Source organism: Podarcis filfolensis (genome assembly GCF_964270895.1).
Source record: "Podarcis filfolensis genome assembly, chromosome: 2".
Lineage (NCBI taxonomy): Eukaryota > Metazoa > Chordata > Lepidosauria > Squamata > Lacertidae > Podarcis > Podarcis filfolensis.
Window position 1 is genome coordinate 124213363 of NC_139605.1, and position 61217 is coordinate 124274579.

The window sequence follows — 61217 nt, forward strand, 5'->3', positions numbered from 1 at the left end:
TGTATAGTAAACTTCAGAAGAGCATGATCACTCGCGCCTAATGATCCTTCCATTTCTACCCCACTAACCAGGTCATCAACATTGGTTAGGACTAGATCTAAAATGGCTGTTCCTCTTGTTGCTTCTCCCACTTTCTGGACAATGAAGTTGTCTGCAAGGCCAGTGAGGAATCTGTTTGACCTTATGCTCTTGGCTGAGTTTGACATCCAACAAATATCCGGGTAATTGAAGTCCCCCATTACTACTATCTCCCTTCCTTTTGCATGCTTGGCCATCTGTTCCAGGATGGTGGTTGCTCGAGAGGGGCGCTTAGCGAACTGCGGCTCCTCTGTCTTGCAAGCGGCAGGGGTTGCTGGTGGTGGCGGAGCTACGATGAGGGGCGTGTGAAAGGGCTCTAGAGAGGGGCTGGCACCAACAAAGCCCAGCCCCCTTCCTCCTCTAGGCAGGCGGGGAGAAGCCAGGAGGAGGGAGAGAGGAGGAGCCGCCGCCACCGTGTGAGGGAGAGGGGGAAAGAACGCACACGCTGGCGATCTGCACGCTGGCGATCCATGCGGCGATTCCCGGACCGCCCGGAGGCCGGATTTAGAAGGCAATTGGGCCTGATCCGGCCCACGGGCCTTAGTATGCCGACCCATGCTTTGGATGGAAGTGACCCAGAAAATAGTTGTGCAGGAAACTGTACTATTCCCCTAAGTGCAATTCTGCTTGAAACACAGAAATAATCCTGCCACTGGTCAATGCCTCTTGACGGGTATTGGAAGACAGTGACTCTAAAGAAATAGAGAATTCCTCTGCTGATTTCCAAATGACCTTGCTACAGTCTTGATGCAGGGACAGGAACTCCCCAACAAGAAATTATGAACAGTTGCCAGAAAGCTGCCCAACAGTCTTCGGAAGAGTCAGAAACATTACTGGATGAAACAGACAGCAAATGCTTTCATCCTGTCCTGCAGTTAAAATTAGGCCTAGTTCCCACTTTACAGGCAGGAGAAACTAGACACCTGCTGGAAGTAAAAGCATTGGGGGCCAAATGTTTTCACTCACAAGCCAGATATAAAATTTGCACAGAGCTCCCTAAAACACTCAGTTCCAAATTTTTACCTAGGCTCAAGCCAAATAGAGCAGGGATAAGCTCATTCACTGATGGTACCTTTTAAATTCTGAACATGTGTCAGAATTCTCATCTTTAGAAAGCTCTTCAATACTTAAAAGACAGAAGGGCCCAGAGAACAGTGAACAGAGTAGGATGCTTATTATTATTATTTTACATAGGACATGAGTTGATCTAGCCCCAATATTGGCTGCTCTGACTGCAGCAGTTTCCTATAAAAACTTCCACAGTATTTGGGCCTGCTAGATGATGCAAATCTGACTGAAGCTCAGCAAGTCTAGGCCTGTCTGCTGCCCAGATGAGACACTGCTAACATACCAGACCAGATCACAAGGAAAGCTAAGCCAAACCTCCTAGAGAGGTTGCCACTACTTTCATGCTCCTCCTTCTCCAGCTGTTCCATACCAAGCAATGGTTGGGCTTAGCGTGCTGTTCAAACCCAGGCTCATGGTTTCACTTGCGAGTTGTTACCACGATTTGTTGTATGGTTCACAGCTTGTGGCTTGTTTGGACACACTAAATTACAAGCCTGGGCTAGGATGCCACACTAAGCCAAAACACTGCTTAACTCAGGGCAGGGCAGGAGCAAAAGCACTGGGAAGGAGCAGAGTTTACTCTAAGCCATTATTTGGTTTAGCATTGTGTGTCAATGTGGACACTGCAGGCACTGTAGGCAATACTTTGGAGATGTTTTGTTCCTGTTTGAGAGACAATAGCGGCCATCTAGGATGCAAACCAGAGGGGATCTTCTCCTACCCAGCCTACATGGAAATCAATGAGCTGTGCAAAAAGCACAGCTCTCCCTCTATTTCAGTGGGGATTGTGCTCCCTATTTGAGACTGAGAAAGGCTTAAACTTATTTGAGACTGAGAAAGGCTTAAACTTCTTTGACTGAGGACTTCCGGTTAGCGCCAGCGATTAATGGCGGATTTCCCCCGGAGCTCCGAGGGAGGTCTGCTCCACGGGTTCGGGTCCTGCCGCTACGGCGAAGCGGGGACCCTTAAAAATCGCAGGAGCGGATTCCTGTGAGCTAAAGGACTCGGCGGGCACCTTTTGCGCCCCCCCCCCCGAACTGCAGAAGAGCCTTTTTAAAGGCTTCGGAGCGACGTCGGGAGAGCGGCGCGGTGCTGAGGGTCGGATACAGCCTGTGGAGCGAAGCCGCATCGCCATGATCGGAGAGCGCTAATTTCTTCTATGGAATTCGGATCAAAGTAACTACTCGTGAGTAGGAAGAACAGATTGGACTTTTTAAAGTTTTATTAATTAAAAATTGGAGCTATCGCGGGAAAGGTACAAAAAGGAAGTCTGCCTCTCCCCGCTGTAAAGATTTAAAACAAAGACACTGAAAGCTGCGACTAAACAAAGGATCTTTTTTAAAGCTGAAAATCTACCGTTTGAAGATTACTTCCCCCACCCCTGAAGGGCAGGTACGAAGGGGAGGGGAGATTGAACTTTTGGGTGCCTGCAAGAAAGGTACGACCCCAAAGGGGAAAAGCTACCGATGTTTTGATTTGCTGGAGTCGGACTGCCGAGACAAGGGACTTAACGAAGGGCTGTCATCGCACTAGGGAAAGTTGTTACATCAACTTTGCACAAGATACATTACATTAGGAGGAACGTTAAATACAAAATAACATTTTTAACAGTTTGAAACTGTGACAAATTGGAAAAAGGACTTTAATAAGGGGAAAAAAAGAAAGTATTGTTATACCCCCTAGTGGACATTTCTTGCCTTTGTGTTTGCTACATTGTTAACCGAGACAATACAATAAAACAGGGTGGAATTTTCCCTTAAGAAACGAAAGTAAAAGACTGGGAAGTGACCTTGGCTTTGAATGAGACTGTTATGGATAAAGAGAAAGGGAAATTTGAAGAGAAAGCAAGTTTAAGATCTGGTAGACAATACAAAACCGACAGTTCTCACCAACGAAGGGCTTCAACGTCAGGTGGCACAGCAGCAGCTGTTGCATCTCAAATAAAAGCCAGAGCAATGTCCGCAGAAGACCCCCTGGCCCAAGCTCTTAATAAAATAAATGTATCTTTGGAAAACTTGACCAGGCAGGGGATTGAGACTAGCAGACAAGTGGTGGAAACCAATAAACAAATCTCAGAAACTAATAAACAGGTGGCTGAGTTAGGAAAAAAAATTGATTTGAACACAAAAAGTATTGATGATCTTGGAAGTAAAGTGAACTCTAATACTGAGACTATTGCAAGACTTTTGGAAGATTCAGCCACCACTAGAAAAATTGCAGAAGAAGCAAGAGAGATTGCTGTGGCTACCCAGGAGAGGATACCACCGGTTGTCAAGAAATTGGAGGAACATGACTTGTCTTTTTCTATGATTGAACTACAGAGGAAAGAAAACAATTTAAGGATAAGGGCTATTCCAGAAAAGGAGGGGGACAATTTGGTGGAGTTCATAACAAAAGAATTTGTGAATTTTTGGCAACAGGATTTGGAGCAAGAAGAATTTAAAATAGTGAGTGCATTCAGGCTTGGTACGAAACAAAGGAAAAACAGAGTAAGAGACTGTCTGATAATTCTAAGATCTAAAGAAGAAAGAGATAAGATCTTAAATTTACATTATCAAAGATCCCTACAGATTGAGGATTCCCACGTGGAGATTTATAAAGATATCCCAAAACATATCTTGGACGTAAGGGCGAACTACAAGGATTTGACTACTTTACTGAAAAAAAACAAGATATTCTTCAGATGGGAATACCCACAAGGCCTATCCTTTAAGTATAAAGGAAGGAAGATAAGAATAAGAACCCTGAGTGAGAAAGATCTATTTTTGAGAGATCACGAAGAGGATTTACAAAAGGAGGTGGAACTTGGAGGAGAGCCGAGAGTGTCAGGGAAAGACATCCTGGACATTGCAAACCTTTCATTTGGATTGGGGCCACCGACAGAGGAAGAACAACGTTTGGGAGCGGTAGGAGGAACTAAGTAGCCCCATCATGGCCTTGCAACTTCTAAGTTGGAACTGTAATGGACTTAACATGCCCCGAAGGAGGAAGGCTGTTTTTCATATCCTAAAGAAAGAACAATTGGACTTGATCTGTTTGCAAGAAACTCATGTGACAAGGTCACATAGGAAATTTTTAGTGAATAAGAGATTGGGACAAGAATTTATCTCATCTGACAGAGTTAAAAAAAGAGGAATCGTGATCTATGTAAAAGAGAAGTTGTCACCAAAATTTATGTTCAAGGATGAACAAGGAAGAGTTCTGGCAATTGAAATTCAAGTTCAAGGAGAAAAATTTTTGATTGTGGGAATATATGCACCTAATGAGGGGAAATCAGAATTTTTTAAGAAGTTGCATGAGACCTTGTTGGACTATTTGGATTATAACTTAATAATGATGGGAGATATGAATGGAGTTGTCTCGACGAATATGGATAAAGCTCAAAGACAAACATTGACTAAGGATGGAAGACTACCAAAAACATTTTTTGAAATGACTGACAATATGGATTTGATTGACATATGGAGAACAAAGAACCCCCTTGAAAGAGAGGGAACCTTCTTTTCCGAGGCCAAATTGACATGGACTAGAATTGACCAAATTTGGGTCACTAGAGGAATGGCATCAAAGATAAAAAAAGTGGAAATCTGCCCAAAAACTTGCTCTGACCATAACCCAGTAAAAATGGTAATGCAACAAACAACAGCTGGCACATTTAGATGGAGAATGAATGACAACTTGTTTAGAGATCAAGAGGTATATAAAAAGGCCCAAAAAACCCTGAGAGATTATTTTGAAATAAACATGAACACAAATGTGGAGAAAAGAATAATTTGGGACGCAAGTAAAGCCGTAATGAGAGGATTTTTGATACAACAAAATGCAATCCAAAAGAGAATGCAGAATGGAAAAAAAGATAAGATTCTGGAGAAGATAAAGGATGGAGAAAAAAGATTAAGATCAAAACCAAAGTCCCAAGAGATCTTGAGAGAAATTAAACTTTACCAAACACAATATATGGAATTAATGAATCAAGAAATAGAGTGGAAAATTAAACAAATGAAACAAAAGACATTTGAATCAGCTGATAAATGTGGTAAACTCCTAGCCTGGCAATTACGTAAAAGACAAAAATTAAATATGGTATCAAGTCTAGAAGTGGAAGGAAAGATTATTCATAAGCCCAGTGAGATCAGAAATTGTTTTCAAAGATTTTTTAAACAATTATACTCACAAGGGCCGCAGAAAGAAGAGGATATAGACCAATTTATTGGAAAGTATGGACTACAAAAAATCTCTCAGGAACAGAAAATTGTGTTGAACCAGAAAATAACTGAACAAGAAATAGAAGGGGCCATTCAGAAGATGCAGTTGGGCAAATCCCCAGGACCAGACGGACTTACTTCCAAGTACTATAAGATGTTGAAGGAGTGGATTTTACAACCAATGAAGGAAGTTTGCAACGAAATCCTGGAGGGGAAAAGGGCACCGGATTCGTGGAAAGAGGCCTATATTACACTAATACCAAAGACAGAGACAGAAAAAACTCAGCTCAAGAACTACCGTCCCATCTCGCTACTGAATGTGGATTACAAAATATTTGCAGATATATTAGCTAATAGATTGAAGAAGGTTTTGACAGAGGTGATTCATGGGGACCAAGCGGGCTTTCTCCCGAAAAGACATTTGTCAGCTAATGTAAGGAACATTATAGACATTTTGGAAATGTTAGAAGTGAACATAAACACTAAAGCTGTCCTTATATTTGTTGATGCGGAGAAAGCTTTTGACAATATTTCTTGGAGTTTCATGAAGAAAAATCTTCAAGGGATGGGGGTAGGTCAAGGATTTGAAAATGGTATTGGTGCAATATATTCAGAACAGAAAGCAAAATTAATTGTGAACAATGTGGTTACAGAGGAATTTAAGATAGAAAAAGGAACACGTCAGGGGTGCCCAATCTCTCCATTACTTTTTATATCGGTCCTGGAGGTTTTGCTAAATAGGATTAGAAGTGACCAGCTGGTTAGGGGGATTCAGGTCGGAGCCAAACAATATAAGTTGAGAGCATTCGCAGATGACTTAGTACTTACTTTACAAGAGCCAGAATCTAGTACAAAAAGGGTTTTAGATCTAATTCAAGAGTTCGGTCAAGTAGCAGGATTTAAATTGAATAAAACTAAAACCAAGGTTTTGGAGAAAAATTTAACATCTATGGAAAGGGATAGGTTTCAGAATGAGACAGGTTTAACGGTGGCTAAGAAAGTGAAATACCTGGGGATAAATATGACAACAAAAAATCTGAATTTATTTAAAGACAATTATGAAAAATGTTGGATAGAAGTGAAAAAAGACTTGGAAATTTGGACAAAATTGAAGCTTTCCTTGCTGGGTCGAATTGCAGTTATAAAAATGAATGTATTGCCTAGAATGTTATTTTTGTTCCAAACTTTGCAGATTGTGGATAAGATGGATTGTTTCAAGAGGTGGCAAAGAGATATTTCTAAATTTGTCTGGCAGGGCAAAAAGCCCAGAATAAAATTTAAGATATTAACTGATGCAAAAGAAAGAGGGGGATTTGCCCTGCCAGACTTAAAACTTTATTATGAATCAGCAGCTTTCTGCTGGTTGAAGGAATGGCTACTTCTTGAGAATACAGATATTTTGGATTTAGAAGGATTTAATAACATCTTTGGGTGGCATGCATATTTGTGGTACGACAAGGTTAAAGCTCACAAAGCTTTCAAAAACCATATTGTCAGGAAAGCATTATTTAATGTCTGGACTAAATATAAGGATTTGCTGGAAAATAAAACTCCTAGGTGGTTATCGCCTATGGAGGCAAAGGCTGTGAAAAAACTTAATATGGGGCCGAAATGGCCGAAATATTCGGAAATTGTGGAACAGGAGGGGGACAAATGGAAATTGCAGAGTTTTGAGAAACTAAAAGATAAAGTGCGGGACTGGCTTCATTATTACCAAATAATGGAGGTCTTTAAGACAGACAGGAAAATTGGCTTCCAGGTGGAAAAATCAAAACTTGAGACAGAATTGCTAGAGCCCAAAACTAAAAACTTGTCAAGAATGTATAACTTGCTGCTGAAATGGAATACACAGGATGAAACAGTTAAATCAGCTATGATTAAGTGGGCACAAGACATTGGTCATAACATTATGTTTGAAGACTGGGAATGGTTGTGGACCACCGGTATAAAGTTCACGGCATGTAACGCCTTAAAAGAAAATATTATGAAAATGATTTACAGGTGGTACATGACCCCAGTCAAACTTGCTAAGATTTACCACTTGTCTGATAATAAGTGCTGGAAATGTAAAGAGAATGAAGGTACATTTTTTCACCTCTGGTGGACGTGCCCAAGGATAAAGGCTTTCTGGGAGAAGATCTATAATGAATTAAAAAAAGTATTTAAATATACATTCCTGAAGAAACCAGAGGCCTTTCTCCTGGGGATGGTCGGCCAGTGGGTGCCAAAGAAGGACAGGACATTCTTTATGTACGCCACAACAGCAGCAAGAATACTTATTGCAAAGTATTGGAAGACAGAAGAACTACCCACCGTGGAAGAATGGCAGATGAAAGTTATAGATTACATGAGACTGGCAGAGATGACCGGCAGAATCCGGGACCAGGGAAAAGAGACATCGGAAGAAGAATGGAAGAAATTTAAAGACTATCTTAAGAAGTATTGTAAAATTATGGAATGTTGAGACGTTTGTGGATTTGAAAATATAAGGTTGAACGCTGTAACTATTATGTTATATGAAAAGAAAGGTTAAAATTTACTTATCAGAAAATAGGGAAGGATTTGTTGAGCATAACTAATTAAGGATTGGAATGCAGTAAGGGGAGGTATGAGGAGGTCGGGAAAATCTTGTATGAAAAAGGGGTTTGAAATTATATATGTGGTGTTTTTTATGTTTTGTGTGTGTCTATGTTCTTGTTTTGTTGTGATTTGTGTTTTTAAAATTTGTGAAAAATTAATAAATATTTTATAAAAAAAATAAAAATAAACTTCTTTGACTGAGGAAAGGTTAATCCTGATTAGTCAGCCCACAGGGTAGAATTAGTTGAAGACTGCACTGTGTTGCAGAAAGGAAGGTCATGCTCAAGCTCTGCTTCAGGAGTTACCCATTTGCCAATTTTTGATCCTGGCCATTTTACCAACTTTTTATCAATGATGCTACCCACATTTCCCTTTCTCCTCCTTTCATCCTGGGCTCATCATGGTCATTTGGGGTAAATTTGCTTCCACTCCTCTAATTTCACCTGCCTGTCACTCTGCAACTGGGAGATTTATACAGGAAAAAAAAATCAATGAGTTGCCATGGATACAAACTTCCATCCAATGCTCCAATATCCTTGTACCAAGAAATTTAGATGGTGAGGGAAACTGCGGTGGTGATATTGGGCAAGGTACATCTCCCCTTGTAAAAAACCTGTAAAAAACTCAGTGGGCCCTTTGGCAAGACACACATAGGCTCAGTTGCTCCTGTAAAACAAGAACAGCTACTCTCTATTTACTAGCAGGAAGCACCTGTTGTTCAGAAATTCTGAGAGATTTAAGATTTAAAAGGCGATAAGGTCATTTGTTAGCTGTGCACATCAACCCCCCCACATCAGGCCAACCCAAGGAACACCTGACCTGGATCTGGCCCCAAATCAATTGGGCTAGTTTTAAAATTTATAGTGTCTGGTGGGAGCAGGGAAAGGAGATGCTATCTCGTCCCCACCAACCACACTGCAGAGAGGAGTCTCCAACCATTCCCGAGAATGCCACAGGAAAGAGGTAAGTTTTCAGAAAGATTTGATTTAAGACCCCCCCCCCCAATGCAGGCAGCCAAGTGAATGCTAGGGATCATGCAGTGATGATCTCACTGAGTGCCCGTGAGGTGGGATGGTTCGGGCAACTTCCTCCCCACAACTTTCCCCAACCTGCTGCCCTCCAGATGCTGTTGACCTCTCAGCAGCCCCAGCCAGAATGACCAATGGTAGGGGAGATGGGAGGTGAAATCCCAAACTTCTGGAGGGTACCAGGATGGGGAAGGTTGCTACACAGCAAGCCCCTGCATGGCAACTGGCCTGCATCTGGTCCACCAAATCCCCGCTGACACTACCTTGCAAACATAAATTCCATTATAGTGCAGGACTTCAGCCAACTGGCACAAGTTAGCAACTGAGTACGATTTCAGGAGACTTATTTCCATGAGTTTCAGTTCTGCAGAAGCTTCTTAAACTGAAGACAAGGGCCTGATGAATGTTTCTATTTAATCCTATCATTGGATTACTGGTAAATACCAGGCTGCTTCAGAATCAGGGTTCACAGAAATCACAGCGCACACAAAAGTTGTCATTCTTCACTTGAATTGAAATAGAAAGGTGTACAACTTTAAAATGGTCAATTGCCCAAAATTCAATTTCTTCTTGTTGTTGTTTGGTTAACAGCCAGTGTCAAATCTTGGGTGCTGCTGACACTGGTGTAATGGGTCTATGTTAGGGCTGTACACTGTTCCCCCAATCCAATTTGAGGCCTGATCCAGTGCTTCAGAGCAGCCCTGCTCCAATCCAGGCCCTGATCTGATCTGGAGGCCTTGCAATGTTTAATTACAATTTTAAAATCAAATTAAACATGTGGCCCTGGGGGTGGGGGAAGATTACACAGGCTTCCTGCACATTTCCTGTCACCCTTTCAAGCCACCACACCACCCCTCTCAACCCAACCCCAGGTGACCCAGGGCTGCCTCAACCAAGAGACACATCCCAGGTCAACCCTAATCTAACCAGTTTGGTTTGGGACCCAGCCAGATCCAATGCACTGCTTGTGCTCACTGCCTAAATTGTGTGGGTTTTTCTGTGGTGTTGGGGGTAATATATTCTGTCTGGAGCACATAATTGTCCTATTTAATTATTCCTAATTTATGCAAGATCAAAAAGACCAAGTTTTGTTTCAAAAATTGGCGCTCTCAAGGTTAAATGTACCCAACCTCCAATATGGAACATTTAGAAGGTGTCAAAGCAAGATTAAAACTTAGATCCCAACTTGCCATATTGGAATTGGTATGTATCTCTCTCACACACAAACCAAATTAGTCACGCAGCTGAAGGCAGGGCCTCCTGTTTAAAATGGACCTGGAGAAAAATCCCACTAAATGTGAACAAGTCCAAGAGATTTTTGTTCTGTGAACCGCCCTGAGAGCTCCAGGTATAGGGTGGTATATAATTTCAAATTCAAATAATAATAATAATAATAACAACAACAACAATAACAATAATAGTCCAAGGCATTTGGCCACCTTGGAAAACATGAGCTTTCCCTTGCCACTCACCCTGTCTCCCGCTCAGCAGCCCTCTCCAGCTCTACCAACACGCAGCCTTGGGTGAACTGGCTCCTTGACACCTGGAACAAACACCTGATCTTTTCCACGGACTCTTCCAACTCAGAAAGGTTTTGTTCCAATAAACACTTCAAATCAGGTTTTTAGTGCAAGCCTGCCCATCCAGCGTGTGACCAAACCAAACACCACACAGCAGATACATGCAGTTGCCCACCAGCCTTCTCTGCCCCCCAGGTTGCTCAGCACTGCAAATCCAACATACACCAAGCACACAAGGTTGGCAAGTAATAAAGGAGTGGCCATGAATGGCTAGGCAAACGGCATTTGGGATTGGTGGTTCACAAGCTGCAGGGGCCTGCACTAAAAACTTTATTTATTTATACCTGAAGAATTCCAGTTTATGATCAAACCTTGCAAGAGAAACAACAAAATGAGATACATACAAGGAGATGTCAAGAAAGAAAGGGACAAGGTCAAACCTATGATGTTTAACAGGTGAGGGGTTTTTTTAATTCTTCTTGCATAAGAGAACTCGAACACACACTCTCTATACAGCTATATACACACACAAAGCTTGCTTGCATCAGACCAAAAGCGAGGAAATTGGTAGGAATCTTACTGATCTTAGTAAACAGAAAGCAACGTAGCATAACTGAAAGGGTGACTTTACAGTATTCTTAAACCACAAATGGATCATGACCTGCCTCTTTAAAAAAAAAGGAAAAGGGGGGAAAACTGGTCTATGTCTAACGGTCTTCCTTTGGGATGGCATTTCAACAGCAAGAACTGCACACAGGAATGGTTAACATACAATTAATTGTAATATAATTTGACACAGGTATAAATTTGGGGAGGGGGAAGAGCTGAATGGGAAGGGCATCAATGGCTAAAGTCTTTGCTTGTCCTTAAAAGGCATCTTCAACATGAAAGCCAACGTGACAGGTTCAAAGCTGGGCCTCCGGATCCAGAGCCCTGGGCATGCTCAGACACCCGCTCCAAATTCCCACACAAGCAGTTCTCTTCCATGCACTTCCATGGAGGGGGCAATGCCGCCTGCACATCCCTTTGCACACATGGAAAATTCCCCCCTATGGAAGTGAATGGAGAAGCCTGGTGGGCTCCATGCATGGATTATCATAGCTCAGTTAGGGCACTGTATATATTATTTGAATTCACAATTCAAAGGGAATCTGCCAGGCCATACTGCAGAATAATGGCTTTCATTACGGATCCAAGAGCAATTTAGCAATGATTGCTCAACTGGAAAACTCAATGCCCTGAATTCCAAGCGAGAGAAGAGGATAGGGGTGGGGTGGGGGAGGAGGCATTACGTTTTAACCTAAACAAGGGCGGACACTAGTGGAATATATCTTCTTTCTATCTAAAACACCAAGAGCTAAGTTTTGCCACCATCAGTGCAGCCCTGTAATAAATAATTCTATTACAAGTTGGATGTGGAGAGAAAGTGTTGAAGTATGACCCTGCAGCACAGGCGCGTCTCCTGAACTGGAGAAATCGTCAATATCAGACTCAAGTGGCTGTGGGTTTATTTATTTATTTCCTTTAAAACATCCTCCTCACTGTGCCTATGAAAGATGCTGCTGTCTCTTAGTTTCAAATGGATTTTCTGCCTCGGCTAACCATGCATCTCTACAGGTGGGGAAAGACATTGCATTGAGGTGCCAAAGGAGGCACTGAGATATGAAAACAAGGGGTGTGTTTTTTCATATATAAAATAAAAAAAATTGAAAAGCTAGATATGGAGTTTGTTCGGGGATAGAGAGCGCACAGAGGGGTTGGAATAAAGGTTCTCTTGTTCCTTTTCCCCGCCACCCTTTCCTTTCCAAGTGTGTCGCGCCAAGGCACTTTCACTCTGTACGCAGGATGATATGGATCCCTGAATCTGTGAATACTGGTCCGCTCATCTCGCCAGGCCTCAGCGCAAACGAGGCATCTTCAAAAGGTTTCTGCATTTGACCTGTCAGATGGAAAAGAGATTTCAATTAAACACTGGAAGAGGACAAAAGACATCAGATCAAGTGTTACCTTGAAACAAGCCGCAAGATAGCAAATAAGGGATAGCAAATTTTGTCATGGTTGGCTCCTCAAGAGACCAGAACAAGGTAAGAAAATAAAGCAGACAAGCAATTACATGAGCTCAAGTATTTGGGTGGCCAATGTGTGCCAGTGACAACAGGTCCCTAGTCTAGGATTTGGATGTGACCTTTGCTCTGATCTTATGAACGAGCCTGAAAGTTTGGGGACAATCTAAAAGATCTTCATCAGGGCTAACATAAAATAATTAATTCTTTGTTATTGGATACATATGCATGTTCTCTCTTGGCAAGTCTCCAGCTTGCCATGTCTCTGATACTAGGCACACAAACACACACTCCACTCTGCAAAAACGGTCCAACGTTTGAGTTGTACCAAATTGACATGGTAGGTGATCCATAAATGCACACACACTGAACAGGCCAGCCTTAAATGAGCTCACTGGCAAAAAAGGGGGTTAAGTATAGTGCTATGTGCATCCTCAGCCAAGACTCAAATATCTGAGAGATATGAGCAAACACCTTCTAAATCAAGCACTCCAAGTCATTTAAAACTAGAGTCCCGAGTTGCTCCTGTCCTCCTTTATGTGCACCTCCTTTGCTACCCAATCTCTCCTTGTTACTCACAGTCAGGATGGTCCACAAAGAGAGCAAAATGAGGGGGAGATAATGGGTCAGAATGGAGTGCACCAAATGGGATGGCAGGTGGGGGGTTCTATGTTTGAATGCTCTCCCTGCATAAAAACTTGCCAATGAACAAGGCTTCCTACAAGTAGAAAACTAGTACATCAGGTAAGAAGCTTCTAATCTCATCTTCTTCCTGTTGTGCCAATTAGCTGCAGAGGTGTGGTTTTTTGTTTTTGTTTTAATAGGAGAGGATCTTAAAAATTGATTTACCCCCTCCCCTTCCACAGTTTATCCTACCACCTCATTCAGCAACATTTATATATAAAAATCAACCATTTGATTTATTACCAGCCCTTCACCATAACGTCCCAGGAGGGTCGCAACCATATAAAACATTACTAAGAGTTGGAAACAAACTGCAATCACAAGAACAGGGTGGGTCTCAAAAATACTTCTCTCAAGCATCGAAGGAAAGGGTAAAGAGGTGAGTCGTCAACATATGACAAAACCTGGACAATTAAGGTGCCAGATGTACCTCTTGTAGGCCATGCCTCCCCCCCCCTCTCACACACCCCTGTGTTGTGCAACAAGCCCTCTAGACAAAGGACTCTTAACCCTGTACAGCTCCTTGCACAGGGTTGACTCAAACTGCTAGGTTGCAACAGCAGCCTGGAAGAGGGTGCCCCTCTGCTGTACAGATGGAGCATTTGAGTCAGAATGCCACTCTGCTCAAGTGCCCTTGGAAACTGGATGCCCTGGACGTAGCCATGACAGCTGTTCAATGGATTCCAGGGAGAAATTATCTTACTTGAGATTCTCCTGCTTGCCCAGACCCCCATTGGTCCCCATTTGACAGCAGAAAAAAAGGAAGGAGGGCCAAGACTGGTCCCAGGATAGTCGCAGGACTAACCATTCCCTCAAATGGCTCTTGCTCTGTGCTTCCACCTTCCTTGACAACTGCTCCTCCCTGTCCAATTTCTTTTGTAGGCCTCTCTGTGAACAGCCCCAGATCAGGCACCAGGCCTGCTTTTTGGACCCAACTTCTGCAAATGCTGCCCTGCAACAACCCAGATGCCACAGGGTTCATTTTACAGCAACATCTCAAGAAATGCTTGGGTAAGAAAGCCAGCTCCCAAGCTGATGCAGTAGACCAGAAGAGCAAGCGTCTTCTGCATCCAATTTAAGGTGGTCCAGAAGTCTGCGGCTCCCAGCTCAAAACAATGAGGCTTTTAACTATGGAAAAGGGCACCGCTCACAGCAGACTTGCATGCCCAGAGTCAAGAAGAAGGAGAGGGCAGGGAGGAGGATGTTCTGTTGCCTGATCTCAGCACCGACAGCCTTCACGAACACTTGCTGTTTTGAGATGCCCAACATGACAGGGATCAGGTCAGAAAAGGCCAAGTAAATCTCATGTAAGTTTACGACCCTTGTAAGTCCACTGCAAAAGGGATGAGATGGGCACAGAAAGCTTAATGACCATCTGACAGATGAATCTTTGAAGGGCTTTTTTCTTGTTTGTCCTTTTTTTTTTTTTTTGAGATGGAAGACATTTGGGTGATATACTAATGTCTTTGCAGGCTCTGCACAGGGCCATGCATTGCGGACGCATCACGCCTCTGAGGTGGCTGGGTGCGATTTATATATTTTACTTTAGGCTTTAAATCCACAGCCTTTTCTTCCAGCTGCAGCTCCGAACTTCCTCTTCCAGGATTAGTCATTACAACTTCGGCCCATTGTCTTCCACAAGTGTCATTCATGAGAGGGCTGGGGTGGTGTGGAGAGAGAGAGACAGCAATCTATCCAAGACTCTAAAAATCAGAGGTACATAGTTGCATGGGTATTTAAAAATGGGTACACAGGATGGGCCACCTCCAAAAAGGTGATCCCACCCCCGAAACAGTAATACAGAGCAGGTGGGCAGAAGAAAGATATGGATTATTTATTGCACTTTTATACTGCCTTCTCTTCCAAGGAGCTCAAGGTTCATGGTTCTCCCCCTCCTCATTTAATACCCACAACAGCCCTGTGAGGTGGGTTAGGCTGAGAGCCAGTGACTGGCCCAAGGCTACCAGGTAAGCGGAGATTTGAACCCTGGTCTCCAAGATCACAGCCCAACACTGTAAGCAGTAACCACACCCAGGAAGCCCTCAACAACACAATAGAAAGAGGACCCACAGAGCTAAGATGAAATTTCACACAATAAAAATCCAACATTTGCAGGGGTGGGTTGGGGATAGATGGGGCCTAGGACATCACAAGAGTTGGGTTAATGCAGTTAGAAGATGTTTTACCAGCAAAAGGCTTATGGAAAAGCTATGGTGCCAGGCTGGGGTCTCAGACTGCTGGTGGCACTGAGAAATGAAGTAGCATAGCCAGAGGATGCAGCAGAATTGTCAGGAAGAAGTGGTGCTCCTCTAACAGGTGGGGAGGGTGGAGCCCAAGTGCAAGACATGGGGGATCATGGTTGGCTGGCAAGGAGGTGATCCTTAGAATGCTTCCAGGGTGCTGCATACCCATGGACAAACAAGTCTGGTGTGTGTGTGTGTGTGTGTGAGAGAGAGAGAGAGAGAGAGAGAGATTCCTTTTGCCGCTAAGAATGCACATTCCTCTGCCCCATTCCAACCCTTCCCCAACTTGATCTTTTTAAAAGCCAATTTCACTCTCAAGCCAAGAAATCTTCATTTCAGAATGAGGAAAAACAGGTTTAGCCTCCCAGCCTGGGCTTCAATAAAGCCAAAAGAGGAAACGTCAATTACCTGGAATATTTTTTGAAGAAGATAAATTGGAATGCTTGAGCCGTTCCATCTCTAAACGTAACCAGAATTCATAGCTCTCATAAATTATGGTTTGCAGCCCCCCAAAATGAATAAGGAGAAGGAGACTGGCAGTGTTGCCTGGGAAAGAGCAGACCAGCTGCTTGTGCCATTAGTGCCACCCAGTGGACAAAAGGGACTCCAGCAGCTTTGCTGCATATCTAAAAGCATCTCCCTCTGTAAGTCACCCAGGATTATGCCTGAGCTGACAGTTCCTAAATGAGACCAAACAACCCGTCACCAGCAGCCCAAGATTAATGGCTGTTTCAGTACTTCCCAATCCATAATGTGCCAATATTAGTAACCATCCTTTTTTCTTTTTCTTTTTAAAAAAACAGGAAATATTTGACTGAGGAAGAAATTCTTGCCATTTGTCATCAAAACAGCGCCCTGCATGGAAATGAAGATGAAGAGCACATAAAGCAGTGTCTCCATGCAAATCAAGACTTCGGATTCCTGACAATAAGTTTTGGCTAGATAAAGTTAGCAGTGCCTTGGCTAGCAGCTAAACAAACACAAACCAATGCTAGACAGGCAAGGCCGAAAAGAAGTTGTTGAGCTTTTTAGACAAAAATCACAAAAAATGCTGTTTTTTAGCATCGTGGGCTGCCATACATCAAGATTTTCCAAGGTATTTTTCAACCCTATTAGGGATTATGGCATTGGGAGATGCCCATAAGAGCTTTGGCTATATAAATGTATCCTGGGTGAAGCCAGGGGCTCCCCCCAGCCCACCCCTATTCAAAGATGGACTCCTTTCCATGATCACCAAAGTCTTGGAGCTGGGCATTTTTCTTTCAACTTTGTCAAAAGCCAGAGAACGCTTCCCCCACTTCATCAAAGTTACAGATCCCAAAATGGGGCTGAGAGAGTCTGAAACAGCCTCTTGGCCTTGAAGTGCTTCCACAAATGACACTGCCAACACACAGGGCCAGAGGGACCTCATAACTTGCCACCCGTCTCCCATCAGGCTCCCGACAGAAACCCACCCTCCCGCTCTGAGGTCACTTGGTCACTTGCTGTGGAGACGCTTTTACACCCTGCTGTGCTCCTGAAAAGCTATCACTGGGAGAATGCCAAGGTCTACTGACTCACTGTTCTGAAATCAGTGGGGGTCCTGGACCCCTTGGAGAATCTGCTGAAATCTGGGGACTCACTCCCCAGAATAATGCACAGACACACAAAACAAATTTCATACAATTTATTTTATTGTGTTGGTGGTTCAGTTGGCCCTTGAGGACAAGCAACCCTACGGACAGGCTCATCTTGCTCACTGAGACTCTCAGAGCCTTATCTTTCAAGTTTAAAAAGTAGCAGGACAGTTTCAAGATACGAACTCAAAAGCACCATAGATAGATAGATGAGGTCCACTATCTACATCACTTTCAATAGTCCCCGGTGTTGCTCTTTAATCCTAAATCCCTCTCACTTGTCCAGTGTAATCCAATGTCATTCCCCACCCAATATCCAGAAACTGTGCCAATGCAAGAACAGAAAATGGCACCAGTCACAACACCCATTTTTTAAACCCAATTTCAGGCCTTTAAGCCTGCAAGCATGACTTCAGAAGCTCAGGCTGCAACAGAACTGGCAAACTGGAGGGCTCCGGCACTCAGGATTGGTCTATCCTCTTCCCCATCATGAGCAGAACCAGAACGTACCATTTACAAGAAGCAAACGTCTATGCACCCGCTTCCCTTGCTCCTGGCGCATACATGAAGATGCAGGTGCTGAAGGGGCAACTCTTGGTCTACCTGGCCCTGTACGTCCCATTGCCTGCTCCCTGTGGTCCTTTCTCATGGAAGATGCTGCAGGTTGCGGGGGTGGGGGAGGGACGTCCCCATAGAAACAACGTACCCTCTTCCTGAGCTACAACCCCTTTTAGTGTGAAGCCTAAGGGGAGCTGCATCCGCGGACTGGAGGCACATTGATGGTTAAGAGACCTGTGGGGCTCTTTGGAGGGCTCCAGGGGGTGGGGGTGGGGTCAGGGGAATTAAAAAAACAGCCAGTCTTCCTGCTCCAGTGAATTAAAGTGCCTTTTGTCAGCACCACGGGATACAATCCATGGCATACTCAGGTCTGAAAATAAGTAATATTAAACGTGAAAGACAGGAGAGCTGTGCAAGGCATTGAAGATCTACCTCTGAGAAACAGAAGCTGCCCAGTCACCTCTGGGCACTACTTCGTTTCCCCCAAGCTTCTTTTGGCAAACTTGAAGAATTTGGGGAAATAGCAGAAGCAGCCCACCAAGGATATCTCATTTCTTCAGTTTCAGGATGAAACCGCAGAAATGCAGGACCCACCAGCCTTAGGCCACATGCCTAGGGGCAAAGTTAGATAGCCCATAGTATCCCTTCCAGCTCTATGCTGGGCCAAAGGCAGATGATCAATGAAATGTGTAACACAGCAGGGGGGTGCGATACAGAGGAGGAACCTCCTCCATGTGGCAAAATCGTTAAAGAGCAGGTATCCTTTAATACAAAACACACAGTGGAAGCCTGCTGAAGGAAAGAAGCCATGCCTCAGCTGGTGTGATGCTGTAGACAGAAAGCTTAATCATATGGAACAAAGTAGAGAAAGGCCTTAAGTTGTAACAGATGGGAAAGACCAGTCAATTCCCTGTGATCCTTTGGGGAGCAAGAGGGCAGATGATGCAGTGCTCAGCCTACAATGCCCTGGAACGCCACAATAATAGCAAAAGAACTTCTGTGAGCGGCTTGTTTGAGGCCAGAGACCCCAGTTCACTTAACCAGGATCCTTCTCTTCTGAAACTGCTCCAAATTCCTTTCAAGAGCACAGCAACACAGCATGACCACAACACAGTCCAGATAAGAGACTTGGAGCAGCATGCGCACACAGCACCACAGTGCCCTCTCTGCGCATTTCTCTTTGTTATAGTCACAGCAAGTCAAGCACAGGCAAGAGGAGGATGTAAACAGCCTCACCGTGTCCAAGGTTGGCCTCCAGGAAGCATGCAGAGCTAACTACTCTGAGGACACTCAAGCCAAAGAGAGTGGCAGCATTTCCCCCAAGGTAAGGGGGAACCCTTAGTAAGTCAGACTGGAGAGCCTAAGAAGGCAAGGCCAGCCATGGCGCAGGGCAACCACAGCAGTGGAAAAACAGACAGGGAGTGGGAAGCTATGGGTCAAGGTGTGGCTTTTAAAATGTGCCCCCAGCATTACAACTTCAGAACAATTGGAAGGGGCAGTATATCATTGTCCCCCAGTAATTTTAAGAACAACTTGAGAGACTTCTGCCATGTGCTTTTGTGTGGGGGCAGCACACAAGGGTCGGAATTACTCTCACTTAGGAATTACTTTCACTTGTATTCCATGGCAATGGATGTATTCGTCTTATGTAGGGTCGGAATTACTCTCACTTAGGAATTACTTTCACTTGTATTCCATGGCAATGGATGTATTCGTTTTGTATCGAAAAATATAAAATCCCCCTGTATGCTTGTTTGAAAGTAGTCCCATCAAACCCAAGTAGGCCAGCATAGGATTGGGAATTCTAATCTAAGTTGACAGTTGAAAGAGGGCAATCTTTATTCCAGATGAGTTAATCCAGAACACTTTTGTCTCTGCTCATCATCAGCTCTGCACAACACCTGTATGCAGTCCCTGCCATGGGCATGTGGCCCTCAACAACAGCAGCCCTGAAGGATATAAGAGAGTTGCGGCTGGTGCTGAGGAAAGTCTCTCTCTGTCAGCGTGCCAGGACTCTCAGGACACCCAGGACTGAGGCTGCCTCCTCCATGGTGGCTGAGGACAAGAGAATGGAGAGGGGCCCTCACATTTCATACAGGGGGGGAAAGCAGGCCTTTCTCTCTACAGTGCTATTATCAAGGCCACATCAATTGTGCTGGGGAACCTGCTTCCTAATGCACCATCTGTCCAGCAAGGTCTGCACTGTTATTAGCCAAGGCGTCTGAGGCTCAGCACAGAGCTATTTTCAATCAGTGTGTGCCTCTTCAAACCGGAGAGCCAATAACCCAGTGCTTGCGTACAACGTGAGTGATTTGAAGCACCATCACTGACTTCATGATTCACTGTATTCCAAGGCATCCAACTCCATTTCTTGTAAGGTGTGTGCAGAAAGAAACCTCTCATCAGAGAGGGGCAGGCTTGCAGTCCTCCTTTTAACACCTCCCTCTGCTTGGGGAGTGGTATTTATCATTTGTTGACTGATTAAGTTTTATAGTAGTATCTCAGGGCAGTTCACACAATGCACCATGTGAAACCCTTGCTCTACTCACCCCTTCCAAAAGCACCCAGGTCTCCTCCTGCCTTGGCTGAGCTGCAGTCACTGAATTGTGATGCTAAGGATTCAAAGTCTTCCCCAGATTTAATCTTCTGGATGTAGCCTGTGGACAAGAGAGCAATTTGAGACTAAGGCAAGGCAACAGAGAGTCATGAAAGCTCCCACCTGCTGTCCAAAGGGGGTAAAGCCCAGAGAAGCGGTTTACCATCTCAGTGTGTATTACAACAGTGTTAGTGTACAAGGTTCCTGTGTCCAGTTAATAACGGTACAATTTAACTATATCATCATCATCATTTAATGTATATCCAAAAGGAACCCAGGGCAGCAACTGATCAAGTTCTGCCGAAGTTGCTGAGTTCTGACAATTTGTTGTGTTTTTAAAGTTTGCACATAGTTTACACGTAAGCACAAATCGTCTTGTCCTGATGGCATCCCTAGTTTGTGTTGATTTGCTTTTGTCTTTCCACCCAATGGTGTTCAACCTTTGTTAGCAGATATGACGAAGATACAAAAGCGAGACTGAAAGAGCTACTTCAGGCATGCCCAAAGGCTTCATTCCACCCTTGGAGATGCTCCCTCCTTTTGAACAGCAGAGACACATTCTTGTTTCACTGTATGTTTCAGAAGCAATCCACTGTGTAAATGGCAAAACTTCTCAAGAAACTCTACTTTTCTTGGGAGCACAAAAGCAATGGTACAGGGGGGTTTGGATACTGGCTTCTGCATTTTTCTAAGTATACCTTGGTGATGATGATGATGATATTTATACCCCGCCCATCTGGCTGGGCTTCCCCAGCCACTCTGGGCTGCTTACAGCACATAAAAAATTGTAAAACATTAGACCATAAATCAGTTTTTTTAACCACATTAAAATTACTACACTGTCACTGTGTTAGCTGTAGAAACCTGGTTCACATTTGTATCCTTCTGCTCCTTCAAGGAGCTCAGGACAGTGCACAAGGTTATTCTCACAGCAAGCCTGTGGAGTTGGATTATAGCCTGAGAGAGGGTAACTGGCCCATGGTCACCCAAAGAGTAGGGATTTGAAGGGCTTTTGTAGGGATTTTGAGGCAGACCCCAAAATGGTGCCAGGGAAGAAGGGATGAGGAAAGATCTACATCAGGAACCAGGGGGAAGGAAGAACAACATTCAGATCTGCTGCCCTGGTGGATCCTGCTGCCTGAGGCAGTAGCCTCACCTTGCCTCATGGGTGGCCCAGCCCTGGGGATTTGAACACAAATTTCCCAGCTTCAAGCCCAACACTCCAACCAGTGCACTACACTGCCTCTACATAGACTTAGGACTGCAATCCTATACACCAGCCTTCTTCGACCTGGTTGGTGTTCTAGACTTCTGCTCCTAACTTCACCCACCAGAGCAGCTGTACTCCAACATCTGGAGGGCACCAAGCTAGGGAAGACCACACTGATTGACAGTTGCTCTCCAAAGGTTGAATCTGGGACCTCTGCCATGCACAGGATGTGCTCTGCCACTGCACATCTATGCAATGTGTGGCTAAGAGGAGCCATGAGCAGAACACAGGAAACAGATTCCTCAGGGGCTCTGTGCCTGGATAGAACCACCCAGCTGCGGGACTAAGAGGAACAGATCCAAGCCACCTCCACGTGAGGAGCTCCTGGGGTGAGGGTAGCGCTCACTGGGGCTGATGAAACTTCTAGTGCAGGACACTCAGTTGGCAAAGTCTGCTATATAGTTAGCTGGCAGGAAGCCCCACTGAACTTAAGGGGACTGGCTTTTGTGTAGAGATGCCCAGGATTGTGCTGTAGAAGATTCCTTTCAGAAACAGGGAAATCACTACAGCAAAACAGCTGTAGCCCTGCTCACTCTTGCCAGCCTTTTATAAACCACAGACAGGGCTAGCTACAAAAGTGGACAGAACTGTGTTTTATCATCTGCCCAACATTGTATGCAATCCTCAAAAAGGGAATCACAGCACAGGAGGATCAGAACACCACGGGGCCTCCAATTTCTCCTCCCGGGCCATCTAAAAATTTCACCCTGCTGCTTGTGACCTGCAAGGGAGTTGAGATGATGTTACTAGAGCATAAGCTGTAGAAGTGGAATAATATGCAGAAGACTGAAAATACAAAACATGCTACTGTCCCAAAAGATGAACGGAGGTTTCTGAGTTGGATTTTACAACCATCTATTCTAGAAGTGGAGTCTGGAATCACTCCCTGTTTGCTTTCCTACAGTGAAAACTGTTTATGCAGATCAGCAGCACCTGCGTAGAAGCCAAATGCCTCTGTGATATTTTGGGTTGACTAAAAACAGTTATTTTGAAGGCGGGAGAGGGGAGACACTTAGTAGCTATATGCCAATTGAGGCAGCTCACGTGAGCAAGGACTGAGGAGCCACCTGCTTCTTCACTGCAGCAAATTTGAATTACATGTTGGATAGATTTTTCACACAAGAGAAGCTTAAGAGAGAACCAGATTAACCCAGCCAGGGCAGAGCCAGGGCCCTGGGTTTGATTCCCCTTTGCACCAAGCTGCAGAGGGCCTGGGGCTGGCAGGCTACTCTGGTGCAGCCTGCCATGGGTTGCAGAAATTATGAGTGTTTCACCCAGAGCCATCCATGCCCCAAGCTCTCCTGAGATGACCTTCAGTTCTAACTTGTGACCTGTCCTCGGTTCCTGCATTGAAGGGGGTGGACTAGATGACTCTCGGGGTCCCATCTCTACTGTTCTACAATTCTAGGATTCTGGACATCTTCAGCTCCAGCGCTGGCCTCGCCCGCAGCTGCCTTAAAGCAGAAGGCAGAATGGGAAGGGAAGGGCAGAAGAAGCAAGAGTCCCTGGGGAATGATCAGAGGTGTGTCTTCCTCCCTTGCCTCCCTGTTCTCCCATTAGTCTTTACCCAGCGTCACCCCAAGACATTTGGACACCTGAGTTGAACCACCAAATGGCACCCTCTTCCTGCCAGGGAAAAAGGGGTGAATGAAGATCTTATCAGAAACAAGCAAGGAAGAAGATCTACATCGGAAATGGGGGAGCAGGGGTGTCAAATCAACATTACCCATTGGTCAAAGTAGAAATCAAAGGCAGCCATGGGGAGAAAAGAGGCCCACTGAGAATCATGCCAGGCAACTGCAGGGCCCTGGAGACCTCCCAGGGCAGCCCCGGCCATTTCCTCCCTAGGGGTGGAAGGAGACCAGAGCCTCTTACTCAGCTAGAGACAGCTGTGGAGAAGACATTGCACAGCAGCCTCTGGGCAAATCGGACGCACTGCTGGTCTCCACCCACCCCCAGGGCTGGGAGGGGGGCTGCCAAGGAGGCAGCAGACCAAGCCTCCAAGGATGTGCCACAGCCATGGCTGCCACCTCAGAAACAGTAGCAGCAGTGGGCAATGTATTCCTTGGAGGCCGAATCTGCTGCCCCTGTGGATCCTGCCACCTGAGGCAGTTGCCTCACCTTGCCTCACCTAGCCCTGCCTTGACCAAGATACTGGATGAATTCTCTTCCCTTGCTCCCTGTCCCATTCAGTAATGGGAAGTCAGAAGGCTCCTTTGCTCATGCTCATTCCCTCTTGCCAGTTTTCACTTGTTCCATTATACAGTTCCAGCAGGGCCACCTCCCACCATGGTTTGGGGAAGCCCGTGCCCAGCACTAAGATGTCAGCTGCAACAACCTAGATGCCAAGCACTTTGCTTCACAGGCAATCTGCCCTGTTGCCTTCCAGCCCGGTGACTTCATGGGCCTGGACATAGGATGCTGATTTTATGTAGCACAGCAAATGAGGAACACAGGGTTGCGGCCTCTCAGAAGCATCACCCCTCTATACTTGGGCAGGGAAGAAGGCAGAAGAGATAATGTTGAGTCCCTAGTTCACAGCTGAGCCATGTGATTTGATTTGCCTCCCACTTAACATAGCAGGAGAGTCAGAGGAGAGGAGGAAACACTTGCAAGAGCAAGCAATGCAGCAAACTCAGGAAAAGGGCAGCTGTTACTGGGGCTAATGACTTCTTGGTTTGTCTCGAGGCAGCCAAGCTGGTTGCCGTGCAGCCCCATTCAGCAGGAACCACTCTAGAACCCTGCTGCCATCTGGAAGAGCAGGTCATCTTTGAGAAAGGAGTCGTGTTTGCCAACCCTGCTATCTAAGGAGGAGGAGTTCAACTCTCACCTGACTGCCTTCCTGTGGACAATTCTGGTTTTTCTGGCACACAGAATTCCCACCCAATGGGATGTTTGGGCCAAAGCAAACACTGCTAACAGTCCAAAATATTCCTTCTGAAACATGAGCAGAAGAGGAAGCTACTACCAAGCCAGGGTGTTTGTAGATCTAGCGCAGCTATCAGCAACTCTTCAATATCTCTGAGGCATTTTTTCTAATTGTGCATCCAATACTATGCATCCAATAGATGCTACATTATTTCAGTGTGTTATCTAGTATTCTCTCATTATTTGTTTAATTCTATATACTAAAACAAAACCAAACAAAACCACCCACAGAAGTCCTTCTATGAGATGCCGCCTATAAACAGAGGTGCTGAAGACCTCATTCTTCTGTTGAGGTCCAACTTCCCTCGGCATCAGTGGTTGAAGTCTGCATGCTGGTGGTGAGAAGGACCCAGGCTTTCTTCCCCATCGCTCTCTCCCTGCCCCCTGCCCCAGCTGCTAAGGCAGAACAGGTCACTCTTGCTGGAGTTCTGAAGGAGTATGCAGGAAAGCAGTCAAATTTTTTCAACAGGACCCCCGGGGAACAACACATTAAAACTAATCTGCCCAGTGATACAGTTTTGGAAAGAAGTCCACCAAAGAAAAATCAGTAGCCCACAAACATTTTCTACACCAGCCTCCTGCTCACATATATTGGGGTGGGGGACACACCTGTGTGTGGTCACCTCCACCAGATTCTTACTCGCCGTAGGAGATCAGGTAAGAGGCTATTTACAAGCCCAGATTTAAACACAACAAAAATCTAACACACACTCACAAGCCCTTTGACAACTCTCAACCTCCACAGTGTTTAAGAAAAACATGGCAATATCAGAGTTAAAATTCTCTAAACAATAAAATCAAAGGCGACGATGATATGCCTGTCAAACTGATGCTTCCCAGGGGATCTATTTTAACAATTCTAGGCTATAATTATGTTCATCAGGTATGGTAAGCTTGTTCAGAGAAATTCAATGAGGCTCAGCTGTTTGATTGCGGCTAAGGTGGGCATTCATGCAATAAATTCTTTAGTGATATATTTGTTGTTGTTCATAATTTCACCTGCTCATTTTTAGGAAGATAATAACAGACTGCTCTTGCCAAGTCAACAGTATCAATCTCCCTTTATACCGTTATCAAGCCAAAATGCACACCGCCATTTTTAAACAATTATATGCAAGCTCCTATGACCTTTACCACAAATGGTGTTTATCAAGGACAGATGCAGCTGTTGACAGAAAATAGATTCTCCCCATGCCCAGCTATCTTGATCATGGCATTTCATATAAAAAAAGAAACAATGATAATAAAAGAGACAAATGAATGAATTCCTAATGGGTTTTATCAACCTCACAGCAGGAGAGCTAGATGAAATAAGTTTTAATCACGCCTTTCCCTCTGTCCTTAAGGTGACACAGAAGATTGCTCTAACACAAAAATTATCTGATAGCAAAAGGACTCCCGTCTCTGGGGCTATCAAACCGGTAGTTTAATACATTTTAAACATCACTTGAATATAAGAATTACATCAGAATCCCATACAAAACAAGATTAAAATGTCTCTCTCCATAATGTTATCAGATGATGGAAGCCTTCTGCTGCTGCACCCAGCAACAAATTTTCATTGGCTTAGCCTTCTATCCAAGAAAGATAACATGCACAGAAAAAGCTGGTTATCGGAACTTCTAATGAAAGATGTGGTTCTGGGACAGCGCTTGGCTGATAAGCCTCTCATGGTCTGCATCCAAATGGAACTTCTCAACAATCCCAAGATGCCACAGTTTGCTCAAGGTAAAGGAAACAATGGCAATGTGTTCCTCCTCTACAACAGCATACCATCTTGAATGCTCTAGGAGTTCAAGAAAAGCCAATCTGAGTAGCAGCCCGACTAGAAGGAAGGTTGCCCCAGCTTTTGGGAGCTGTGGTGAATCTTCACACACACCGGGTTGCATTTCACACAACTGCGCTGCTTGCACAACAGGAGGGCTCTTGTGCTCCCTCTCCTTGCACACACCCCAGGCCCCCCCACAAATCTGCTCCAGACTGTTGGAGAGGCAGGGAAAGTTGTGGGAAGTCCTTGCACCAACAGAACAACTTTGTTGGATACAATCTTATGGGCATGGTTGCTTGGTGTAACTTTAAAAGTTCAGTTTCCTTTCCTTTGTTTAAGAGGGGATGGGGAGAGAATTACAACTCTCACTTGGAAAGCAAAACAGATTTCTGCCTTAACCATCCTGGTTACATCAAACAGCCAACTGCTAACACTTACCCTTTAGAACTATTTTAAGGGCTGTTTGGATCATCAGGATAGTGAATCATTAGCATGGAAGAATTCATCCTAAAACTCACTTTCCAAACAGGCTTTTCATGAGCTCTGCTTCTTGCAGTTAATATGACTTACAAGGCATTCTTGGCCCCATGCCATAAAGGGTGGGTGGCAGTCTTTTTCTCAACCTACTGAGGTGTGGAAGATTTTTAAAGTGAGAATAAGATTCCAGTTTTCCTGTTTCACATGCTTCTCTGATGGTGATGTTCATGGGGACAATGAAGACAGCCATCTCCTTGGACCCAAATTTGGAAATAAATCTGGTCTCTTCAGAAACACATAATGGAAGTATGGCTTGCATTCAGGGCATAAGAAAAACATTGAGAAATAATTTCTTGGTTTTATTTTCTAATGAAATGGCCCAATTCCTATTAAATGTTGATTTTGCTCACATACTATCAATTGGCAGTATTTTGTTTCACAGAAGGCTAACGAGTTTCCTAGAAGCAATTAAGGTGAGTTATTATCACCTAGAACAGGGAGCGGAGGGAATGTTGCATATTAGAGTGATGGAGGGTTCTAGAATGGGAAATATTATTTACTTAAATAATTTTTAATTGTACCTGGGAAGGCATGTCTAGGGGCACAAGGAAAGTCAAAGGGACGTCTGGAATAGCTCAGTTGATAGAACATGAGACACTTGATCTCAGGGTCATGGGTTACAATCCCAAGTTGGAGGAAAGATTCCTGCACTGCAGGAGGTTGGCCTAGATGACCCTCATGGTCTCTTCCAACTCTGCAATTCTAGTACTTCACCTAGAACCAACTTAACAGGCCAGCATTTACGTGACCAATGAGGAAGAGAAGGGAATAAGACAAACAATCTGAAATATTTTTCCCTGGAGGGGTGGGCGTAGAAAGAGGTATCAAACCAGAGCTCACCTTTGCCACCCATGCTGTGTGCCGAACACAAACCTTGAAGAGGGTTAAAAGCACCATCCCGGCTGCTGCACTGGCCCCAGCAATCAGTTTAGTGTGCCATCAACCAACCATCCTCGCCCAGAAAGTCCTAACCCTGGGATCTGCTCACTTGTCAGAGAAAGCTCACCCGAGAAGACTTTGCCTGGCTAAGATCCAACTCCTTTTCCAGAACCTGATCCCTTGCCTCTGCCTCTCGGGTTATGCTACCTACCTCTTGGCTTTTGCTGCTGCCTGTGGGACTGTCTTCATTGCCTGTCCTAGACTACATTAGTTGCCAGAAAATGCTCTGAACATTAGCTGCTGCTTCTGGAATTTAGACCCAAAGCTGTCCTCAACCACACTACGTTGGTAATTCGGGATAAGAACTTAATTCATTCCGGAGGTCCGTTCTTAACCTGAAACTGTTCTTAACCTGAAGCACCACTTAAGCTAATGGGGCCTCCCACTGCCGCTGCACAATCTGTTCTCATCCTGAAGAATAGTTCTTAACCTGAGGTTCTATTTCTGGGTTAGCGGGGTCTGTAACCTGAAGCGTCTGTAGCCTGAGGTACCACTGTATTTGCCTCCAATTCTCTTGGACTGAGAACTGGTAGATCCCAAAACCTGATTGCATGGGGGCCTGACTCCACTGCATGCTGTGAACCTTAAATAAAGAACAGTCCTGATTTTTGTACCCATGGAGGGTGTTATTTGAAGATAGAAGTGGGAATCTTAGAAGGATGTATCAGTAGGAGGTATTTTGTCGTATATTTACAAAACAATACCTTCACAATACCAATTTCTATCTACCCCATGTATGCTACTACAACAAATTTAGAAGGCATAAGAATTACAAAGTTATCTAGGTGGGTTCAGTAGATGAACCTGGCATGGATGACATCTCATGGATTCTAACCCCCTCAAAGCCTGTAACATCTGATCTACAATGCTAACCTCAAAAGAAAATTTCCTCACCCCTATTTGCTATTTTAAAAGCCTTCTTCAGTGCTGCATTTTATAGGCAAATGGATTCAACTAGAGATGTACTTTTAATACATTTGCATTAAAATCAGATTTTAAGCACTTTATGATTAACATACATGCTCCCAGTTTTTTTTTTAATATCTAGGTTCAATTTATTTATTTTTAAGCTATATTTTGTCATCAATTTTTCTACTCCCCTTATTAGCAGCTTTGCCACCTGACGGAACATGTCTTGTAAAATTTTGGTAACATCCTCAGTTAATTACAGGTATGATGTTCTCCCTTTTAACAATTGTAAGACTGCTCCAAATATGCAGCGAGGACACCAAGTCAGACTGCAGGAGGGGCAATTGCATGTAGGATGGCTGTCCCCAAACCACACACAGAAAGCACTGGGCAGGTGTCAAGTCTGCCTTTCTCCTTAACATGCAGACTTTTCACATGCAAGTATATCTAACCCACAGAGCACCATCCCACAAGATGAAGTGAAAAACTGCTCAGCTGAAACTGTGTCTGTGTGTCTGTGTCTGTGTGCAGTCAATGCCAAAAACAAAAAGCCATTTTTTTAGAAGTTAATTTTTTTCCCCACTCTCATAACTACACACTTGAAGGGTTTTTCCCTCCAATCTAAGAATAGCAATGCACAATGCATCCAGCTGAGGAGAGCCATGTTCTGCACTTATTAAAAGAGTGCAAATAGCTTTGACTAAATACAGGTTCACTGCAGTTTTTCAACCCATCTTATATTTCTGATTCAGTCCTAAGGATGGAAAGTCATACAGTCCAATAAATATTCCCTCCAATTATCTGGGCAATTCCAAACCAAGTGATTTATTTATTTGGTCACTGACAACAGCTGAAATAAGTTTAGTGCCTTTTCTACCACAGGCTCTACAAATACTGACTGGTATTGGAAGAACGGATAGGATCTCATTTTGGGCATCATGTTGGATTTCTGAAGTCCAGCACAGAATCAAGAACAAGATATGTTTGCTGGACAAAAATATATGGCTCCCTCCAGTGATCTGGCAAATACATTTTGTGGACCCCTGGCTAGACATATGAATTATTTTAAGTGGCAAGAAATATGCATCCTTCTTTTCTTTTCTTTTCTTATTTTATTTTATTTTATTTTAAGGTTATGTTTTCTAGGATGGGAAAGTGTCTTAAAAAGATTCTACTCAGAACAAGAAGTGTATACAGTACATTGCTTTAATCCCAGATTGAATGAATTCAAGGTCTCATAAGAGAACCTGTCCTTAAAAGCAAGGGAGGAGAGGAATAAAGGTACGATCTACCTGAAGTTTGTGTCTTGATTTCAATGGGGGAATTAAGCACCCATTTAAACTTTCCCCAACTGCGATCAGATTTTCTTCTACTGGGTTATGTCCAAATCCCACCTGACACTTGTGGGCTAGTGTGGGGAGGGCGACTCAACTGCTGTTAGCATGGAAACTACACCAGTTGTACCACCTATGTTGCTAATTCACAGTTCCAGCATCAAGTTCCTCTTGCGCTTCTCTAACAACCTGAAACCTGGAGGGAAATTCTGCTAGAAATACCAGAGGCCATGGCTGCCAATACTGCATAGCCTCATTCCTTGACTGAACCAGAAGCTACAATTCCAAAAAGAGAGAACTCCCCAAAGGCACTAAAAAAGATGAGATTCCATGAAGGCATAGTTCTCCCCATCCTAAACCCAGGCAGGCCAGTTCTCCTGCTGCACAATTTGGGTAGGAAAGCACGTGGAAGGGTTCATTTCCTAGCAACGTGCATGCAAACCACAGAATGGGTCTCCAGATCACAAATACAAAATGCACTCCGTGAGGAGGCCATGCCTGGAAACAAACCCTCGCAGAGAAAGGTTCTGTTGTTGCCACCCCTGCGGCTCAAAAAGAGAGGAGCCACGGAGCAATCGAAGGAACCCACTCTTCACGCTCATTGCTTACAATAGCAAACACTGAAGAATGTCTAAGTAGGAATCACTGTTCTGTGCCTGCCATAACAGACGGCTTCATGGATGCCAGAAACATGGAGCTCAGATGCCAAAGGATTCCTAGACCCTAACATTTTTCTTTCTAGTTACAGGTAGGTAGCCGTGTTGGTCTGCCGTAGTCGAAACAAAATAAAAAATTCCTTCCAGTAGCACCTTAGAGACCAACTAAGTTTGTTATTGGTATGAGCTTTCATGTGCATGCACACTTCTTCAGATACCAATAACAAATTAGTTGGTCTCTAAGGAGCTACTGGAAGGATTTTTTTTATTTTTTCTTTCTACTTACCCATACTGGCACCTAAGGTTCTTCCCACCCTGCTAGGAGCTGAACTTTTATTCCTGTCAAGGACAAAAAGAATCAGGAGTCCGGTGTTTCCAGAAGAACATGTTAGTATTTTTAAATTAGCTTAATCCAATTCAGCTGAAGCCAAGGGTGGCCAACGAACAAGCCCTGCACCAGATTTCATGTGGAAGATATGCAGGTGGTATCTTATTCTCCCACCCACAGTTATGTTGCCCTCTTGCCTCCCTCCCACCAGTGAAATGAACATTCAACATACATGAAAATGTGTTAAAGAACATTGGTTTTGGCTTAAAATACAAATTTTATTTTCAATATAAAAATACACATTTTTACAAAGAAAATACAAGCAAACCTCTCAGGTGGCTTTACAAAAGAAAGTGCTAAATGGGAAAATAGATAAGGAACAAGCTCAAAATTGTGGCAACTGGTATTTGAGGCACCAAATCATACAAGAGCGATTTTAGACCTTTCCCCCAAGTGCCTGTGCTACATGAGAAATGCATTTGAAACCCTCAGCTCCAAAATGATTCATAGAATCATAGAATCATAGAGTTGGAAGAGACCACAAGGGCCATCGAGTCCAACCCCCTGCCAAGCAGGAAACACCATCAGAGCACTCCTGACATATGGTTGTCAAGCCTCTGCTAGCAAAAAATACTAGCAAGTCAGGGTTGCCCTGGTTCTGGTTTAAGTCTGGCAACTTTGACAATGCTTGTCCTTTCCTGGAGCTCTACAGACTCTAGAACAAGGACAAACGATGCAAACTGGCAGACATTCTTCCTTCTCCTACAAAGCATCTTACCTTGTCCAGAGGTTTGCCAAAGTTTGATACAGCTCCACCTATTTTCTGCTCATTCCACCCGCAATGCATTACTATGACCACAATCTGGCACTGTGTTCTCAGAACAGGGTGTGCTGGGCAGCACCTCCAACTCTATTTTGCCCTTTGGGGCATATACCGCACATACACCAGATGAGATGGTCACGGGTTTGTAGACCGCAGAATTTCAGACTGCAGACTGGGAAGGGGAATGTTGACAGGACTGAACACTCCTCCATATACCTTGTTGCACATTTTAAAAAGAGCTTGTCACCAAGGCTTTACACACATTTGTACATGCAAAGATTATATATATACACACACACACACTTGGTGAATCAGGGGGATGCTGTGGACATAGTGTATCTTGATTTCAGAAAGGCTTTTGATGAAGTCCTCCATGATATTCTCACGAGGAAACTGGTAAAATGTGGGCTGAACAAAGCAACTGCTAAGTGGATTTGCAGCTGCTTGACTGACCAAACCCAAATGGTTCCTTGTCATCCTGGGGAGAAGTGACAAGTTGGGTGCCACAGGGTTCTGTCCTGGGCCCACTGTTGTTCAATGTCTTTATAAACGATTTGGATGAAGGAACTGAGGGGATGCAAATTTGCAGACGACACCAAACTGGGAGGGGTAGCTAATGTCATAGAAGACAGAATCAGAGTTTAAAATTACCTTAACAGATTGGAGAACTGGACCTAAGCTAACAAAATGCATTTCAGTCGGGACAAATGTAAGGTTCTGAACTTAGGCAAAAAGATCCAGATGCACAAATATAGGATGGGGGACACCTGACTTGCTAGCAGTACATTTGAAAGGGATCTAGGGGACATGGTGGACCACAAGCTTAGCACGAGTCAACAGTTTGAAGCAGAAGCAAAAAAAAGCCAATGAAGTTCTAGGCTGCATCAACAGACATCTAGTGTCCAGATCAAGGGAAGTCATAGTCCCACTCTCTTCTGCCATGGTCAGACCACACCTGGAATACTGTGTCCAATTCTGGGCACCACAATTTAAGAGGGATGTTGACAAGCTGGAAGGTGTGCAGAATAGGGTGACCAAGATGATCAAGAGTCTGGAAACTAAGCCTTATGAGGAGCGGTTGAAAGAGCTGGGTATGTTTAGCCTAGAAAAGAGGAGACAGAGGAGATACGATAGCCATCTTAAGGGCTGTCACATGATGGATGGAGGAAGCTTGTTTGCTCATTCTCTGCGGGGCAGGGGGGCATGTTACAAGAAAGGAGATTCCAATTAAACTTCATGAAGAACTTTCTGACAGTAGGGGCTGCTAGACAGTGGAAGGGACTCCCTTGGGAGGTGGTAGACTCTCCTTCCTTGGAAGTTTTTAAGCAGAGGTTGGATAGCCATCTGTCAGGGATGATTTAGCTAAGATTCCTGCATAGCAGGAGGTTGGACTAGATGACCCTTGGGGTCCCTTCGAATTCTAAGATTCTATTGCAGCCCTGCAAAACTCTATTCCACATGCAGAAGAAAACAGGAGTGGCTGAGTCAAATTTGAGTCTTGGCAGTGATTTCAGCCCTGGCAAGTAGTAGATACATATCATTAATAATGGTAGAAGGTCCAACACTACAATTCTATGATTCTATATATTTAGACAGACATAGATATATATACTCACATATTACAGGACAGAATAAAACTATTATAAACTTCTCCATCGCAGGATGAAAGTCCAGGAGCAAATTTTGTCACCTCATCAGCTGTTTGTATGAAATAGGTCCTAAGGCTCTAGATATAAAGCCCAACTGAACCCTCTTCTGATTATGCTGTTCATGCATCAGACAAAAAGCTATCTACACCGCATGCCACCAACCCCACCTTATGCAAATTAATTTTGCATTATCGCACTCCGTCCGCCTACTTTATACTGAACATGATAACTGAGGAATGTTTTGCAGCACTGGAAATTCTTGTCAAGGTGGGATGGATGAGGCAGCCAGCTTCTATGGACTAGGCTGCTACAGATGGCAATGAAGGAAGGGCACTTAGCCATGCAGGGTTTGAAAAGGGCAGCCTTTCAGAGGCAGTTCCCACTTCCATATGTTTCTCCACAATCTTAAGAGCTGGAGACTTTATATGTGAACCATATGAACTGACCCAGACCATGCAATCATCATCTAAGGCCCTTCTTTGTGTGCCTCATTTGCACATGACAGAGGGCCTTTTCTGTGGCGGCCCTGCGCTTGTGCAATCTTCTCCCCAAGGAAGCTCACCTGGCACCTTCATTACATATCTTTAGGCACCAGGTAAAAACTTTGCTCTTCTACCTAGACCTTTGGCTACTGAAGCAATCTCTGGCCTTTTAAACTGGGAGAGCGGGGAGTATTGTTTTTGTTTGTTACTATGTTACGTACTTTTGTGTTTTTATACTGTAAACTGCCCTGTGATACACAGATGAAGGGAGGCATATAAATTTAATTTATATGGTGCACAGACAATTTGTAGAAAAAATGGCCCTAACAGGCAACTGAAATGCCCCAATCAAGAGGAGTGAAGTGAGTCAACAGGTTCCTTTTGTCCAGAGGCTGCTGGCTTCATCACAATTTTGAAAGGAAAGCACTGCATTGGGGGCTGGACTGTCTGGTGTGGAAAGCAGGGCTTCAGTACATTGAGCTCTCACTTTCCTTTGCTTTTACTTGCCATTAATTAGCTCCAGGGCCTCCTCCTTGCTCCGGGTGATCTTATCCTCCCTCCATGATGAAGGTCTCCTAGACTGGTTATGTTTCACCAAGAGATGTGAGCATCGCACTTTAGTCGGCTCTCCCTGTCCATTCTTGCTGTTTCCAGTGGGGCGTTCCCATTGGCTGGCATTTGTAATATGGTTGAAATAATACACACGCCCTGTGAGATAAAACAGGAGAAAAAGACTTTAGTTGTAGGGCACAACATATCAGCTTCTTTCTAAGAAGCATTCTCTTATGACCCATCCCACCCAATTATTTTAGCTTACAGCCTACCTACCTGAAATTCAGCCCATTCCCTCTCACTTACCTCCTTCAAAATTACCAGTTTGTAGTGTTTCTGCTCAATCCCCAACTGCTGCAACCAAGCTAAGGGCAAGTACCTCCCAGGACTATGTGATACCAACTCAGGCAAAGCACTATTATAGCTCCTTTGTGATGTCAGTAACATGCACAAGATGAAAATGACTATGAAAGAACAATATAGATCTGATGGCCAACCTTCCTGTGTACATTTCACTGCAGGGTCGCAGCGACTGGAACTCCAAGCAAGAATCAGAAGAGCCCTGCCAAATTGATACCAGTTTCTCGGGGGAAAGCCCAACTGCATGGTCACTCTTTGGAAAGAGCCAAAACACACGTGATATGAAACACTACACGGGTAAAAAAGCTCAGAGTATTTTTTGGCTTTGGTAAGCTCAGCCATGATTATAAGCAATGCTAAATGTAATCTCTGGCAGCTTTAGAGTGACTGCCAGTAAATCAGGAAGATTCAGCCTGTCCCCCCCCCCACCTTAACACACTTAAAAATACACCCCAACAACAATATAAACCATCAGGGTGCATAAAAGTCCAGTTTAAAAAAGATAATTGCTTTGATTTTCTCCCTTACCTTTGAATTACTATAATCAAATAGGCATTACACACAGAGACACAGACATTAAACCAACTTTTAATTTAACATGACTGTTTAAAAAAAGCCTGGTTTAAAAAGAAAATGTGAAACCTATTAAAGCTTAGAATCATAGAATCATAGAGTTGGAAGAGACCACAATGGCCATCGAGTCCAACCCCCTGCCAAGCAGGAAACACCATCAGAGCACTCCTGACATATGGTTGTCAAGCCTCTGCTTAAAGACCTCCAAAGAAGGAGACTCCACCACACTCCTTGGCAGCAAATTCCACTGTCGAACAGCTCTTACTGTCAGGAAGTTCTTCCTAATGTTTAGGTGGAATCTTCTTTCTTGTAGTTTGGATCCATTGCTCCGTGTCCGCTTCTCTGGAGCAGCAGAAAACAACCTTTCTCCCACCTCAATGTGACATCCTTTTATATATTTGAACATGGCTATCATATCACCCCTTAACCTCCTCTTCTCCAGGCTAAACATGCCCAGCTCCCTTAGCCGTTCCTCATAAGGCATCGTTTCCAGGCCTTTGACCATTTTGGTTGCCCTCCTCTGGACACGTTCTCCTCTGGATTACATTTGCAATCTCCTACAAGTAAACTCATCTTTGTAAGGCACAGTTAAAAGCCTAATTTTCATATGCAAAAGAGCCACGAAAGGATAAAACTGATTGTGACGAAGCATAGATATAAGCCAAATTGCAACTTCTAAGCATACTTTCCCAGGACTTAGGCCCAACTGAACTGTGTAGGACTTACTTCAAAGTAAACACATTTAGGACTGGGCAAGGGTTTTTATTTTCTGTTTCAAATGCAAATGTATCACCTGCTTTTCAATTGCTACAGCTCTTCAAGCATCAGGTAACAACACAATTCATAAAAATACCGGTACATGGTGTCCAAGATGAGATCCTATCCATTCTCTGCAATTTGAACGTCCAGTACCAATCAGTCAACTTTGTAGAGGCTGTGGTGGGAAAGGCACTAAACTTATTTCAACTGTTGTCATGGCCAAATAAATAAATCACTTGATTTGAAATTTCTCAAATAATTGGTGTGGAAAACTGGTGGGGCGTGTGACCTTCCACTGCATCAGAAATATAAAAATACAGAAATTTTTAAATTCACCAGATAAAAATGGGGAGAGAGAACACAACACTAAAACAAGAAATCCAATTTTATTCTCTCAAAATACCTACAAGGAGATCTCATCACTAGTCCTCCATGTATGGAGGTATGTAAAGGAGAAAGTGTTCCCTCAAATTCCCTCAACACCTTGCATTTATCCTAGTAACCAACAAAGTTCTTGCAGTATTAGGTGATATGCTCTGCACAGCTAGCACTGCTGCCATATTCTGGAACAACTGATGTTTCGAAATTGTATTTAAAGCAACCCCACATGACAGTAATTTATCACTTTCTCTTAGCTGCCCAAGCTGTGCAGCATGTTCCATTCTCAAATATTCAGGACTCTGCCAAGCAAACTACATGCATTAACTTTACATCTCATAGAAACACACTGTTCTGCCAAAAAATACAGACCCTCATCTCTGAAAGGTTCTGGGTAACTTTCTTTCAGGAAAGTGATCTTGCAGATTGTCGTTGCATAGGGATAGAGAAGGCCAAAGAGTAACTCAACAGTTTCACAATGTTCCCACATATTACAAAATAAGATACAATTCTAGAATGCAAAATGGCAAAATCATCGAAGTGTCAAAATGACCAGTAAAGTTTTAGCTGCAAACTGTTTAATGGTTGCATCAGCTTGGTTCCATCATCCCTTCGATGCAGTGAAGGTGTCCCTGTCCCCTTAGCAGAAAAACACCCCCAAAGCATAATATGTCCCCCTCCATGTTTGACGGTGGGGTCGTAGGCAGCATTCCTCCTCCTCCAAACACGGCGAGTTGAGTTGATGCCAAAGAGCTTGATTTTGGTCTCATCTGACCACAACACTTTCACCCACTTCTCCTCTGGTCATTCAGATGTGCATTGGCAAACTGCAGACGGGCCTGTACATGTGCTGTCTTGAGCAAGGGGACCTTGCAGACTCTGCAAGATCTCAGTCCTTCACTGCGTAGTGTGTTCCCAACTATTTTCATGGTGACTATGGTCCCAGCTGCCCTGAGATCATTGACAAGTTCCCCCCTGTAGTTCTAGGCTGCTTCATCACAGTTCTCCTGATCACTGCAACGCCATGAGATGAGATCTTGCAATGGAGCCCCAGACCGAGGGAGGTTGAGAGTTATTTTGTGTTTCTTCCATTTGCAAATTACTGCACCAACTGTTGTCACCTTCTCACCAAGCTGCTTGGCAATAGTCTTGTAGCCCAGTCCAGCCTTGTGCAGATCTACAGTCTTGTCCCTGACATCCTTGGGCAGCTCTTTGGTCTTGGTCATGGTGGCTACTTTGGAATCTGCTGGATTGATTGCTTCTGTCGACAGTGTCTTTTGTACAGGTACTGTAACGAGCTGGGATTACAGGCAAGACCTCTCTCTTACAGCAGGTGCTTCTAATCTCAGCTCGTTACACACAGTGAAGATACCAGGTAGCCTGACATCTGGCTGACTGATAGGGGATTAAATACTTATTTCACTCCTTATAATGCACATCAATCTCTGACTTTTGTCTTCTGGGTTTCTGCTGTTGTTATTCTGTCTCTCACAGCTACAATAAAACTACCATTAAAATTATGGACTGGTCATTTCTTCGTCAGAGGGCAAATGGGCAAATTTAGCAGGGGATCAAATACTTTTTCCCTCATTGTACAAGAAAATACACAGATGTGTGCACTCAGGATACTTCACCCCTCTGCCTGGGCACAACTACTTCTTGCTCCAAAACAAAGCCTAAAATCCACTAATTTAGCCCAAAGTACCAATTGCTGGTCAGCTGCTACAAAATTAACACACATATATCAGCTTCATGCAAAGCATTAGCTACTCAAACCTGGTTGTTAGAAGAAACCATAAAGTTGTCCTGTAGCAGGTATGCTGTACTTGAAGGTCCTAATGAATTATTAGAAGAGATGGCTGGAAAAAGCAGCCTTTAGCTCCACTTTAGCTTCTGAATTCAACAGCCCTGTCCCTACTCAACCAGCGAGAAAAAACAAGAGCGTGAGCATTTTTTCAGAAAAGACTGTTTTAGGCCTATACTGAAAATGATGCTGGGTCTTCTTGGCACAGAGCTGTGGGAGATTACATTTCCCTTTGCCCAAAGAAATCAGTCACAAAGAAATCCATATGAAGGGAGGATGGAAAGCCTGGATATTGCAGGGTCTGGTGCTGGTGTTTTAAGCGCATTGCAGTCATCTGCAGATCTTAAAAGAAATAGACTGGGTTGCCTGATAGAAGCTAGGGAAGTCCTAAGTATCTGGCCCCATAGCCTTTAAAGCCCATTCGTGAGGAATTTGCAGAAGATTTCCTGCTGAAATCTGATTTAAGTGTATTATTAAAATCACACAGACACACAGTGCAGTCCCCCACTTGCACTCTCTTCCGTCTAAACTTGTAAAGCTCCAAGATGGGTTCCTTCCCCTTATATTTACAGCTGCCCTCTGTCAACACCCCCAGTGAAAAGGCTGCTTAGTCACTTATACTTCATTCCTAGTCCAGAACCCACAGAACAACTTGCTTGCTCTGTACTTGCAATTGTTTGCCAAGTCTGTAGCAGCCATCCTATAGTATCTCTTTCCTACAGCACTTCCTGTTCCTGAAGCAGGAGAAAAATGCTGTTTTGAACACTTTGCTGCCTCAAGTGCAAGAACCCCACACACCTGCTTAGTCTAAGCCAGACAGATATTAAACTGGGCTTGTAAAACAGTAACTTGCCTGGCTGCTTGTGACCCGTAGAAATTGTCCTCAGGCAAGGAAGGATTTGTAAACCAGAGTCTGAAGTGTTTGCTCGTTCATTTCCTTAATGGGATGTCAGTGTACAGTGGTGCCTCGGGTTAAGTACTTAATTCGTTCCAGAGGTCCATTCTTAACCTGAAACTGTTCATAACCTGAAGCACCACTTTAGCTAATGGGGCCTCCTGATGCTGCCATGCCGCCGGAGCCCAATATCTGTTCTCATCCTGAGGCAAAGTTATTAACCCGAGGTACTATTTCTGGGTTAGCGAAGTCTGTAACCTGAAGCGTATGTAACATGAAGCGTATGTAACCCGAGGTACCACTGTACTATAAATGACTGTTTGGGGGCAGACGGCTATTAATAATTTGTGAGCGAGTAACTTTTGTGAAATTCATAGGGCTTTTGTTGGGGAAAAATAAGTTTCAACTGAATCAGAAGATCTCAAAATACTAGTTTCCTCTTAAATGCAAAGCTACTTCGTCTGGTAGGGTAGTCATGTAATCTGCAACTGACAACTGGAGAGAAGACCAACTACAGAATGGCAACCTGACACACTTTCTCTCCTCTCATTTAGGGATAGTCACCAGCGTTTGGAGCCCAGATACATAAACTAGTCACCAAACGGCACCTTAAACCTAGGTTGCAGTTGCCACAACAGAATGTCTAGGAGCCATTTTTTTTCCTGATTTTGCAATGGAATTATTATTTCATTTCATTTCAATACCACTTTAATTGGACCTGTGCCAGAGCATTTTGTAACTGGCACAGATCCAGTTGCGACCCTGTGGAAATCTCTGGGCACCAGGTTGGTGACGGACATCTCCATCTGGGTGGTCTCTCCAGCTTTCTTAAGCAGGTCAGCAGAAGAGCTTACTTATTGCCTTTATCTCCCATCTTTTTCTCTAAGGAGTACATTGTTCACCTCCCTCCCCTCAGTTAATCCCCACAATGACCCTGTGAGGTAGCTGAAGAGCCTGTGGCTGGCCCAAGGTCACCCGGTGAGCTTCATGGCGGAGTGGGGATTTGAACCCTGATCTCCCAGGTCCTAGTCCAATAATGTCACCACTACACCATCCTGGCTTCCTAGAGCACTTCTGTTATGGGGCAGCTCTATAAATTAAGTAGGGGGGAAATGGGGAAAGCCAAATGTTTTTCTTGAAGCTTGAATTTATTTGATGGTTGTAAACCAATTTGAGATTTTTTCTTTAAAATATAAAGTGCTATAGAAATGAAATGAAAAAAAACAATAAAGCACATTTGGGGGGAAATGGCACCTAGCCTTTCCACTGTGGTGACTGTAACCTAGGTTTAAGATGCTATTTGGCAATTAGCTTATATATCTGAGTTTCTAACACTGCTCAAGACTGTGACCTGGCCAAGTCTTCCCCAGCTGGAGCCGTTCAACCTTTTTAGTGATGCAGTGGCCATGAGCCACCTGAAGGAGAAAAGGTGCCAGAAGCCTGGAGTATCTGAACTAGGTTTGATTGCTAAGTAGAGTGGAAGTGTCACAACCAGGTATCCACTGTTAACAATAACATGCAAGACCCACAGATCTTCCCAGTGACCTCTCTTGATAGCTTCACATTTCTCATCAACCAGACAGACACCTCCTTTTGCAGAAAGTAAAATTTGATCATGGCAAGAAGAATAGGGGAGAATTATAGCGAAGGCCACTCAATTCCTGCCTTCTCTAACATGGTGCCCTCCAGATGTTTTGCCCATAACTGCCACCACCCCGTGACCTTTGGCCAAGCTGGTGGGGGCTGATGGGAGCTTTAGCCCAACAACATCTGGAGTACATTAGGCTGGGGAAAGCTTATAAACCATGAGAACCACGCTGTGACTTAATTGCATCCTGTAATGTTGGGATGAAATCAAAAGCCAGTCAGTCATACTGTGACACAGCCCACTAACGTAAGGCAGAAAAGCATGTACTCTTTGCATGATTTAATGATGGTATTATAATGACTTTTATTATCAGCCACTGTCTTATTCCACTTGCTAGGAAATGGAGACATAGCCTTCGTTTTCCTGTGTTTGAGTCCTGCAATACCAACCACTAACATTTAATTGCATGCTCCATTCATACCAAGAAGCAAATAAACAAGAAGCAAAAGACCACCCTGAATGTATGCAGTCCTCAAACAACCTACACACATGCAACAACTTCATAGGAAGTCACTTGAGAACTGCAGACAAAGCATACTACTCTAGCTGCCACCTGCAGCAACTGGAAAAATGAAACCAAATGTTGAAGGCAGTTAATTCTATTTTAAAATTTTGAGTACAGGGTTCCTTGTGTTCACTGGGTCATTAGGTTACTTTCCACAAAGTCCCTCCACAAATGTAAAAGAGAAGATAAGGGGATAGGAAAAGTGGTGCTCAAACTGAAACACTTGCTATACGGAGTGTATAGACAACAGATCCATACTACCTCACCCATTCCTACACCAACTTATTTAAGATAACCACCACCCAAAAAAAACACCAAACAAACAAACAAACAAGAACAGTTTATTTATTTAGGGAAGTCTGAGGACACCCAGCTCTGCAAGTGCAAAAAAGGCTATCAAGAATAAGGTGAGAGTGAACAATGAAATAAAGGCCAAGAAAAGGCCTCACACCTGACCCACAAACCTTATAACACAATACTTTGCTTATCCGCCTGCTCACAGAAGCTATGAGTGCATGCTCCATGCAGCAAGTTTGGGGCTCTTTGTAAATCTATTCCCTTGAGGTAAAAGGGAAAGATCTGGAGAAGTTGTTAGGCACACAGGCAACAGCACCAACATTAAAAAATAGTTATGAGGTAGGTTGTTGTGTAGGAAGCTTAAGTCAAGCACTCTGAGGGGGCAATTTCAAAAATGATATTGTTTCACATAGAGCTAGCTAGGCAGGAAGGATTGCACGGTCTCAATGTGTGGATGAGGTCCCCAGAATCACAGAGTGCGGAAATATCAGGTTCATGTTCCCTGTACTGTAACTGTCCACAACCCAAACTGAAGGTTGGGATGAAACTCAAAGCTGGCAAAAACTCAGGAAGGCAGCCCAAATGAGAAAGTGCTGGGTGGCTTCAATTAACCTCCCATTATCTGGGCACATATACATTCAGATTACAGCAAAGAGATGATATTTCTAGCTATGTTAGGGGAACTGTGCCTTAGACCAGTAAAGGACACAATAGAAGCTGCTGACGTTTAACTCAGTTATTAGCTGCACTCCTAGACAGCGGTTGCAGAATACAAAGGTTGCCACTATAAAATGCTCCATGTTGGTGTTTTCTGATCTGCTAGAATCCCCTTCTTGGGATCCCCACAAGCATTACTCATTGGGGAGTGATGCGGGGAAGGGCCTTCCTGATCATGGCAGGTTGTTTGTGGAATTCCTTCTCCCCAGAAATGCATTGTTCCACCCCATCTACTGAGTTTTAAAGGCAAGGTTTGAAGAAACACCTGTTTTAATCAGGACCTTTGGATTAAACAAACTGTTTCTGTTTAACATAATTATGTTCTCAACTGTTGTCACTTGTGTTGTTGCATTTATCAATGTGGGGTTAATAATTTTAACTGTGAGCTTTGTATTTAGTGAGTTTTCCTGCTGAAGACTCTGTCTCTCTCATTTTAATTATATATATGTAACTCGGTTGTCGAATGTGATCTGTTCCGGAAGAACGTTAGACTTCCTCAATGTTTGACAACCAAGGCACAAAGGGTAGATGGCAAAGTCAATGGAGAAAAAAGAAGAAAATGCAGCAGAAGCTGTGCCACTTCCAAGACGTGTTTGAAAACAGAAGCAATTACTTCCGGGTTTTTGGCGTTCAGGTTCTGAAACATTCACCTTCCAAGACGCTACAAAACACTGTATTTGTTAACTGTCCTGGGTTCTCATGTGATGGCAGGATAGAGAGAGAGAGAGAGAGAGAGAGAGAGAGAGAGAGGGAGGGAGAGGGAGAGGGAGAGAGATAGAAGTTGCTCTGAAAGTGCAACATGGTCACTTACTAAATACAGTATCAGATAAAATATACTCAGATTACGAAAGGGACAAACAAGTTCAAGCGGATGTCTGCGGTTGACAAGCAGTCGCAGAAGCAAATGCAAGGTTTCCTTTAAAAAGTGGAAGTCTAACCCGAATTAGGAGAACAAAAAGAAGCATAAACCCTAACAAAATAAATATGAACCGACAATAAGAAAAATGATGAAGAATTTAGAGCACAAGTCAGACCTGAAACAAAATGTTTATCTGTAAAAATCCCTGGCTCAGGGTTCTAGCCAGCTCCTTGCAAACTCACCCAGTGCTCCTCCAGGACACTACTTTCCCAACTCACCCCAAAGTTTTCTGTTTATCTTTTCCAACCGACATTTTCAGCATGCCAAGTCTTCACGTGACTTTTTCTCTGGGGTGCCACCTTTTAAATTTCTCTCTTAAGATATTGTGCAGCCTACAACCCCCTCACTTCATCCATGGTTTCCATTCATCATTCCCTCTCCACCATCTGGGTGGTGGGTTTTTTTTGGGGGGGGGTAGCTTTCTCCCTCCATCTTCCATCTCCTACCTTTTCCTTCCTCCTCTGCCATCAGCCAACACAATCAACGTCCCTGTACAGTTTGAATCCGGCTCGTAAGTGTGGCTTAGTAGCGTCACACTTCTGGATCCAAGCTCTGCTTTTTCTTCCCTCTGCTTTCCTCAATGTGACTACATGCATGCGCAGTCTTGTCTTTTTTTTTTGCTTCAGGTTTTCTTTTGTATCATTTCCTGGAGGTTTTTTTTCTTCTATTTCTGCAAACCTTGGGGATCTCTCAAGCATACTAATACTTCCCTCTTCTTCTTGGCTGGTTCACTTTGACTAAAAAATCCACGGCATGCACCCTCAACTATGGAATGAAATTGGTAAAAATATAGTCAACAATGTTAGTAATACTCAGCGCAGACCCACTGGGTGGAATTTACCCTTGCACAATGAAACATTCTTCCCTTGCATGCCCCTAAATCTGCTCTGGGGGTCTCAAGGCATGCATAGGGCCAGAAGGGAGAAGTCCCATTGCACAAGCAGAAAATATTCCACTTCCACAATAATACCATCCATTGAAATTAGCAAACATGACTAACTTAGGCATATTAATTTCAATGGACCTACTGTAAAAAGGTCCTGTAAATATAGTGCTGATGATGCCAAGGTTGCAAGTTCAATCCCCATATGGAACAGCTGCATATTCCTGCATTGCAGGGGGTTGGACTAGATTATGCTTAGGGGCCCTTCCAACTCTACAATTCTATTATTCTATGACCTATAACAATCCAATATCATTTATCAGAAGCAGAAAAGACAAGCAGGGAGATGGCTGAACAGCTAGACAACAGAAAAGTAAAAGGATTCCTAAAGGAGGAGAGAAGCTGAATGTATTATTTGTATTCATTCTCACTGTGGACCCTGCTGCAGATAACTGTGCCTTCACCACTTTTTCCCTGAGTAGGCACCTGAAGAACTAAGTCAAATAGAAGTGGCAGGAGATGATGTTCTAGATCTGACAAATTAAGATGTTACCTGGTCAGTTAACACACACTCACTAATAGGAAACTTGTCACAACCATCAGCACACCTTTCTGAGGTAGCCAATACAACATCCATTTTTAGGATCCACCCTATTCTTCTGGTGCAAATTGCTTAATTGATTTTAATACTATTTTATTATATTCTAAACTGCCTGAGACCTTATGGTGAAGGTCATGTAAGAAAATAAATAAATAAAGGAAGAAAGGAGAAGCAGAGGGGAGTCCATAACTAACAACCCTATTGGCCTAGCTTCTGTCCTATATAAACTGGTAGAAAACACAATTCAAAGTACAATTTAACATAGAACAAGCATCACTAAGAAGAATCAGCATGGCTTCTGCAGTGCAGTCCTGCCTCAACAACCTTTTAGAATTCTCTGAGTGTTGGTAATCATGTGCAGCCAGGGATAATCATACCTAGAGTTCCAAAATGCTTTTCAAAAAGTCTCTTAACAAAAACACCAGTGAAGAAACCCTTAGTAGTCACTGAGTAAAAGGGCAAGTGCCCTTACAGAACAAAAACTGGTAAAACAATGGGAAACAGAGGACAGGAACACGCCAATATTCACAATGGAAGGAAATAAGCAGTGAGGATCTGTATTGGAACAGATGCTTCTTGGAGGATCTGCATGACACAGAAACAGAGGTGAGCAAACTTTGCCAAGTTTGCAGACAGACTATTTAGGATGGCAAAGGCTTGAGCGAAATGGAGCGATCCTTTTGGAAGTCTTTACAAATGGGTGAATGGCAAGAAAACGGCAAATGAGGTTTAATGTCATTTTAAAATGAAACAAACTGGAGCAATAGTAACAACAAAGCCATTTTCATACATACAGCAATGTGACTATCCAGGAAAGATGTCGTTGCATCATGGTACATGGTTAAAAAATAATGAACTCTATGTGCAGCAGCAGTGGGAAAAGGGTGGCTTTCATGTTGGGATTAGGAAAGGAAGTGAACATAGAAAGCTGGGATCAAACCCTTAGAATTCATAGAAGGAATACTATCAGTGGCTACTATCCATGATAGCTATGTTTTACCTCCATTTTCAGAGGCAGTGTACCTCAGAATACCAGTTGTGGGAAATCACAAGTGAGGAGAGGGGCCACTGCCTTCAGGCTCTACTTGCAGGCTTTTTATATGCATCTAGTTGGCCACTGAACGAGTAAGATGTTGGACTAGGTGGGCCTTTGGACTTGTCTAACGGGGGCTCTTCTTATGTCCCTTCATATACCCCAATACTGAGGACATGTGCAATTTGGTATACCACATTTCCACAAACCTGGTGCCCTCCAAATACTTTGGACTTCAACTCAAATCAGCCCCAGCCAGCACATGTCCTCACTATTGGCTGGAGCTTATAAAATAATAATAATAATAATAATAATAATAGTAATAATAAATTTTATTTATATCCCGCCCTCCCCAGCCGAAGCCGGGCTCAGGGCGGCTAACAACACTAAAATAGTGCAACATTATAAAAACATTATAAAAATTAATTAAAATCAAAATTGATGGCAACCATAAACTAAAGTTTTGTAAAGATTGCCAAAGGAGGGAGTCAGGCTGCGCCCTGACCAAAGGCCTGGTGGAACAGCTCTATCTTGCAGGCCCTGAGGAAAGATGTCAAGTCCTGCAGGGCCCTTGTCTCTTGTGACAGAGCGTTTCACCAGGTTGGAGCCGCAGCCGAAAAAGCCCTGGCTCTAGTTGAGGCCAGCCTAACCTCTCTGTGGCCTGGGACCTTCAAGATGTTTTTATTTGAAGACCGTAAGTTCCTCTGTGGGGCATACCAGGAGAGGCGGTCCCGTAGGTACGAGGGTCCTAGGCCGTATAGGGCTTTGAAGGTTAAAACCAGCACCTTAAACCTGACCCTGTACTCCACCGGGAGCCAGTGCAGCTGGTATAGCACCGGATGAATGTGATCTCACAGCGAAGACCCCGTAAGGAGTCTCGCTGCGGCATTCTGCACCCGCTGGAGTTTCTGGGTCAGTCTCAAGGGCAGCCCCACGTAGAGCGAGTTACAATAATCCAGTCTGGAGGTGACCGTCGCGTGGATCACAGTGGCTAGGTCAGGGCGAGAGAGCTAAGGAGCCAACTGCTTAGCTTGGCGGAGATGAAAAAATGCCGCCTTTGTTATAGCTGCAATCTGCGCCTCCATGGAGAGGGAGGTATCGAAGATTACACTCAAACTCTTAACGGACGGTGCTGGCACTAATTGCACCCCCGCAAGAGATGGGAGTTGCCCCGTCAATCCCATATCGTCCCGTCCCAGCCAGAGGACCTCTGTCTTCGAAGGACTTAACTTCTACCGGCTCCCACGTAACCATCCAGCCACAGCTTCCAAGCATCTGATCAGTGTGTCTGGGGCCGAGTCAGGATGGCCATCCATCAACAGATAAGAGTTGGGTGTCATCAGCATACTGATGGCAGCCCAGCCCAAAACTCCGGACAAGCTGGGTGAGGGGGCGCATAAAGATGTTAAAAAGCATTGGGGAGAGTATCGCACCCTGGGGCACTCCACACACCAAGGAGTGGCGGGATGACAATTCCCCCCCAAGCGCCACCCTCTGTCCCCGACCAGAGAGAAATGAGCGCAGCCATTGAAGGACTGTGCCCTGGATCCCTACGTCGGCAAGGCGGTGGTCCAGGAGTTCGTGATCGACCATGTCGAAGGCTGCTGACAGGTCTAGAAAAATCAGCAGCCCCGACCCGCCTCGATCCAGCTGCCTGCGGAGATCATCTGTTAGGGCGACCAGAGCCGTCTCGGTCCCATGACCAGCGCGGAAGCCGGACTGGAATGGATCCAGAGCCGATGTTTCATCCAGAAACCTACCAAGCCGTTCAGCAACCGCTCTCTCGTCGTTCAGCACATCTGTAGGGCATCAGATTGGGAGAATGCTGCTATATATTCACCTAATGAAGTTCTAATCCCCCACATCTCAAAAAATATATTGTAGAGTTGGAAAAGGTGTAGGAAAGACATTGAAGTGATTGGACTACTTTCTCTATATGTAAAGGCTACACCTGAGTGTTTAATTTTGTTTTTAATGTACTTTATTTATTTGGTGTTAGCTACCCTGAGCCCGGTCTCGGTTGGAGAGGGTGGGGTATAAATAAAAATTATTATTACAGTATTATTATTATTTTACTTTTAAAAACAAATTACTGGAGTGATAACAGGGCTAATATTAAGAAAACTTTAAAAGATATTGTGTTTCTCATAAGAATAGAATGTACAGTGACCCAGTTATACTGACTAGCTGGAAATTCAAGACAACAGAAGGAAGTATTTTGCACAATGCTTCACTTATGGGATGTTGATGGTCACTGACTCAGAACGGCTTTCCAAAGGCATTGGATAAACTCATGAAAGATAGCAGCTGATAAAACCAATGCTTAAATACAACCCAGATGCCCATACCCACGGGGGCGGGGGGAGAGAGAGGTGGCGGTTAGGCAGCATTCTTGGATGACATAATTATTCAGATCCATTCCAATCTGGGTTCAGGCCTGGCTATAGAACTGAGTCAGCCTTGGTCCCCCTGATGGTCACCTTTGCAGAGAGCGGTACAGGGGGAGTGTGATCTTGCTCCTGATTCTTGATCTCTCACTGGCATTTGATACCATTGACCATGGTACTCTCCTGGACTGGCTCCAGGGAACAGGAACTGGGGGTACTGTATTACAGCCCTTGGCCTTCAGGCTATGGTTTTTTTGTGGGGTGGGGAAAGAGAAGAAAAATAATTGGGGGGGATGTGGGAGTAGGGAGGAAGAAACCACCATACTTTTCCATGGGGCTGTGTTATTTATTATTATTATCAGAACAGTGTAAGTGGTCCTGAGCCCTCAGGATATTTTTTTGGTGGATGGAAATGGGGCAGGGGGAGAAATAAATGGGGGGAGGGAATAGGAGTAGGAAAGAAGAAGCCATGTTCCAATATCTGAAGGGCTGCCATGTGGAACATGGAGCAAGCTTGTTTTCTCCGGCTCTGGAGGGTAAGACTTGAACCCATGGCTTCAAGTTATAAGAAAGGAGATTCCAACAAAACATCAGAAAAAAGTTTCTGACGACAAGAGCTGTTTTACTTCAGGATGGAGGGTGGTGGACTCTCCTTCCTTGGAGGTTTTTAATCAGAGGTTGGCTGGCCATCTGTCATGGATGCTTCGGATGAGATTCCTGCATTGCGGGGGGGGGGTGGACTAGATGATCCTGGGATCCCTTCCAACTCTACGATTCTATGAAAAGCAGCGAGAAACCACGATTGTTCTCTATGAGCCAGCTCAGTCAGCAGAGCACGAGACCTTTAATGCCGGGGTCATGGGTTCAAGCCCCACGTTGGGGAAGATTCTTGCATTGCTGGGGGCTGGACTAGATGACCCTGGGGGTCACTTCCACCGCTATACTTCTACGGTTCTACGACTGCGTCGCTGTTGCTATTCTTATTCTTGTCCCACAAGCTCCTCCCCCCCCCCGCAATCCCCAGCGGCCCCGTTATCCCCGCCACCGCCCCCTGAAAGAGACACCTCCTCGCAGCCCCTCTCCCGCCTCCCCTCCGGGGCGCGAAAGGGCCTCCGAGGCGACCGGCACCGACCGCGAAGGGCGCCTCTCCGCCCTCCTTCTCCCCCGAGGCCCATCCACCCTCCTGCCGGGCCCTCGCCCTCCGCCCGCCCGCCCGCCCGCCGCCCCTTTCCCTCTTCCGCGGCGGTACCGGAGCTGCGGCTCATGCGCTTCTCCCAGCCCGCGGGGAGCTTCTCCTCCTCCGCCATCTTGCCTCGCCTCACAGAGCACAAGCGCAGAGCCGGCCACGCCCACCTTCGCCTAGCAACGGCGGCGGCGCACGCGCCCAACGCGCACGCGCGCTCGCCCTCTAGGCCACAGAGCTCCGCGCCCGCTATTGGTCGCAGTGAGTTGGGAGGGAGGAGAGAAAGCCCCGCCCACCAGGTAAAGAGGCGCCCAATCCGCCCGCGGCCCGTCGGAATGGTGGCCTAGAGGCTTCCTCAACCTCGGCCCGCCACATGCTTTAAGACTACAATTCCCAGCATCCCTGACCACTGGGTCTGCTAGCTAGGGATCATGGGAGGTGTAGGCCAAAAGCATCTGGAGGGCTGAGGTTGAGGAGGTTGAGGCCTAGAGACATAGCTGTCAACTTTTCCCTTTTCTTGCGAGGAATCCTATTCGGAATAAGGGAATTTCCCTTAAAAAAACGGAAACGTTGGCAGCTATGCCTAGAGACCAAAAAAGGTGGAGAATATTTGGTTCCTTTTGCAAGGCACCGCTGCCTGCACACCCACTCTTGATTCACCCATCTTACACTATCCCGGGTTAATTTCTAAATAACTCATGAGTCTGGATAGTCCAGACTCTTCAACTCAGGGTCGCAGGTTCGAACCCCACATTGGACAAAAAGATTCCTGCACTGCAGGGGTGGACTAGATGGCCCTATGGGACCCTTCCAACTCTCTCTCCACTCAGGCCTGCCCACCCATGCACTACGTATTATAGATATCGTTTTCACATATACGGCACTTAAGGTTTCTGTGTTTTAAAGATACACTGCACACAGAGTCAGGTCACACATATTGGGTCACGTTTATTATAAAGATTTTTTAAAAACCAAAACAATAAAAGACAGTCTGAATAGTCTGGTATTCATTCCTGGTATATTGTGCTCAGGGATAAAATACTCTTAACTAAACCTCATGCAGCCAAATAATCAAGAGTTTGTCAAATGAGAAACGAAGAATGGAAAAAAACAGACAATAGAAAAGGCAGCATCTGCCACAACGAAACTACTGATAATATAGTTCTAGGTTCATGCCATCGTGAATTTCATCTGGAAGTGAGGAGTTAAGGTAAAATTCCACTGAAAAATATTTCTGTATTTTTATAAATTGAGCTTGATGTATATGATGGGAAAAATCTACCACAATGCCAGAATAATGATACTTTTGAAATTTATCATAGGTGCTGAAATTCATACTTAATTTATGAATTATCCAAGCACATATACATCCCAACAGATTCACTCTAAATGCTGCCCAACTGCACAGAGTAGTCATATCATTTTAAAACTTATGGTACTGTTTTTAATTGTTTTATCGTTGTCTTTACTGTGAATTCACTTCAATATTTTATGGAAAGCGTTCTTAAGTAGAAACCAATCTACACATCTTTAACAGTTTCTGTCTATGTGCATGGTAGGAAAGTGATTATTATTATTTTATAGATGTAAAGTAGTAGAGAAATAGTTTACATAAATTTATTTATGTAAATTATTTATTATTGTTATTATTTATACCCCACCCAACTGGAGTAAAAAAGAAATAAATTAACCATAATCGAAATCTGCTCAGTTCAAGCTGAAGAGTATTACCCCCTTCTTTCATTTCCCTTCCCCCACCCCCTCTGGACCCACCTGGCCAGCCTATTAATTTACCGCAAATCACAAAGATTTTTTAAGGATACAGTCTGCCAATGAAACATGGTCCTTGAAAATTGTATACCTAAAACATTAACAAGAAAGGCAGTTAGTCAACCGTAATTTGTTACGCAGCTTAATTAAATACGACAACTAACATGATGGATATACATATACATATACATACATAATTATATATATATATATATATGTGTGTGTGTGTGTGTATACACACACACACACACACACACACACACACAACAGAGCCAATAGGCTTTTCTATGGAACTGTCCTTAAAGTTGGCATAGAAACTTCAACTGGTACAGATATAGCTACCCATTTGCAACAAGAGTAAGATTCTGCAATCAGTTTATGCCCATTTTAAGAGATCTGTTTCTTACTGCAACTCAGATTGAAGGATTTGGCCTTGAAAGTCCTAAATGGAATGGGTCCTTAACAACAACAATTTTATTATGTATACCCCGCCCATCTGGCTAGGTTTCCCCAGCCTCTTTCTATATGAGGCACACCCACCCTAGACATTAAAAACTATCCATCAGGCCCACTCCACATTGCAACTATGGAGTTTAGCCTATCATCAATGAAGAGTAAGGCCTTTTCAGCGGCCTGCCCCTAAGCTATGAGATTCTCTTTTCCTCCGAGTATGGTTGGCACATTCTTTCTATTCCTCTCAGAGGGCAAGACTTATTTATTTTGTCATGGCTCTTCTGTTTGATTTTTACCTGGCAATTTTGGAACTTTGTGCCACTATCATATTTTCCTTGTTTTGGTATGGCTCATTATAGTTTAAAATTAATTGCTTTTAACTGATATTATCAATTGCTGTTTTTGATGATGATAATTGCTTTGAAGAACCACTATGGTTGAAAGGAACTATACAAATACTGTAAGTGGTTTACGAAGACCAATACTAAGCAGTACAACATGCACGCAGGTCTGTAATCATGTGTGGAAACCTGGAGATCTGGGCTTCTTGTACTGAAAGCATGAACTGTGCTATTGCATTGTTAGTGCTAAGAACAAGCTGAGGGAACTGCCTGAGGGGCCCTGATGCTTTGCTCATTTCTACTCACCATTTCTTCAACACAATCTTGTCCCACCGCGTGCCAGTCTGCGCAGCAATGAGCTTTTTCAAGTCCCTAATGGTGTCGTCAGAGCTGAGTGGTGGTACGAGTTAAGGAAAGGATGTCTTAAATCAAAAGCAGTAAGCAGACTATGTGTTCATTGTGCACCATCTACCACTCCCAAGCAATTTAGTACCTGGACGCCCAACACAATTGGGGCTGTGCACACATGTATATCACACACAGTGGCCTCGAGTTATGCTTGCCAATACACGGGAGAAGAAACATATTTGGATGTTACAAGCTCAGGGTGGATACCACTTAAACAAAGGGTGACTAACCTCTGACGCTTCAAATGTTTTTGGACTCCAGCTCCCATCAGCCCCAGGCAGAATTGCCAATACATAGAGAGGAGGAAGATTTCAGTCCAGCACCGCCTGGAGGGCCACAGCTTTCCCACTCCTGAGTTAGACATGTACGATCCAAACATACACATATGCACAATCCATACACTTATGACAGAACCCTTTCCTCATCTCCAACCATAAAATGTGTGTCACAATTTACGAAAAGGCATGATTGTGCTGCTTCAGTCACCCAAAGGTTTCCTGCACCCTTAAACGACCCATTCCCTTAGACCAGGCACCCCCAAACTTGGCCCTCGAGATGCGTTGGGACTACAACTTCCATCATCCCTAGCTAACAGGACCAGTGGTCAGGGATGATGGGAACTGTAGTCCCAAAACGTCTGGAGGGCCATGTTTGGAGATGCCTGCCTTAGACCTGAAATCTTCTTCCTAAACAGTGCCAGTTACTCCCCAGCTCTTCTGTGAGATCTTAAATACTCAATCCCAACTGAGCTGAAGCCTGAGTACTTATAACTGCACTTTTTCACCTCCATTTTCACATACCCATTGCCTCTCCTGTTGGCTACTCTAACCTGGTTTCCCCAGCCAGTCTAAGCTGTTTCCTGGGTTGTGGCTGATTCCACATGCTGACAGCTTCTAGGAGCCACAGGCGAGAGCTGAGTGCAGTGTGGGGACCAAAGGTGAATAAACTACCCCAGAAGGAGCACAACGTGTTCCCCAACCAAAGGTACTACCCCTCCCATAAACCCTGCACTCACAGTAAGAGATATCTTATTATATCTTCTTGCTAGCCACACAATTCTGCAGCCAAAGATGGAGAAGCTCTATACAGTCAGCAAAAACAAGACCTGCAGCTGACTGCGCTATAGCAGGGGAGAGAAGGCAAGAAAAATGCGAGGGAGATAGTGAAAGATACAGGAAATTGAATGCAGATTTCCAAAAAATAGCAAGGAGAGACAAGAGGGCCTTCTTAAACGAGCAATGCAAAGAAATAGAGGAAAACAATGGAATGGGAAAAACCAGAGATCTGTTCAAGAAAACTGGAGATATGAAAGGAACATTTCATGCAAAAATTACCATAATAAAGGATAAAAGTGGTAAGGACCTAACAGAAGCAGAAGACATCAAGAAGAGGTGACAAGAATACACAGAGGAATTATACCAGAAAGATATGGATGTCTCATATACCCCAGGCAGTGTGGTTGAGCCAAACATCCTGGAGAGTGAAGTCAAATGGGCCTTAGAAAGCACTGCTACTAACAAGGCCAGTAGAAGTGATGATATTACAGCTGAACTATTTAAAATATTAAAAGATGATGCTGTTAAGGTGCTACACTCAATATACCAGCAAGTTTGGAAAACTCAGCAGTGGCCAGAGGATTGGAGAAGATCAGTGTACATCCCAATCCCAAAGAAGGGCAGAGCCAAAGAATACTCCAACTACTGCACAGTTGCACTCATTTCACATGCTAGCAAGGTTATGCTTAATATTCTACAAGGCAGGCTTAAGCAGTATGGGGACCGAGAACTCCCAGAAGTACAAGCTGGATTTCGAAGGGGCAGAGGAACCAGAGACCAAATTGCAAACATGCGCTGTGTCGACCACAGCAAACTATGGCAAGTTCTTAAAGAAATGGGAGTGCCTGATCACCTCATCTGTCCCCTGAGAAATCTCGATGTGGGACAGGAAGCTACAGTTAGAACTGGATATGGAACAACTGATTGGTTCAAAATTGGGAAAGGAGTACGACAAGGCTGTATATTGTCTCCCTGCTTATTTAACTTATATGCAGAATTTATCATGCGAAAGGCTGGGCTGGATGAATCCCAAGCCGGAATTAAGATTGCCGGAAGAAATATCAACAACCTCAGATAAGCAGATGACACAACCTTGATGGCAGAAAGTGAGGAGGAATTAAAGAACCTTTTAATGAGGGTGAAAGAGGAGAGTGCAAAATATGGTCTGAAGCTCAACGTCAAAAAAACTAAGATCATGGCTACTGGTCCCATCACCTCCTGGCAAATAGAAGAGGAAGAAAGGGGGCAGTGAGAGATTTTACTTTCTTGGGCTCCATGATCACTGCAGATGGTGACAGCAGTCACAAATTAAAAGACTCCTTCTTCTTGGGAGAAAAGCGATGACAAGCCTAGATAGCATCTTAAAAAGCAGAGACATCACCTTGCCAACAAAGGTCTGTATAGTTAAAGCCATGGTTTTCCCAGTAGTGATGTATGGAAGTGAGAGCTGGACCATAAAGAAGGCTGATCGCCGAAGAATTGGTACTTTTGAATTATGGTGCTGGAGGAGACTCTTGAGAGTCCCATGGACTGCAAGAAGATCAAACCTCTCCATTCTGAAGGAAATCAGCCCTGAATGCTCACTGGAAGGACTGATCCTGAAGCTGAGGCTCCAATACTTTGGCCACTTCATGAGAAGAGAAGACTCTCTGGAAAAGACCCTGATGTTGGGAAAGGAGAAGGGGACGACAGAGGACAAGATGGTTGGACAGTGCTCTCGAAGCTACCAGCATGAGTTTGACCAAACTGCAGGAGGCAGTGGAAGACAGGAGTGCCTGGCGTGCTCTGGTCCATGGGGTCACAAAGAGTCGGACATGACTAAACAACTAAACAACAGCTACACAATTAAAAAATGGAACCTCCATTCAAACCATGTTCACGTCCCAAGTGATCACTACCTTGCCTCCTCTTCATACACCAGAGCCTCAAATAAAACACAATTGCTGCATATAGGGCAGGAAGATGCCATTCGAGCCTCCTGCAGAAGCTACTTCTTTTGAGTTGGATACTTGCACTTCACTCTCACTTTCTTGCCCAGCCGATCGTTGCAAACCACTTCAATCATCCCGATCTGGTACCAGAACAACCCCAAGAAACTGCTGAGCAAGGAGACCTTTGGCCTCCTGCCTTCTGAGGCTCTGTTGGGAAGAAAAGACAGGATGATTCATTTGTTTAAAAGTGTATGTCTTATGCCACTTGGTCCTAAAACAGGTGGGGTATACAGTTTTTAAAAGCGGAATCGAATGAAAATGGGGGGATGCTTTCTCAACTGACAGGGAATACTGATGATTAACGAAAATTAAGATAGAGAAGTGTTACCAGTACAACTTCTCCCGCCAGAACGTTAACATCATGGGAAATGTTGTCTTCATTCACAACTCTCAAAGGCACATAACTAGGATAAAACACAGGAATCCACTTCTAGTTGTCCCCCAGTATTTTACAGTTACACAATAACCACTCTTTCAACAATCCAACTGCAAAGGGATGGATTCACATTCTGTACATTTATCCTCAGATGGATTCCAAACAATTATTATTATTACTATTATTTATTAAATTTGCATACCGCCCTTCATCTGAAGATCTCAGGGTGGTTCACAGCAAAAAAATGCAGAATAAAACCACAGAGAACATAACAAAAACAAGCACACTAACGAAACGAACCAATAACCCCACCAGGCACAAGCACATTTAAAGCCACATAGCAAAGAGCTCGAAATGAACCGCACCGGAAGCATACAAAATAAAGGCTCGTTTTTCAGGACACTGGCATTTGCACGCATGTCCACCGGAGAAAGGAGGCCTCTGCCCCTCGACGCAGAGCAACTCAGCGCAGCGATTGGGCGGCCCCGGGAGAGGCCGCGCGGGTTGCCCTCCAGCCCCCGCCTGCCGGGCCAGAGGCCTGGGGCGAGGGCGACGGGAGGCGCGCCCCGTCTCCGGCCCCGGAGGATCCCCGCTTGCCGCCCAGGACCTACCTGAATTCAGCGGACTCTTGACAGCCGGAGACCAGGCGGAAACGGAAGCAACGCCCCGGAAGAGGAATCACGAGAGCTACTTCCGGGAGACTCTCTCCCAGAGGAAGCGGAAGCGAGGCCGGAGCAGCCCGCGGAAGGAACCAACGGCGGCGGAATGGAGCGGCCAGGCCTCTGCGCCCTCCCGGACTCGCTCCTGCTCCGGATTCTGGAATGCCTGCCGCCGCGCGACCGGCTGGGCGGGGCCCGGTGGGTGTTTCCTTCCCTTCTCCCGGCTTCATGGTTTCCTCCCCCCCCCACTTCCACAGAGTGGTTCGGTCCATCCTGCGGCTGCCGCTCTCCCTCCCTCCCTCCTCTCGAGCCGCTTCCTGGCCAGGGCGGGGCTGCAATGCCCAGGCTCGCCTGCAGGGGCGTTGTGGTTGGAACGCTGGAACTAGGAGATTAGGTCTCGTGCTCTTCCCAGTGAGCTGTTCACATTATGCCATCATTATCGAATGTGAAATTATCGGAGGCGGTTATTCATGTGTTTATCCCCCCCCCCATTCCCATTTTACTTTAAAAGTTTATATACTTCATATTTTGCAAAAGAAACTCAAAATGGCTAACGGTTCCAAAAAACACACAACGTTAAGATCAATCCCATTTCTAGCCCCAGCCATACCCAAAATATCAGTGCAAAAAATCTCTATAAACTAAATTACTCTGTTAACTTTAGTTTAATACACACTTTTTACCTTCTGCCTGCTCAGCTCCAAGCCTCCTCCTCAACCTGCTTCAGCCTTTCTCCCTTATCACACAGCTGTTCTCCTCTCAAGGCCACATCAGAGCAAAGAGGAGTCCAAGCAGCAGTCATCTGCTGTACAGATTCCAGGAAAGTTAATTCCAGGCAATGTAATTATTCAAGCAGTATGGTTGCCCTCCTGCTTGGTTCTGTGCCGTTTGGCTAGGCTTGCCATATGTCCGGAATTTCCTGGATATAGCTGGCAATCAGAAACAGCTGGAAACAGCATCCAGGTGGAAATCGTTGAAACATCTGGGACAATGTGTGTGTATGGCAACCCATGTCAGCAGTGTTGTTTTTGGTGATTTCCCTTAAAATTAGTTCAAAAACTTACAGTTTGTTCAATTGTTTGAGATTTGGGCAAAACCTAAAAAGCCCAACAACTTTTCTGTCCCAGTTTTCACTTTTTGAAATATGGCAACCCTAGGTATGGCAGGATGCCAGATGATCAAACTGGCTGTTTCATCTCAGGCCCATGACAATGACTCAGCTATTCTCGTCTTTCTGCAGAGTCTGCAGACGATGGCGTCGCTTGGTGCGGGACAAATTGCTGTGGAGATACTTGGACCTAACTCCTTACAAGGTAAAAATGCCTGCCGTCCGTCTTAAACTAGTTGCTGGGTAGTTGTGGCAACAGGCCTGGGTAGGTAGGCGCATAGGGAGCTGCCCTACACCCAGTCAGAGAAGAGGCCCACCTAGCCAAGTACTATGTACAATCATACCTAATGTTATCTCCGCTTCATGTTATGTTCTTTCTGGATACGTCCCACGGCGACCCAGAAGTACCAGAAAGGGTTACTTCCGGGTTTCGCCGGTCACGCATGCACAGACGCGCAAAATGATGTCACGTGCATGCGCAGAAGCGGTGAATCTCAACCCGCGCGTGCGCAGACGCGGGTTGCGTTCTTTTCATGTTGCAAACGGGCGTCCAGAACGGATCCTGTTCGCAACCAGAGGTACCACTGTACAATGATTGGCTGCAGCTTTCCAGGGTTTCCACCTGGAGATGCCAGGAATGGAAACTGGGACCTTCTGCAGGCAAAGCAAGTGTTCTGCCACTGACCTCTGGCCCTTCCCCCATGTGAGGAGCAGGCTATGCCAGATCAGAGTCAGTGCGAAAACGCTAGAGGATGACTTTAGCCAGATATCCAGTATCCTGGAGCAAAATGATCCAGCGGACAGCAGGCATGAGACTTTCTGGCAACCTGTATAAATTATGCAAATTAAAGTAATGTACTTAATGTACAAAATTCTGTAAATTTAATACACTATTTTGTACAATTTATTTTAGGTTTATTAGTCAGGGGAGGATGAGGGCAGGCTCTGTCCTTAGTCACTGGAATCTTAGGCTATAATCCTAAAATTTCTAAGAAATCAGCCTCATTGAGCACAGTGAGATTTGCTTCTGAGGTCCCACCCCCTTCTCCCTGCATGCATCTAAATTAAAATGAAACATTTCCATCCCTTTCCTGAGTTCCCAAACAGCAAATGAAACAACATTTTGGAAACTTCAACATTTTGCCAGTACATTTGACATCCACACTATAAAGCACATGGCTTCCTCCTAAAGAACCATGGAAACTGTAGTTTACCCTTCACAGAACCATAATTCCAAACACCGTTAACAAACTCTAGTTCCTGGGATTTCGGGGCTAGGGGAAACTTTAAATATGCAGTGTGGATGTGACATTAGGAAATTGGCTGCAAACTGTGCATGTTCCGCCATCTGTTGCCCTTTGTGTTCCCCCAAGGTGCAAGTCCCACAGAGTTGCATGGGCCTGTCTCCAGCCTTGCAGCCTTGCGTTAGTTGGTCTGGCAGTGATTTGGCAGTTGTAGTGCTCTCTTCCTCGTGTGCCCATGTGGCTTTTGATATGCATGCAAACTTCACTTCCCTGTACTTAGATGTCCTCCAAGGCCCTATGGCACTTGCTGCGGAACAATCTTCGAGGCAGCCTGCGGACGCTGAAGGCACGGGGATCCCTCCACTCCCTTCGCAAGCAAGAAGTTTTTACCCCAGCACTAATGCAGGCTTTGGGCAGGCAATGCCCCAATCTCCACCGCCTGTGCCTGACAGAGACAGACCTTCGCTCACTCTCCTATGATTGCATCCCTTCCTCTCTCACGACCCTGGAACTGAGCTCCTGTGAGATCCCTTCTCTGTGGTTCAAAGTGTCTGAAGCCTCGAAGACCTGCCCTGCCTTTCCACAGATTCAGCACCTTGTAATCCAGAATGTCCCTTCCTTCTCCAGCCAGCACCTGCTGAACATCTCCATCCAGGGCAATCTCAAGACCCTGGTCCTGTCCGAGGCATACCGGATAACTGTTGAAGGTTTCCAGGCAGCAGCACCACACCTGGGAGGCCTAGAGCACCTCACCCTGCGCCGCTGTAGCATTGGCAGTTTACTCACACATGTCATTGCGTTCCACATGAGGCACCTGCAAAGTTTGGACCTCGGGGACAATCCTTCTCTGGAAAACAGAGGTCTTCCTTGTTTAAGCAGCTTGCTAGACTTGGAGGACCTCTGCCTGGAGTCCTGCTGCAAGCTTTCCTCAGAAGCCATTGTGGCTGTTTGCCAGAAATTGCCCCGGCTCAGACATCTTGATATAAGGGGGTTAGAGTTCCAAGACCAGGTCATCCACAAAATCCAGGCGGATTTGCCGGGCTGTGTTGTGACAAGTGCTGTCTCCCTTGGAGATTCCAGTGTGGTGTCTACACCGTGAGCTTGTGCGCATTGTGGAGAAGCTTTGGGGAGCAAGAGGCAATGAAACCATCACATGCATAGTCTTGATCTCATTTAAGTTGATAGCATCCCAGAGAGAAATGGCAAGGAGCTGCACACTCATTGACAACATGACTTTCAAAGTGTGGCTGCATGTGCTCTGGAACATCGTCACAGCAGAAAAGCTGAGGGTTGTATCCAGTGCTAATTCTACTCAGAGTAGATCCAACTGGCAAGATGATTGCACCTCTGAAAGGAAACATGCCTAAACTTCAAGAGTGTTATCATATCAGTTTATTTACCTAAAAAATTAAACATCCGTTGCACAGCATACTGAACTGAAGTCCATTGGCTTTACAGTTGATCATCCTTTTCAATGTAAGTCCCACTCAGAGCAAAGCGTAGCAGACTTGAGTCCATTCATTGCAGTGGGCCTGCTTTTAGTAAAATGTAGTCTAACTTGCTATCTGTCTTATACATCAAGAAAGTTCACAAGAAAGATCTCATGTTGTTTTAAGGAAAAGCCAGTGGTAATCCACTCAGAAGATGCCCTCACTTCCTGGTTAGGCCAGGAATCTGGTATTCATCAACTGGAAGGCATAATAGACATCATGATAAATGGTGGTTTGCCGTTATGGGAATAAGCCTCTCATGGATTCCTCTCCTATGGTGTGAATGAGGTGACTGAACGCATTTGCTTCCATTTTTTATTAACTGCTGTTTAGGGTTACATCCACACCTCTGGTTAATCTTAACTATGCTTTGTTGAAACAAGCCAGCTTCACAACACAACAAGCTGTGTTTTATGAAAGATGGTAACAGAAGCTTCTAAATGTCTGGATGGAATAGATAGAGGAAGCATTCAAGCCTGAAAGAGGTTCTTTAAAAAAAAACATTTTTATGCACAAGAAGAAAAATTAGGGAAATTAGCAGAGGAGCAAGGAAGTGCTGTATCCAAGCACCCCCCTATTAGCTCAACTTCGAATAATTCCTCCAGATTATGCTCTTGTGTAACATGCATTTTAACCTAAATTCCATGCCATAGATAAGATTCTACACTTCTGAAAAATCCTGTGTGCACACATACTGTATCAAGCAGGAAACAGCTTCCTTAACTGTTCCCTGGGTTAGAAAGCATTATAATATTGGCAAGTAGCCTAAACGAACAGTAGCTATTGATTTAGACTGCTGTTGCTGTCTGCTAACTGCTGGAATGCCAAAAGAGAGATTTAGGGTCCTTCTTATTACTCATGTACAAAATAAAGAAATAAAGGCAAGAAAAGCATCTTCTCCCCCAAGCTATTGAACATCAACCTCAGTTTGTTGGGAGAGGTGCAGGCGGTTCCCCCACAAAGAGC

At 44.5% G+C, this 61217-nt stretch overlaps 3 protein-coding genes across 4 annotated transcripts; 1 reads left to right on the top strand and 2 right to left on the bottom strand.

Moving 5' to 3' along the window:
• Window positions 1–10922: 10922 nt before the first annotated feature.
• On the bottom strand, window positions 10923–49567 carry PIN1 (peptidylprolyl cis/trans isomerase, NIMA-interacting 1). 2 transcript variants are annotated; one of them, XM_083599822.1, is made up of 4 exons: window positions 49423–49567; window positions 34370–34570; window positions 20193–20300; window positions 10923–12418 (listed from the first exon to the last, which is right to left on the bottom strand). In XM_083599822.1, the coding sequence occupies exons 1-4, from the start codon at window positions 49478–49480 to the stop codon at window positions 12309–12311; spliced, it is 477 nt and encodes a 158-aa protein (XP_083455948.1). In that variant the 5' UTR covers window positions 49481–49567; the 3' UTR covers window positions 10923–12308. The 2 variants fall into 2 exon arrangements, with proteins under 2 accessions (XP_083455948.1, XP_083455949.1); XM_083599823.1 differs by lacking the exon at window positions 49423–49567 and adding an exon at window positions 43716–43752.
• A 712-nt stretch (window positions 49568–50279) lies between these two features.
• Window positions 50280–56184, bottom strand: UBL5 (ubiquitin like 5). Its single transcript, XM_083599842.1, is given in 6 exon segments — window positions 50280–50547; window positions 51180–51217; window positions 52227–52310; window positions 55393–55521; window positions 56116–56132; window positions 56134–56184. Coding segments are annotated over 6 exon segments (348 nt in total). The 5' UTR covers window positions 56170–56184; the 3' UTR covers window positions 50280–50503.
• Window positions 56185–56367: 183 nt separating this feature from the next.
• Window positions 56368–60190, top strand: FBXL12 (F-box and leucine rich repeat protein 12). The gene is made up of 3 exons (XM_083599809.1): window positions 56368–56607; window positions 57650–57722; window positions 59042–60190. The coding sequence occupies exons 1-3, from the start codon at window positions 56516–56518 to the stop codon at window positions 59858–59860; spliced, it is 984 nt and encodes a 327-aa protein (XP_083455935.1). The 5' UTR covers window positions 56368–56515; the 3' UTR covers window positions 59861–60190.
• The last annotated feature ends 1027 nt before the right edge of the window (window positions 60191–61217 follow it).

What these genes read in the sequence shown, in the direction of transcription:
- FBXL12 (XM_083599809.1), top strand. Translation starts at nt 56,516, where the DNA reads ATGGAGCGGCCAGGCCTCTGCGCCCTCCCGGACTCGCTCCTGCTCCGG. An exon ending in GACCGGCTGGGCGGGGCCCG is followed by an intron (nt 56,608 to 57,649) that starts GTGGGTGTTTCC and finishes GTCTTTCTGCAG; the next exon opens with AGTCTGCAGACGATGGCGTC. An exon ending in TGGACCTAACTCCTTACAAG is followed by an intron (nt 57,723 to 59,041) that starts GTAAAAATGCCT and finishes CCCTGTACTTAG; the next exon opens with ATGTCCTCCAAGGCCCTATG.
- PIN1 (XM_083599822.1), bottom strand. Translation starts at nt 49,480, where the DNA reads ATGGCGGAGGAGGAGAAGCTCCCCGCGGGCTGGGAGAAGCGCATGAGC. An exon ending in GCGCATGAGCCGCAGCTCCG is followed by an intron (nt 34,571 to 49,422) that starts GTACCGCCGCGG and finishes TTTATCTCACAG; the next exon opens with GGCGTGTGTATTATTTCAAC. An exon ending in CCTGGGTGCTTTTGGAAGGG is followed by an intron (nt 12,419 to 20,192) that starts GTGAGTAGAGCA and finishes TCCATCTGACAG; the next exon opens with GTCAAATGCAGAAACCTTTT.